Genomic DNA, 68495 nt, shown 5'->3' with positions numbered 1-68495 from the left:
CATGGGTGTCAGAATAGAGAATGGATTTGGTATATGAGCTCTATGATACTAGACACAAACGAATAAATATAAATACATATATATATATATATATATATATATATATATATATATATATATATATAGGAGAATGAAAACCTCCCCAATGAAAACGGTCACAAACTTACCAAATATTTTTTTTTGTTATTTTTTTTTCAAAATTCTGACCATACATATTTATTCAGCATGATTGATTTACTAGAAATAAACACTTGAATCATGAATTTTGGATAGAAAAAATGATATTTGGAGCCTCAAAATTTTATGAAAATTATACGCCATTGATTTTTGAAACTTATAAGAACCTATCCACGCGTCAGAATCAAATGCCCAAGAACTGATTTCTATAAAAACAAGGATATAGATCACATAGAATTTTGAAAAAAAACTAAAAATCCAATAAAATGTCCATTTGAAAGGTTTGGGAGGGTTTTCCATTGGGGAGGTTTTCAAAATCCAATATATATATATATATATATATATATATATATATATATATATATATATATATATATATATATATATCAAAAAATGATCATACTATTCCAAAAATATGACCTATTTTCAGAAATGCTCTGCAATTTCTGTTGTTCTTCTGATGTCTAAAATCTCAAATACCTAACTTTACTATGACCTATTTAACCTTCACATATGCAAAACTGGCAAACTTCGTGCGATATATCACTTTGTTCCTTAGGTAACAGAAACAACCACTTAAAAGGAGTTTTGCATATTTTTCTTATAGACATCATGAAGGTAGCATAAAATTTATGTGTGGACTTCTTATTAATCTTGAACTTCGAAACATCACACATGTGTCACGAAGTTTGCACATAATTTTATGTGTGAACTGCGCTCAAACTTCAGAACATCACACATATTCCATGAAGTTGGCAGATAATTTATATGCAAACATTGTGAGTATAAAAACCGAAACACTGCAATCCAAAATTTTTAGGGTTATTTGTGGTCTCCATCCCGCTTTCTTGTGGCAACTTTTTTGGCGACTATTTCGGCAATACTTTATCCTTAAGTATTTTGGAATCTTTGACGATATTTTTTTCGATAAGCACATATTTGATTGTTGAACCAATTATTTTTTTGAAACACAATTGTTTTAAAACACAATTTAATGATGAGATGTTGTGTGGATGTTTCTATATATATATTTATTTGTGCGTAGTTGTTGTTGTTGATTTTTTTTTGTGCTTTCCTGTGTTTACTGTTTAGGGTTTACTATGTTTATGGTTTTTTCATATATATATAATGAATGTCTTTTTCTCACATGCTAATTTTTTTAAAATAAATGATATATGTTGTGTGGTTATTATAAGCATGTAATGATGGCATCTGAAAGAGTTAAAATATACTAGGTATAAGTTTTAATTTTTGCTTGAGATATATTATAACACCCCAAAATCCCAACTTGTAAAATCCTTAAATTTTTTAAATTTTTTTTTTTTTGAAAACACTAAGCAAGCGGAAAACCATAAGGGAAATCAGTTGAAAATTTTGAGCGGGTTACAAGATGAACAACAAAAAGAAACATTTCATTCCACACTTGCTTTACAAAATGAAACCGAGAATATACATCAATTCAGTTACAAAAAGGGTCTCTCAAAAACCAAAAAGGGGGATTTCCCAAAACAACTGTCAAGATCGTGTAAGTCCAAAGTGTGGGTCCCAAGCCTTTGTAGCACAGTCGTTGCGATCACATCCTAGCAGTCATCACCTGTATTCCCATAAAACGGGGTCAGTATTCTTGTGAGTTAGTAAGATAACAAATCAAGATTTACCATTTTCAGGAAAACATAAGGCATGATAGCAGTTATGACAGGAATCAAAAGTAAACAACAGAACTACGGCTAACATGATAGAATAGTTGACAATGTGTAACCAAAGTAAAAGTGTGTGTGAGCATATATACGTGTAACATTCAACAAGTGCAAACTGGCACAAATGACAATACAAAGCTACATGGATTAAGATGAGACAGTTAGAAACATACAGCCAAAGTAAAGTAACTACGATATGTACAACGAAGAAAACAAAGGAAAGGAAACACATTACACAGTTCTAATATAATCAAATAACTAATCAAGGTAAGTCAACATGTGATTGGTTAGTAATTATGTTCTTCTTTCTTACTCCTTCGGGTATGCGAAGGAACTTTACATTCTGTGAGACATGCACCCGACGTCTATTATTAAATTTGTAATGTGGTAACCTGAGACACTACAGACCGAGTAATCACATGCGAGCAGCCCAAGGCTAAGAGAACCCTCACATAGGTAATGAATTGCAATCCTCATTATTGTAGTAGTGGAGGTACCTCAACAGGTAACCTCGACCTCCCTAACTCTGAGTGACTGAAAATCAAAAGATACCTCAACTCCTATAAATGTGTCGTAGTTACGACTTGTCACTCAGAGCTGTACCATCCACCCTCTCTAAGGTGAACCATTTTGTGAATGGGGTGACAACGGTTTATCATTCTTAAGCTGGTTTGACAATCACACCTCCTTCCGAAGTGTTTAGACATACTTGCCTCGTGGTCCCCGTGGGGTACGCAAACGAGGTCTTAGCCTGTCCATTCACGTGCTTGGCCTCACATGGCCAAAGGAGAGTACATCGCTGGTGAAGGCGATCTTTAACACCATTTTCATTTTTAGGGTATCACAACACGTGAGCTCTCTCACGAACATGGGACCTTCGTTCAACATGACTCCGGTGGAGTCGCATAACCTCAACTGACAATTCATGCCCATACCCTATGTGGTGCTAACTTCTCAACCCTTTGTTGGGATACATCAAGTGCGTAGCGTGCGATAATACATCAGTGTAGTGTCAAGTATAATACGATTTATCGTAACACACATTAACAAATATGGTACTTGATATAAACAATAAACAAGGCTACTTTAGTGTCAAAATGTGCAATGTGAGAGTGCGAAGCATGCACATATTCAATCTTACAATTTTTTCGCATAAGTCTCGCATGTAAAACAGTAAATATTTTGTATATCACATCAAAGCGTACTGCAACGTGTCAATTTGAGTAAGTGGGAGTTGCCGAATATGCGATACATGACTTAGACATGCAATTTTACCAACTTTCTTGCGATTTTGACACTAAACACATAATAACGGATACTATCCATGCACGTGCTCAATGTGCGAGTGGTGTGCGATAATCACGCATTTGAATCACAAAATTTCACATTTAACATATACATGTGTCATTCAAAGACTCTTTGCCTTTGTCATGCTCTTAATTAGCGAGCTAACATGCCACAAAGTGCGTACACCAATATGGTTTTATTTCATTTACACATGCCATCGAAAAACCTCAACGTATCGCATTCAAAACACCATACATAGGTGAATTGTGTAGCATGACCATTTGCTTGCAAAAATCGTGACCACAATGTACACAAGTGCTGAGGTATGCAAATTGGAGCATTTGCATACGTATGGGAATTACATTAGCAATTCCAAAGCGACATCGTCGCACTTGTGAAATGACTAAGGAGAATTCATGAGGCACGATCGCGACGGTCTAAGAGTGGTACAACTGCCAACAATGGCTGATATTTATCACGGAACCCATTGCGAAGAGGGCGAACTAGGTGGGAAGCAAGTTGCCACTTGCTGACCACCTCCTTGCTGCCGCGATATTGCAGCAAGGAGCGTCAGAAGTGCCAATGAGGTCAGCAAGGGTCACGGAGACCGCTGCGACGAGAGAAACATAGATGGGCAGCAAGCTGCCACTTGCTGTCCACCTTCCTGCTGCTACGACAATGCAACAGGAGGTGCTGGAATGGCCAACAATGCAGGCCCGGTTTGAGGTCAGCGTGCTGCAACCTAGACTTGACCCATCTGGGTACAAGTCGTTGCCGGGGCCAACAGCCCAGGTCTAGACAACTGGTACAGGCTTGTGCTGATAGCACAGGGTGTGCGCAAATCATGTGCATGGTCTAGACCAGTTGTCCAGACCGATTATGGTGTTGCCTCACCCGAAAACATCAACTGAACCGAACTTGGTTCAGTTGTGGCTGACACGGGTGGCCTGGGTCTGGACTAGCCTGTTCAGACCCATGCCAGAGTGCTTGGGCTCTGAGCCGTGGTCTGGACCGGGGTGTCCAAACCCGGTATGGGCTGCCATACCAAAGGAAGAAGGAGAGGGGTAGTGCAGGCCTTGGGGCTTGCAAAAGGGGTCTGTCCGGGCTCTTGGAGCTGAAGCGCTCAGCAGTCAAAATGCTTAGAGGGAGATTCAGCCATGATGCTAAACATGAAAATTGTGGAGCTATGTGTTATATTTCCACAAAATACAGCATCTCAAACTTTCATGAAGGAAATCTGGATATATCTCGAAAATACAGGACACTGTCTAGGACGTTCTGGACTGCTCACAGAAATCTGATTGTTCACCATTGACAGGGATTTTTGAGGACTCTGCAGACCAAATAAGGAAATGTTCTCAACTGCAAAGTTGGAGGACCGCGTCTTAGCTTTCCAGAATGTTTAATAACACCGAAAAGCAACCTGTATCTAGGGAAATATAGTCAATTTATCAGAGTTGTCTTTGACAACTAAGAAAATCAGAAAAAAGAAAAAAAAAACATTTCATGCGAGAAACACATGGTGCGTGTGTGAGCATGGTTGTGTGCATAACATCAGACCATGACACTCATTATGCCAACTAAATCTGCCCAGACCCCTTGCCTTTCCACGAATGCAAGACGAATACAAGGCTTCATGCTTCTGTCAAGACATTTCAAATAAAATGGTAAGAAGTGGAAAGAAAGCCTCACCTTGATTGGTTGAAGGATGGAGAAGAAGAGGTTGTGCTTCTTCTTGCTTGGGATCAGTCTCCACCACACACACACACACACACACACACACACACACACACACGCGCGCGCGCGTGCGCACACACACACACACACACAATTTTTGTGTAGAGGGAGAGAGAGAAGAGAAAGAGAGTAGAGAGGAGAGGAAGAGAGAAGAGAGAGAGAGAGACCAAATCGGTTTTGGTTTTCTCTCTCCTCCCCCCTCATCCAAAGCCTTATAAGGCTATTGGACGACTGAGATTTGGAAGGGTAAGACGGAGGGTCCACCTTGTTTACACCCCCCCTCCCCCTCTTGACCTTTGAAAGACCATGTATTTAATGCTACTCACTCCCCCTCTTTTCCTTCTTAAAACCGGGCCCTTTTTAAGGCTTTCAAAATCACCTTTTGTTTTTTTTCTTTTTTGTTGTGTTGACTTTTCAAAAAGGGCATGGGCTGCACTCTAGAGTGCGCCATTGCTCCTAGGCTAACGTTGGCCTATGCCAACTTCTTCCAAATTCCAAAAACTAACTTTTTTCTTTTATGAATTTCGTTTTGACTCCTTTCAAACAAAACCTCTTTTTGAATTGTTAAATTTTGTTTTAATTCATTTCCAAAACCACTTCTGCTTTCTTTCTTTTTTTGAAATTAAAACTTGATCTTTGGAAACATCATTTCTAATTTTTTTGATAAACCTAGCAATTTTCATAAACCATATTCAAAGTACCGTTTTATGTTGAAATGAGTTTTAAGCTCCCCTTTTTTTTTTTGAATTTGAACTTAAGGTTTGAATAAAATTCCTAATCCTTTATCATTCTTAAACATTAAAAAAAAACAAAGAAAGAAAAACTCTTTTAATAAAAATCCTAAAACCTATCAAAAATTTGAATCAAATGAATATATATATATATATTGTTCTAGGGTTTTTCTTTTATATTCATATATATATATACATGTATACCTATATATATATACGTATACCAAAGGTCGTACATGTACTTTGAAATTTCATCATCATTGAATAATTTTCTCAGAAAATTTAAGGGTCTTATATATATGTGCAGTTATTATATTTTTGCACATATGCTTAATCTTGAATATTGAAAATGCATAAATGTTGAATGTATGAATGGGTTGAAAGCGATAGATATGATGAATTTTGACTTATTTTGTGCAACTAAACAGTCAATTAGTAGTAGTAATAGTAGAAAATCAGATGATAGCAATGATGATTACTATACCATGTCGATAGGAGAGGACAAAGATAGTGATAACATGTGACAAATAAAAGCAGGTGAAAGCGATGCATGAATGAGATTTGAGAAGTTGAAGCCTTGGTATGTTGTAGAAATTATATGAACATTTGTTGGCATAAGAACTATTTTATGTTTTTACACAAATGAGACGTCAAATAAGTTCTCGTTCATTGGATTCTCATACAATGAATAACAATTGAAAATCATTGAAGCGGAGACATCTCATTTATATAAGCAATTGCATAATGAACCACTTAGTGATTGTGAAAAATTTCAGTGGCTAACAAGCTCAAATGATTGAGAAATTGCTATTTGCAAAAGGTTTAATAGTCTCCAGTATTGTCACCAGTTTTTGGAAGATAATGTCTTCATAAATAACTATAAAACAAAATTCCTGAAGAGCTGCGATAATAGAGTTATTGTCGTATGCACGAGACCGAACCCGCAACTACAATTGTTTGCCCATAGAAGATCTCTTTCAAGTGAAAAAGTATCAAAGCGGGCATACATGCATTGGATAACTAGGCAACCTTGTGGTGAAAAAAGTCTCTTTCAAGTGAATTTCAGATGTTATTTACAAATACATGTACAATAACCCCAAGAAAAATCATGAATGACATCAATCACGAGGAAAGAGTGTTGCTCACTTACAAACAAGCATGGCGAGCATACATTCAAAGAGCCTTTCAAGATGTTTTCTGTCTATTTAGATCATTTGATAAAGGCTAACCTAGGATCACTAGGGTATATTTAGACTGATTTTAGTACATGTTCTTATCCTTCTGTCCAAACATTGATGTATTTTTGAAAGGATGCCCTCAAGTTCTTATGGTAGATGACACATTCCTAAAAGAAAAAAATGCCAGTATATTATTTTCGGCCCATGGTATTGATCATTGTGAGATATTTCTGATAGCATTTGCAGTTATTGATAAGGAGTCGAAGGATTCATGGGCATGGTTTTTGAAGCATGTAAAAGAATAACTCATACGCTAGGACAGATATAAAGAAAGTTTAGAGGTTATAGTTATCTTTGATAGACATGAAGGTCTAAAGTATGGTATCTCCCATACATGACCTATATATCATGTTGGATAGCATAAAGCATTTGACAAAAAACTTCTCTAGAAAGTTTGGTTCACCACTCAGTGTATTTTGGTGGAGTGTAGCTCGAGTAGCCACGACACAATAATGCACTTATTTTCTTCAAAAAAAATTAGGAGCAAGATGAAGTCGCATACAATTATGTTTTCATTGACGTGCACCCAAAATATTATGCTAACAGTCACTTTCTAGTGAAAAGATATGGGTGTTTTACGTCTAATACAACAAAAAACTTCAATGCATAGATTTTTGCCATACGTGACAAGCCCTTAATTTTTCTTATTGAAAAGCTTTGTGTCTTGCTGATGAAACTTTTTGAGAAAAGAAAGAATGTCAGACAAAATATGCCAGGCATTGTGGTGCCTAAGATAAAAGAAAAGCTACAAAAACTCTCTAGGAAGACACAAGTACGTGTGTCAGTAGTGCATTGCCATCGAAAGTGGTACGAAGCACGCAATTGATCTCATGGTTACAATGTTGATCTCACTTGTGTTGTGATGAACCCAAAAAACAACAGATTTTTTTTAATGGTTTTGAAAAGAGAACACAATAGAACAAAACTTAGTTTATGAAAACTGATTTCAAGAGAAAGCATTCTCAACTCTAAACTCAACTCAACATTCAAAAACCAATTACTCATTTTCTTTTCATTCAAAAGAGAATTCATCTATACAGTTCAATTAGAAAATTATAAAATTCACAGTATGTGAAAGTCTCAAAACATACAACGGTCCCAAGACTATAAAGGTACATGATTCAGGTCCATAGATACTCGATCCGCTCATCCATTGCCACCAAGCACACCTACTCGTGGGTACCTGAAAAAGAAAAAGTAAAGCATGGTTGAGACCAACCACTCTCTTAGTAAGCAACTTGAGCTCCCTCTCACAATAGCGAACACGACAAGGTCTATAAGCAAATAAGACCTACCAAAGGTCCAAAGCACAACCCAAAGTTGAACATCTGTCCCAATACCACTTGAGATTTTGAAATTTGGTAGTATAGTCGGTAAGACTCATACCACTTTGTTCCAATTCCAGAAACTCCATCTTCTTTTTGTTTTTGGAGTGCAATAGGAAGTAGTTATCCATGAAAGTCCTCTGAAAGTCAGTCCATAGGATGACTTCGATTTGTGAGAACTAGATCAACTTAATGATATCCCACCACTTTCGTGCATTGTCCTTCAGTCTGTATGTGCCAAAATTTATCTTTTTCTCCTCTGGTACCCCTAATACCAGGAAGGCATGTTCTGTCTCTTCGATCCAGCTTTCTGCGAGTTCTAGATCGACTCTTCTAACAAAAACTGGTCGGTCAAGCTTGAGGAACTTCTCATAAGTTATTCCTCCAAGGTTCTCGTTTCAAGAAGTGACTGGTTTTGGCCTTGTTTCATGGATGGCTGTCACCAGGTTGTTGAGTGTCTCTAGCAGAAACCCATGCGTATGAGACTCCTCGCTTGGCATGGTTCTCCTCATCGTAGGAGTCATTTATCTATTCACACACAAGCACTTATTTTAGTTTCTCGATGTACATAGAAAAGTAAAGCTTTATTTACTTATATACATTTATTACACAAGCATCGCCATTATATACAAGTGTCATGCCACACTGGCAGACATAGGCGGCGAGAAACTATATACATGAGTATATTGACTCTAAAACATTATTAGTCTCTTAAGGACTGAATTTTCTCGATGTGTATGACCTCATAAAAGCCCATCGGTTGCCACATCGCCTTGGCTTAGGCACAACTAGAGTTGGCTTGGGTGGTACTTCCCCACTCTCAAGCGAATCTTATGGGTAGATCAGTGATGCCGATCCACTTTTCCACACTGTAGCATTATGACTCAGGGAGTCCGAGATCATACTGAGATAGAAGTTGTATCCCTCTCCCTGGCCATTCAGACTCGGCATTTGTGATGTGTGAACACCCCAAATTTTCTAAAAAAATCTATTTTTGCCCTCGACCTCACATCTTCTGAATAATCGGGCCAACTTCTAATAAAAAATCCATTCATTTCTCAGATTCAAATTTTATTTCTGACCCAATTTTTGATCCAAATCGAATATTCATATCCAATTATGATTCTGAATCTCTTATTTTTTTTAAAAAACCAAAAAAAACAAATTCTTCATATTTTCTCAGAGGCTTTTCTCAATTCAGGGCTCAATCTCAATTCAAAATCCAAATTCTAATGTTTTATCAAAAATCTTGAACCCAGACCCATATTTGAAACCAATTTCCAAAATTAGCCCTATATTTTCCCAATAACCTCATTTTCAAAAAATCTTAAAGTTTTAAAAGTAATATTTTATAAAAACCCCCAAAAACCTTATCTGGATCCTCTCCATCATGTTTTAATTTTTTTTTCTTTCAGAAAATATACAAAAAAATAAAATTTTAGGAAATAACCCTAGCCTCTTTTTGAAAATCTTTAACCCAAAAGTCTTCTCTTTAAAAATTTGAAGCAAACTAAAGGACCATTTTGAAATTTTCTCAACGGCTTTTCGTTAGCCACAGGAGTCCCTCTCGATCCTTCTCCTCGGTTTATTTAACAAACCATCCAGAGTCGATGAGTTTCACTGCTTCTTCACCCCACCATTTCACTATTTGTTCCTTCTTCTCTTTCTCTCGTCTCCTCCTCTCTCCTTCCTCCCTCTGAAGTTTCCCCTGCAAGTGCTGAAGATTGATCCCTCATTCGCAGAGTTACAAAGAAATCTCTCTTCCCTCTGTCTGAATCTCTGCAAAAACCAGTGTCAATAAAACAATCACTCCACCATTCTCCATCTCGATACTTCTTCTCATTTCCCCTCCTGGGTCTTCTCATCAATCAAAGGAGTTCTGATCTCAGTAACAACAACCACAGGTAAGTACTCATTTCCCTCTTCTTTCGATTCTTTGTCTTACTGTATTCCTTAATTTTAATAGTGGTTTTCTTTATTTTTTATTTTATTTTATCAAAACGCATCGAAGGTAGGGTCGACCTGCATATAGCAGGACCGACCCCCCTTATTGCAATATTAACGAAATCACTGATTCCCATAACCTGACTTCCTGTTGTTTTCTCTTATGTATTTTAGTTGTCTCTTACATTTAATTCTCGTTCCAAATGGCATCGAAGGGCATTTTATTAGTTCTAATTTGTTGTGTTCTGTCCATTCTTCCCTCTCTCGTAATTTGTTTTTGGTAGTTCCAAAGCCTACCATCCATTGCAATCTACTGTTGGTCTTTAGATAATGCATGCCTAGGTACTGTATACCCATCTGCCGATGGATTATATGATGCATCCACCACCAAGAGGCGATCTATTGGGTTCATTAGATCCCTTTGAATCCTTGTTTTATTCCCCTTCTGAAAACATGTGTTGGCACATTTGCTTTATGGGTTAATCCCCTGTATTCGTATCCCATTTCTTTTCTTATGTTGATTTTGATGGTTTACATTTCATTATCCATTGCAATTGATTTCTCATTTTGATAGCAATCTGATTCATCGTGTCCACCCCATTTTATCATTTTATGTTCCTTCTATTTCCTGATAATCCTCGTATAATCATTTTTTTTTATTATTTAGGATCGATTACAATCCACCATTAATTTTCCATTTGCGTTATCCTCTGTATGCCTGAATTTCCTTTCAACATTTTGTTTCATAATGCCTAATATCATCTATCGTGCATTTAAAGCATTCATTACATTCCTTCTGTACATTCTCCCTTTTCATGGTCATTTCTTTATCAGCAACTCATGACATTGGCATTAGCATTATTATTTCCCTGTTTCTGCATCTCACGACATTGGCATAGCATTGTTATTTTCTGTTTCTGCATCTCACGACATTGGCATAAACTTAATAAAGCTCAGCAGTTCCCAACTCTAAAAACATACTCAAAGCAGATCCCCTATATGGATTCTGGGGTCAGACATATTGATCATGAAACCCAATTATCCAATCTCTCTTCCAACCAGGGAAAGCTGCCCACCAAGGGCTTTTGAATCTCCAATATTGATCATGAAACCTGCAAAAGCCATTGACAAATCCAGCATCACACCATCATCTCTCATCACCTTTGATAGCTTCTCTTTTCCTCAAAGCTATAAATTAACAGGGGACTTCAAGTCTCTTAAATGAGTTGTGTTTGTAAAGGTTCTACATAAAACCAAGGATTCTTCTCCCAAAATTAGCAGCAAAGAGAATGACAATCGGATTCAGAGATCTGTGAATAAGGAAATCAATGTCAGGAATAAAGGTAACTTGCAAGGGCCTCAAAAGCCTCTGGCACTATTGATACAGATTTCATCTACACGTCAACAGGTGATCAAAGATAACATTAGCAGCTCCATAAAGAATTCAGGGTCTTTGAGTCCACGATTGTAGCAGAGGAAGCAAGAAGTAGAGAGGAAGACCAGACAACCTACCTCACCGCAGTATTCCAGCAAGTCCAGGAAGCAACCTACATGACAACAATCTGATGTTGGATACAAAGGCAATAGGCTCGTACCTAATTCTGCGCATTGTTATATATATATCAGTGGAAGATCAGATAAGTGACATTAACAGTGAAACAGCTAGACATCTAAGCTATCAAGGAGATGAAGTCTCTATAGTAATATCAGTTCTACATCACATTTTGATGTGGAAGTCACAAGTGTCGATCGCTCCTTGGAGATGGACCGTAATTTTCAAAAATAAACTCAAGTTTGCAATATGAAAAATAAGACTCAAGCGACCCCCATCAAATTTGACTGACGAAGGAGGATTGCTGGAATTAGGAGGTGCAGGGCTTGAGCACCCATTCCGATCAACACTATTCACATCACTGCCTATCCATAACACATACACACAGCATCTGCTGTATGCACTGTGTATACTTCCACCACTCTCATCTCCAGCCACCTTTCATCCATCGCATGGTTACCATGTCTTCAACTCACTATTTTACCTCACCTTAGCATCCATTTGCTGCCCCAACTTGCATGACCTCAATACACACTAAGATATTGGTGAGAGGTAATGCATATGGGAAATCCTTAGGCTTAGACAAGTTGGATTGATTTTAGCATCTACAGTAAATTCTTTGATATAAATTGTCTATTTGTTTACTGAACTTTGATATTAGTTGCTTGTTGACCATGTTTACTTTTTGCCATGCTGAGACTAACGACCTGTATAGGGGATGTTCAACCTGTTTGGGCAAATGTGTAAGGAAATGCGTTTTGTCTTACCTAAGACATGGTGAGTATGCTTTTCCAAAAAAAAAAAATATGGTTCTCTTTTGATAGAATCTTAAGCTCCTTACAATGGCTACAAACCCAAGTCTATCTCTTTTGGATTCAGAGTCAAATATGCCTCCCAATGAGTCCTGCCCTTAGTACATGATTTTGATTGATTGGTTACTTACACTGGAGCTTAATGGAATCAACCATGATGGTAGCTGAAGAATATTCTAGCCTGATCTTGTTTGTTGTGGGTAACAAGCAGGTTGATTAATAATGGACTCTCTGCATATGAGGTAGGTTATATGTCAATCTCATAGGTACCGACATATATAGGACTTATAAGATAGGATTATATGTGTACATAATGCAGTGAAAATCTCACACCATGGACTAGCAAGTAATGGAAACATCTTGTCCACACAAATGAAAAGGGAGATTTGTTTTTTTTGTTTTTTGGGGGGAAACAAGGAGGCACCCTATGTGAAAAATCCCACAAATTGCATAACATATTTGGTTTGGAGTGCAATGTGAAAACAGCGTGGCACCCATTTTCAATAACATTTGTGTTCACAACTGTCATGGGTACATTTACTTCTGATTCAACAGGCATTTGCTCATGATAACGAGATGGAAGGGAGCTACGACTATCACAAGTGCTAAAGATTCCACTTGTTGGTTCCTGCCGCCTTCTGTTGATATTCTATCTCTCCTCTTTTGTCTCACATTGGGTTATGACTTTCATTGCAATGGCTTCTGCTGCCTCATTCTTCTTTTGTCTGCTACATCTGAACTTGTATTTTCACCTAACATACGCCCTGCTGCATCCGCTGTAGCAGAGCATCATTCTGCCATTTTTTCTAGCACACCATTCCCTATGTACACCCATCTATACACCCATTTACCATGTATTCTGGGTCTACAGCAGAATATATCATGTCATTTACATCTGTAGCATCCCATACCCACCTGCTGCGACTCCCGCAGCGACACTGACATTTACATCTACCACAGTACAATACCCCACTGTCCCTTCACTTTGCTACAACATCTTAACATTGTATATCACCCCCTGCCGCACCTTCATTCATATACTCCCCCACTACTGCATTTTCATGTCCTCACCTCATTGCTGCATCCTCTGCTCCACCTGTAGCATTCCATGCACACGTTTTTATTATTCCCATTACCTTTCAAATAGCAACACTGTGCTATACACACAGTAGAGAGACCTCTGCCTGCAGCCAGTTATCATCACATAACCCATTTTACTGCACCTTCTCAGTTACTTTGCTTCCTTCACGCCCATCTACACCGGTCCATACATCACAACTGCCACCCAATCCTACAACAGCGCTTTGCTACGCCACCTCCCTGTAGCCTACCTGCACATACCTCACTGTTAATTATATCATTTAGAGCTTCAAATGTCACTCACTATCTAGTACCTGGTTAGGCACCATTATACAACACATTCCATTATATTGTTCACTGCACATTTCATTTACACCCAATTTCACCCATATTTTCATTTTCACAACACTCTCACACCCTGCAACAATAACACCATCACTGTCATTACATTTGCAAACACCCTTACATACACTTACCTCTTCTCAGCATGCACAACACGTTTGCTGTTAAGATGAATTTTCTACAAAACACCCTATTCACTTCATCTACACTCTGTTACTTGCAGTTTTCCCTGCAATTGTAACACATCATCATATATTTCACCCATCAAGCTTATCTCCATAAACTTTTCATTTAGTCTGTAGTCTCCTTCACATACCCACGCTTTTCCCTTCATTCCAGCCTCAACCACTTCAAGAGGGTCCAGTGACAACCATTCTCATATCACCCAGCCCATACTACCTGCTGCCAGTGGCGGAGCTAGAAGTTTTTCTTTGGGTGGGCAGACTTCGGGTGGTGATGATCGACCTCTATCGGTGGCGTAATGGCTCGAAGCCTCCGTGGTGGTGAAGATCATAGATCGAGATCGAAAGCCTGTTTCGGTAGTTGAGCCACCTCCTTCTCAGTGGTGATCCAGCAGCAATCCGAAGGTCTTCCAACTGAGGTGCCTCCTCAACTCCCTCTCGGAGGGGACGGTCCTCGCCACAGCATGAGGCGGAGCAACTCCCTTGGCTGGCTCCATCCCATGTCCACCGTCTCCTGCGTCTGGGTGCCATAGGGTATTCTGTATCGCAGGGAGGCTTGATCTCCACTCCTGCACCACCCTGCTCTGATCTTCTTCGACAAGCATTCGCAAGGAAAGAATGCAACCACCAAATCGTGCAGAATGAAGAAGAAGACCCGAGTCGTATCATATTTCGACTCGGTTTCTAATTCTAGGGTGGGCGACCGCCCACCCATGCCCACCCCTGGCTCCGCCACTGCCTGCTGCAAAGACCATGAATCCAACAAATTCTTGGGAGTGTTGTTGCTCAGCCACATGCCTAGGCATAAGTTGAAATGGCTGCCCCATTAGTTTCAATTTGCTTGTTTAATCCCTTTGATTTCAGCATTGCTTCTTTTTTAGTTGATTTAAGGATTACCGGTTTGTACTTCCTCTCATAAGAATTGTTAGATTAGCAGTATGGATCCCTTCTATTGCAAACTAGTCATATCATTCAATATGCTTTTTTATCTGACAAGGCATTTTCATTAGTATTTTATGTATCTAATTCATTCATCAATCTCTCTCTCTCTCTCTCTCTATATATATATATATATCATACCATTGAGGCATCACATATGCTTTGTAATAAGTATTTTTTTTCATTAATTAGATACATCCCATATGCATTTTAAGTCCATTTCATCATTTGTGTTTCAAACCCCATCTCTCTCTGTATTTGCACATCATGTAAAGAAGCATCCAAAATAGGTGATAGGTGAATACAATCAAATATTTGTTCCACCAATAAATAGGCACATGCCCTGACTCTGTCTTTTTGTCTTTTTTTCTTTTTTTTAACCCAGAACTGTCAAGAGGTTGCCTCAGGAAGCTCGTAACTGGTATCTCTTACATCAAAAAAGGAGTGGAATGTTGTGAAGAAGCAATGATAAAAGTTAAGCATGGAATGCTGCTTTATAAAGTATCATGCTCGACAAGGTAATCCAAAGGTTACGAATGAAGTAAATGAGAAGGGCCAAACCATACGGTCATAATATGTTGACTAAATAGTAGCAATCTATGTAGCTCACTCTGATATAATGAATCATGGTAGAAGGCAGATCTGGATGATTGATTGCATAATTCCATCAACATTTTATTCAAAAAATGAGTTGTTTAAAAAAATCATGCAATTTCATAACATGTTTGTAGCTGTAATATCTTGTGCATAACATGAATTTCATATATGTTTGGTTGAAATGTAAGAAATGCATGTATCCATATTGTCTCTGTTTGTCTCAGTATGCTTCTTTACATAATATTGTATTCACCTATCACCTATTTTGGATGCACCTTAAATTGTCTGAGTAACTAGTAAAGATTGGGGATTTTGGATTAGCTATATGTTGATCCTATTTGTTTCTTGATCAGATTAGTTTTTCTTGATCAAACCCTGTTTCTTAATGAACTGCATGGGCAAATTCCACATCTGATTTTAATCTTTAAACAAATTTATATATGTTTTAGTGCTTATCTAATCTCGTTTGAGAATAAAAAAGATACATTATTAAACCTACCTTCTTGACTGATGAGTTGTGTGTGTGCAGAATGTTTGATACTGTAACTGACACCTTTAAAACTATACATGACGGTTTTGAATCTTTTATTATTTTTGGATTAGCCAGAGATGGCGACTTCATGTTAACATGAAAGTGTATCCTTAAGATCAGTGTTATTTTTCTTATATACCTTATTAGCAGTTAATTCTAATAGTGGACATTAGCTGTATGTAAGAGATTATTTCAGTTCATGAATGACCTGAATATTGGCACATTTGGAGCAGTTATCAGATCTCATCTTATTTTGGTTGTGACAGATTATTGAATCTGGATGAAGAAGTAACTCTTACCAACATGTTATCTGTTTTCTTTAAAATTCGTTCCATGAGATACTACACTTTTATGCATGAAATGTTATATTTCTTTTAAATCCCATCGAGGTGTGTTTCTGAACTGATTCTGTGTTTAACTACATTCTATATTTGACAGTTGTCGGAAAAAAGATAGTTTACCACAAATTTCAGGATAGCTTAATGGCTATTTTTGAAAAGACATTTAGCTGGAAATGATGTGATGGGGTTTGATAAAATACCATGTATGGTACTTTGTGTTGGGTTCATACGTATGCACATGCTGCTAGCTTGTGCTATAGAAATGTTTTTGATACGCAGATACCCATGATCTATATACTTATTATAATGATCCTTGATTTTTTATGAAGATGCATGCATTCCATATTTTCAAATGTCAAGTTAGTTGTCTGTTATCATGTTTATGCCTTACTGTTTCAAATGCATGATAAGTCATACATTCGGAAGATTAGTTGCAAAGTTTTAATGCTCAAATGCCTATTTAATTGCATATTTGCTTATGCCTGTTAAGTTGCAAATGTTCTAATATTCAATGATAGTTTCCAATTCTTATGATAAATTCTCTATCTCCTTTTGTAGAAAAGGAGTGTGACATATCAAGGAGATGTTGTGCATTGACACTATTTATTGTATATATTTAGATTATGAGAATTGCTTTTCTTTGGTTAATTATGAATTGAAAATATATAATTTGAATTGCTTGTATTTAACCTGTTACCTATGTTGAGGAATGGGGTTGTTATATTGGTTTCACACATATGATGGTGTATTTAGTGATATATGGATATGTGCTTTGCCTAAGAGGGCAATATGAATAGGTTACCCGACGTGGGTACTTGAGTTATTGGCTTGCGTGCTATATTAATAAGAGTGATGAAAACTTAATTGTAATTATTGTGTGCTTGACTCATTTAAAATCACCAGAGCACTCTGAGTGGGATTAAAAAATCAATGTAGAAAAAGTATATGGATGGTTTATATACCTTGGTAAAGTGACAAAGGTTAGGATCTACTGGTATGGTAGTAGGAGGAAGTTGGGGAAATGCCCTGGACTTCGGAACAATAATTCAACAATGAAACCAGTTTTGAGGCTTACCTTGGAGAGGGTCGGTGGTACAAAACTTCGAGGACTTGTGTTGTATTTCGAGCGTGAAGCGGCTCATTGGTCCCCGTCCTCAGAGTTAGGGACCAAGACTACCTATGTGTCCTAAGTGGTAGTTCCATGTCATGTGCAGAAGTTAGGGATGCATCATATTTTGAGTTGAGCCCTTGGGAGATTCTCTCGGCTATTAGTCGCTCCCTTGGGGATTCAGTCTCAGTTAGAATGTTCAGGTTAATAAAATACTCTTGAATAATATACCCCCGAACGTTCTCTTCTGAGATGGTCACTTGTGCCCGTGTGTACCCATAGGGTAAAATAATTTAAACACAATTTAGAGCAGTTAGGTATCACAATGAGTGAAAATACTGGAGAGATATGTTTATGTTCTTTAACATGCTTTATATTCTGAGCTTGTGACGATATAAAATTATGAAATATGTAGATATGAGGTAGTTGAAGAATTATCTAAGAGTTATACATGTTATTGTTATGATTGTTGCAATACACATTCATTTGCTTATTAATGCTGCACACGATGCTTTACCTGCTCAGTTATTGTTGTTGGATAACTATTTACATGCTCATGTATATAAATGTTGGTTTCTGTGGCATAAACTGCTTACTTGTTTAGATATATGTTGAGAATCACCTTTGACACCTACATCACATGCTAGATTCATGATATACCTGCATTGAAAGTTACAGTTTTTCTACTTGGACGTGATAGTCTAATTCCTATAATTTTTACCATTTTCAGGTAAACGAGTAGACTTATAAGCGGTTGCGGGATGAGGCATTAGATCAAGATTGTTGATTTACTGTTCCAGTGATTCCTTAGGTTTATGGTAATTTAAATGTTCATATCATAATGAAATAAAATACCTGTGTTGAGTTTTCTCTCAAATGTAATGTTCCGAAATGCTTAACCCTATATTGGTTATTCTTTTCGCTATTATAAAAAAAATCTACATTAATCTGGGTTAAAATTTTGGGGCATTACAATAATAACATGCTTCACATTAAATCTCATTGCCTAAAGGATTTATGCATTTAGGTCATACAATATTTCATTGCTTGCATTTACATCATAATGCATATTTAGTCATACATTTGCTTCATATATTAGTTCATTGCAGGTATTTATATCACATTATGCTGAGTTTCAGTCATTTCAGTGGGCTTGGTATGGATCAGGAGCACACATTTTTCTTGATTAAGTAGGAGATCATACAGATCTGTGAAGGAGTAAGGGGCCAGATTAGAGGTGATTGGGGTCACAAAACTCTCATACTCGAGAGAGAGCATGTACCAATAACAAACACACTCCATATTCTGCTAACTATACTAATAATCAACATGATCTCTTAAACCTCAAAAAAAAAAATATTTCTATTCTCATACATTCAAATCATGCTCAACATGATCTTTAAACTTCAATCACAACAGTCCTAGATATCCACAACTAAGTGGCGTATGTCTTTGATACCATAAAAAAACTATAAACTCGATAATCACTCTCTTGTCTACCGATAGGATCGAGCACTCTATTATATAAACATAATTTGTTACAATAGTTCTGGAATACATGTTTTTGATAATACTATTACAACTATCAAAATATAATAACAACAATGATCAAAACTGATAAATACAAAAATAATATTATCAAAAACGATAATTCTCATATCATGCTAACTCCTTTGGTTTATCCAAAATGTGAGATCAGCCATTATGGAAGGATTCCATTTTCCTTTCACTTTTGATGCTAGAGTTTCTTACTGAGAGGGACTTCTTCACAGTGATCTTATCGGTTTTAACTGCTTGATTTTTATCCTTATCATGTTCGGTTGTAATTGCCTGATTTTTTTCCTTATCAAAAAGTCGAATTTGACATTTTGAAAGCTTTAGATCTCAGATACAGGGATTTGATGCCGCACTGAGAGCTGCTAATGTGGCATAGTCCAAGCTCATATCAAGGGTTTTCAAACGACATATTTTTTTATGTAACATGGAGAAACCACTGTTATGGTTTGGACCTCCAAGATCGTCGGAAAGGTATCAGCAGGTTGACCATAGACATGGAGTTCATGTCCACAGTATAAAACTCCATTACTACTTCCCCTATGCTCACTGAGGATAGTTTCCCATTTGGCTTACATATTGCACCAAAGGACGCATATCCCAAGTATCGAACTCTTGATTCCCTTTAACTTCAAACCCTTAAGTCGACTCACCTAGCCAGACGTGCAGAACCCTTGTGGGCTACTGATGTAGCGATTCAAGAAAGTCGTTCATAAAACCTACATATTTGATACTCAAAGTGAAAGTTACTACACTAGATTATCCAGAGATATTTATGAAAAAAACAAGAGATTAAAAGGAAATGAAGAAAAATAACTGAAATTTAACTAGAAATAAAAAACTAGGAATTATCTAATATCCATTTCTAAATAAAATCTCCTAAATCTTCCATCTACTTATAGGTAAAAGTTTCCTAATTCTAAGCAAAAAAAAAATACCTATAATAATAACTTCCCCAACAAACCAAGCATATCCAAAAGATACGGATACCAAACAATGATCCAATATCCAAATACAAAAGAAACTAAATGCCTAAATAACAAAAGAACCCAAAATCTACAAATGAACCCTTAGGAACCCGGTTCTTTCGCTCCACTTCTGCATCAGCTACCTTTTGATAATTTGAAAAGCATGTTTTAAAGGGAAACGTATGGTTCTTTGGCCCAAACCCCTTGTTTTAAGATTATCGATTCTCAAATCCCATCCTTCGGGTTTGGCATTCACACCGGCAGCATGTTAATTTTGAATTGCAAGCGGGGCATACTCAAACACATTGCAGTGTAGTTTAAGTTAAAAAAGGCAGCAGTCCAATTGAACCCGGAGTGCAACCATACTTGAGTCCATATAGGACCGTTATGTTTTGTCTGGCTTCCATGATCTGTTCCCATCTTGGGTCATGGATCAAAGCTAACATGTGGACAATCCATCATTATTTATCTAAAGTTGTCAACTTGTAAAAGTCAACAAGCTAAAAGGGATGTCACAAACAAGTTTGAAACTCGTGGATGCGTAAGGATGTAGAATTTTTATACCAATGAGCTCATGAGTGAGTGACATGGTTTTCCTCGGCTATCAAACGGATTTTGATTAAACAAAGGCCAAGCTGTCCATAGGAAAATGAAATGGAGTGTTTGGCTGTGCACGTGGGGAGCAATCTAAAAAATCCTGGTATCGGAATTTTCTCGGCCAGGGAAAGTTTCATGATAAATTGACAGAAGTTCTGAGAAAATCCTGAGAAAATATTGCCAAATATAAAATTAAGAGTTTAAGAAAATATATGAACATGGAAAAAGCATATAAAATATAAAGAGTAATACTGTAATGAATTCAATAGTTTGAAAATATCAATCTTTTATTGACATTTTATTGTTATTTAATTATGTTGCATTAAATTTACAGTATTTTTTAAAATATCGCCAACATATGTGACTACAGCTGGGAGAATTGCATCTGATATTACATAATTATGCCAACTCATGCATGTGTGTTTTCCTACATAATTTGATTTGGATCGAGGACTTGAATGTTTGATCCGTCTAGTAACATCAAGTTCAACTGTGGCTGAATTCGGATCCATTTTATGACATCCAAACTGAATCCTGATTGGGTCGAAACTCAACATGGTTTTTACGCCGAATCTGCTGAATTCAATGCCTAAATAAGTTCCATGTGGAGTTTCAGATCAAGATTGACCCGACCCGTAACTGACTTGCTTGCACCCCTACCTTGTGCTAATGGTTTGGGTTCTGACTTAGGAACATGCCAGTAGGGATTCAAACGGGTCAAAATTTTGACCCGGTCGGAAGAGGATTTTAACCATGTTGTGGTTTTTCATAGTATATAACCTCATATCTGAAACCGGGTGTAGCCAGAATTGGATAAATATATATGGTTGGATATGAGTCTACTGCAACCATTTTATCTTTTTTTCACTTTAAACTCGATAGTTTTTAACCATTTTTACCATATCCAAGTAGCGTGGAGTCTTAGAATATAACTGTGTCCAGAATTCCACTGTGAGATCTGAGTCATATATGGATCCATAATCGACCCATGTTTCAGAATTATATCCCGTGGCAGGTAAAGCATGACTCGACCCGTATCCAACCCATTTGCATCCTTGCACATTAGATCAAACCATATTCATTTTAGTCAGTAGATTAAACACATTTTTAGCATATCCAGCCCTAACAGGATCGCGGATTAACTGTGAGATCTAAGTCGTATGTGGATTCATAACTGGTCCACACTTCATCATCAGATTCGGTGTTGGGTAAAGCATGACTAGAAACATATCCAACCCATTTGCATCCCTAGGGTTAGATACAACAAGGTTCATTTAGGTAGCATTAGATTGCAGGGATGCAAGAGTCCTGCAAATGGTGGGCCTCACGTCCCGCGTCAAATGCAGGACTCTTAAGTCTTGGTCAAAATGGGATGCAAGAGTGCCTTGCGTTTCATTTGGGCGGGGCGCAAGAGTCGGACCTCCCCACACTTGACTCTTGTGTCCCCGATGGATGCAAACGTTTGTTACACCTGTGTATGTGGGTTTCACGGGATTCGCAAAGGACACCTCTCGTATTGAGATTAAGGGTGTCAACGGGTCAGATTTAGTTCGGATACATGTAGAACGAGACCCAAACCTGACTTGAGATGATGGTACTGGGTCCAGACCTAGGTTTAATCGGACTCATCATAAGAAAAACCATTCCTGGATCCTCTAACGATTACATGAACCAGACCGTGACCATACTCTGTAAAATAACATTTTTTATCATTTTTACTTTGAAAAATTGCAGATCTTAACCGGAGCTGGGGTTGGGCCCAGGTCTGGTATGAATTTTCACAAACCATAACCGGCTCCATATATTAATCGGCACCTTTGAGTCTGACCTAGATTCTAATCGATCATTCTTATTTATCACCAAACCCTGACCCTTTAGGGTTTGGTACAGGTCGGGTCTAGGTCAAACCCAACCCATTGACACCCTAATTGAGATGTGATTGGTTCTCTGGAAACCATCTGATTTATCTCAATTCGGAATAAACTTTGGATTAGAAACAGAACGATATTCATTATGGATAACCAGAATAAGATTTGGGATAGGATGGAGTAAAGTCTGTTTGGACCCAGATCTGCTCTAATCTAGACCTGGTAAAAACACCATGTATTTGAAAATCAGCAGTTGCCGTATCCCAATTGAAGACATCACATACTCAAAGACTTACCTTAGCGTTAGAGAAGGTAAACACCCAATACAAAACGTTTTTTCTCCAATGCTAAACAAATGAATTAGAGTTTCCTTTTTGGGTTGGATTTCTGTCATAAAGAAAGTTTCCTTTTTTAGGTTTTTACATTTGGTTTTTTTGATTGATATTATCAGAGATTTTGATAATTTAGGACTCTCAAAGGGTTACAATTAATCTGGACAAATGTGCGTATTCAATTCCAAACCAGATTCGAGTAGACCGAGCCAAACCACACTCGTTTTGAATCGATATCCAACCCCGAAAAGGCAATACGGGTTGGGTTCAACCTTAGGATCCGAAAGATTTTGTGTCGGGTGCAGTCAATACCAGATCCAACTAACCGGATGTCGGCTAAACAGATTTAGAACCAATTTTGGGATTATCATGTCTCAAATCCGGTTTTTACATGTAATCAGATTGGAATATCCATAAAACCAGGGGCGGCTCAAGAGAAGTTGAGGCCCTAAGCATATTTCATTGGAAGCCCATATTTCTCCATTTTTTTTTCATTGGAGCCCCTCAGCATGTGCCATGTTTCATTGGAGGTGGCCTCAGCTCTAGGGGTGGCAATTGAGTTGGCGGGTCGGGTTAGCGTGTCAGCATACCTCAACCTGAACCCGACCCGTTTATTAAACGGGTCGGCTGTGGCAAACACGAACCCGACCCATTTAATAAACGGGTAATCCGACACGACCCGCCAACCCATTTAATAAATGGGTCGGGTCGGGTAAACAGGTTTTCAGGTTCGCGGGTCAGGTTGACGGATCGGGTTGGCAGGTAGGCAGGTTGGCGGGTCGAGTTGGCGGGTCGGGCAGACGGGTTGACCCACCCGCCTAACCCGTTTATTAAACGGGTCAGCCGGGTTAGCGGGTTGGCATACCCCCAACCCGATGTTTAATAAACGGGTTATACGGGTCGACCCGTTTATTAAACGGGTTGGCTTAAGCCCAACCCGAACCCGCCTAAGAGGCGGGTTGGCGGGTCGTGTCAGAAATTGCCACCCCTACTCAGATCTCAGAAAGGCCAGCCGGCCTTGCACAAAACCTGGATATCCGTGTAACAAAAAAAATTCATAAATCATATCCGCATTCCATTCTAATCGGATACGGTTTTAGCTTTTCAAATACCAGCATCAGATTCACTGAGATATCGGATAAAACCCGATCCATTGACATCCAAATTCTTCAAAAGTCCACCCCCACTCGCTATCACAATAAATACGAGGGAGGGGAAGGAAGCCCAAGCGTTCCCTCGCGTTTCTTTTTTTTTGTTCTTCCCTTCTTAGAAAGAGAGAACGTTTGGGGTTTTTTTTTGGGCGGGTGGCTTTCTTGTTTTCTGTGAGCGGAGGTGATGGCGGAGGTGGCGGGGAAAACGGCATCGGTGGTCGGAGAGAAGAAGACGGTGGTTCTGAAGACGTTCGACGGCGAGGTCTATGAGGTGGAGGAGGCGGTGGCGAGGCTGTCGCAGACGATCGCGCACATGATCGAGGACACCGGCACCGAGTCAGTCGTACCCCTTCCGAACGTCTCTGGGACGATCCTCGCCAAGGTGCTCGAGTACTGCAAGAAGCACATCGACGAACCGGTGCATCCCAACGATCCGGCGGCCTCCGAGTCCGAGGTGAAGGCCCAGAGAGAGCAGATGAAGAAGTGGGACGAGGAGTACGTCAATGTGGACCGCGCGACCCTGTTCCATATCATTCTGGTATACTTCCTGCTTCTTCTTCTTGTTCTTCTTTTCTCGCTTTTGTCCCCCTTTTGTTGTTTTTTATTGCTTCCGAGTTACTGTTATTCTTATCATCGATCCCTGTTCCACATCATTCTGGTATACTTCCTTCTTATTCTTCTTCTTCTCTCGCTTTTGTCCCCTTTTGTTGTTTTTTATTGCTTCCGAGTTACTGTTATTCTTATCATCGATGTCGTCATTGTCGTCGTCGGCATCATCATTGCCTGTCTCATACATGGGATTTATGTCTCTGTTTTCTGAGCCAGTCTTAATTTATTGCTGGTCTTAACCTTTACTTCTGCTTGATGCATTGGGGATATCAGAGAAGTCTTTTTGTTGCTAGATGGGGAGTCAACTTATGCTGAACCTGTGGTCTTGAGTTTGATATGCGAACTTTGCTTTTTCCCTGTAAGCCGTTGGGTTTTTTTCTTTGGTGGTAGTGAATACATGGCAGTGCCTTTTCTTTGGGATTGTTGCATCGCTGAAGTGTATTGTGGTTTCTGGTCTCTTATTATGTAATTTGACCATAATTTTATATGAGATTTTGATGCACTCGTTGGATTAATCGGAGCACTGAGACTCTGTTAAGGACTAGGGTTCAGTTGCCATGGATGTTGTTCTCTTATCCCTGTACTGGACCATTATTTTTTTTGGTCCCTGTCATGAACTTGTTGGTTTAGAATGAGTATTGAGTCAATTAAGGGCTAGGATGCGAAGGTTATCGATCCCATTCTCATTTCATCGATTGGGAGAGATGTTGCACTTGTTCCACTGTACGGAGAAAGTTGCTCTCCATTTCAGGCTCGGAAGTGGTGGATTGTTTTTTGTTTCTGTCGATTCAGTTGCACCAGGCAAGTCTTTTTTGAGAGTCAGATGCTCGGTTGATTCAGCTGAGTTTACATAATGAGAAAGAAACTAAACCAAACAGTGACTGAGGAAGACACATACGGACAGATTTGCTTCACCCATGTTTTACTTGTCTCATGGAGGATTATTAGCATCACCATGCCTTTTGAGATGTTGCGATGCTGTCTATCTTGAGACAGCTCTAAGTTCCTAGTCAAGCCCAAAATTAAACTGATATCTCTTTAATTCTATGATTACAAAGGAAGAACATGATGTTTCAATTAGTACATTGGAATGTGTGATGTATTTTAGTCGTTATTTATTTGCTCATTTTCTATATATGACTTGTCCATGTTGAGTGATTCAGTTGGCAATGGTTCTGCTACTGCTTGAATACTTTTTCCAAAAATTGTTTTTTTTTTTATATCTTTCTTGGAGCTGAGTGTAATTGTGTGTTGATATTCTTTAGTTGAAGATGTTAACCTATGAAAACTTGTGTGAAAAGCAGAAATATGCAGATATTAGTTATTTCAAACTGGAGCAGCTTTATAGTGTTGTTATCCATCACTTATTCTGTAAGATGAAACGATACCTATAAGATAATAATGTGTTTATTGTTCCCCATTTGCAACAAATTCTGATGCAATAATATAGTGTGGACTCGGTACGCACCGATCCACGATCCAAGATCCAATCGGATCTAACACACGCGTAAGTTTTTATACGATAATGAGACCAAACTGAACTCTGAGAAACGGATTTTCGGGACCTGTGCGCTCTGTTTCGACAGAGGCGGTCCAAATGAAAGTCGTGCGCGACTTACACAGCTTTCCAACGAATCCGAAAACACCAGATTCGGAATAGGGATGTCCGCTCCACAGACTCGGAACCGGGACTGATAAACAAGTCCAAGACAGACTATCAGATTTCACAGACAGACTATTTGAAGGGGTTTTTGACACCTCAAATGATGGAGTTTGCTGAAACTCACAACTGAGCAATCGAAGGTCAGGTCCAGACCTTTCCAAAACACTAAGAGTCAGAATTTTTTGAGTTTTCTACAATCCTCTACGAATTTTTGAATATCTTATTGTTGTAGGAATTAAAATTCAAATGTTTGACAACAACAGAAATTGATATTTTTGAGGAACTTAGGCAATGATTCAATCAAAACTCAACATAAAAGATGTAGATCTAGATTCTAGCTTTCCACAATAAAAAAATTGAAATTTCATGCAGGAAATCTTTAGATAACTAAAATATACCGAACACTACTAGGATGGTTTTGTAATAGGAATGTAACAAAGGACACCTTCACAGCAAATTTCAGGGAATCAGACGGACGAATCACGAAATGGGTTCAACTACAAAGTTGGAGACAATCGTTTTAGCTTTCTGGGAAGCTAAAGAACACTAAAATTTGTTCAGTATTGAGTCCGACACAAATGTTTTATCAGGGACGCCTCTGTTATCTCGTAATAGAGTTTTGGTCTTTTTGAAAGGATCCGAGTTCATTCATACATAATAATAATCCGAAAGAACTTGAGACCAAATGAGACAAATCATAACATAAAACACTTCTAAGCATGTATTTGCAATTCTCTAATGATTCAATACAGCTTAACAACGATTAATCAACAAAGATCGCAAAACTCATGCGAATAAAAATAGCAAAAGGTCAAGAATAAAGAACCAATGGTGATATCCGGTTTGAGAGCGATAATGGTCGTTGTTGGGAAGCAACCGACGCCACAAGTGAATCACTAACAGTGGAATGAATTCCAGCAACCACGATCAAGTGGTCACAACCACCACGAGAATGATTTCTCAAAAGCTCACTCTCTACACTCACAAGGTGATATACGGTTTCACCTTCTTTTCCAAGCAATCTTCCACCAAACATCCACACTGAAGAAATTCCAACCAGCCACCAAAGAAACTCACGATTTTATAAAATGAAGAAGAAGCCTCTATTGCCTTAGTCAATCTCTCCTAATTAAAGGCCTTGGCTCTTGGGAAGGGCCACATTAAAGAGGCAATGGGCCTTCCCAAGCCTTGCGCTAAAAGCGAGTTTGCATGGGCCTCGTTTTTGCCAAGAGCTAATAAATCTCCAACAACCCATTTTTTGACTTTGGACTGGTCAACAAGATTTGAATGAGGTCCAAGATGGACTACACATATGTGGTGCCAATTAGGATCCCTCATTGAATACGGATCTCGATCCAGATCCGGATCATGCAGTTAAATGGATCCTGCACCAACACATTAGAGAAGCGAATATGCGAAAAATAAAAAAACTACCTTTGAACCCCATACACCCTCTAGTACAAAAAAAAATCCTACAGGGTACCAGAACTATCCGGATCTGTAAAATCCGGCTCTTAAAAAATAAAAAAAGATTACATGACACGACAATTGTTGAAACAAAGTCCAAAATATGATTCCACAATGGAATCGAGACAATAAAAAGAGCACGACGAGCATCGGCTAACTGAGAGATCCACAAGGACCAGGGACGTCCTGCAAGCGTGTGGATCACCTTGGGTAGCGGTGTCCGGAACGGGTTTGGAGATTTGGATTGGGATCCAAATCCACTTCTGTCTCTGGATGCTTTGCATCATCCCCCCCAGGTTGAAAAGGCTTCGTCCTCGAAGTCGACTCCTCACCTTCATCATCACCATAGTACTACTCCAAGTGTTTGACGTTGCACATGTTCGAAGTTTTGAATTGAGGCGGCAATTGAACCCTGTAAGTATTAGAATTAATGATGTTAGTAACTGCACAAGGACCAATGCGCTTAGGCGCCAACTTACTATGTAATTCAGGAGGTAAATGTTTTTTAGTAAGAGTAACCCATACCAGATCTCCAAGTTCAAACAATACCTATCGATGCTTCTTATCATAGCTTGCTTTATACTCACTGATGTTGTCTTGAATATTCAAATGTTCATGAATATCTTGCAACAAAGAAACACGATCTTGAACAAAATTTAAAACATGACCAACTGGAATAGGAGCTAAGTCAACAGGAGAACAATGATTAAATCCATACAAAACAGTAAAATGGCTAAATCCAGTAGAACGATTCACATATTTATTGAAAGCAAATTCAGCTTGTGCAATTATTTGAGACCATGACATTGGTTTATCATTAATTAAAGCTCGCAATAAGTTTCCTAAAGACGAATTAACAACTTCAGTTTGACTGTCGGTCTGAGGATGATGCACAATGCTAAATTGTAGATTAGTTCCTAACTTTTTCCATAATTGTTGCCAAAAATGTCCTACAAATTTAACATCTCTATCTGAAGTGATAGTTTTCGGAATGCCATGCAATTTGTAAATTTCCTTGAAAAACAAATCCGCAATATGAGATGCATCCATGGTTTTTCTACGTGAAATAAATCGAATCAGTTTTGTATATCGATCGACGATCACAAAGACAAAATCAAGACCATGAGAGGTCTTAGGTAATCCTAAAACGAAATCTATGGTTATATCTTACCAAGGTTTCTTAGGAATAGGCAACAACAAATATAACGCAACATTTGTGACATTTCCTTTCGCGATATGACATGTATGATATTTTTCCACGAATCTATTCACATCCTTTCGCATGTGAGGCCAGAAATATGTTGAAGACACCAAATGTATTGTCTTGTCTCGACCAAAATATTCCTCATTATGTTTCTAAAAAATCAAACGTTGTCTCAGGGAACAGTTTGGGATACAAAGCAAATTGCCTTTATATAAAAATCCTTCAACCAGGGAGAAATTGTCATGAGTATGACTATTCACTTCATTAATAATTTTCGAGAAATAACTATCTGCCTCATATAATGATGTGAATTCCTCAAAACCCCAAACAAATGATTTCATGGTAGATAGGAGAATGGTTTTCCTACTAAAGGCATCGACGACAACATTATTTTTCCTGCCTTATGTTTCAAAATGAATGTGAACTCTTGCAAATATTTGTAATGAAACAAGGTACAATGGAACAATAGGGAAACAAACACAATGCCAACAAAGGGCTTTAATAAACTCACTTGAAGTTGGTCACTAATGGACCAAATACAATCTCAAAAGAGATAAAAATACCAAACAACACAAGAGGCATACAAGCCTATAAGATGGGAAAAAAACTCTAGAGAAAACCCTCAAATGCTTCTAAATAACAAGGGAGTGAGGCTCTATTTATAGAGCCTCACTCCAACACATGGGAGGCAGTCCAGCTCTTTGGACTGCCTTCCAACAGTCATTATTATGACTGTTGGGTGGCAGTCCAACTTCCAACAGTCATTATTATGACTGTTGGGTGGCAGTCCAACGTCTAGTTGGATTGCTGCCCAACAGTCATATTTTGACTGTTGTGCACAACAGTCATAAATATGACTGTTGTGCCTAAGCTGTACAGTTTATTTATTATAATGTTAAATTACATTTCAGTCCCTAGTGGACTGTACTATATGATAAAAGACAAAAATACCCTTATCGGGTATTTGGATACAATTTTATTTTTAACACTCCTCAAACTTATGGGAAAATCACCGAAAGTTTGCTAAGAAGATACAAAAATTGAGGTAGTGGAAGAGCTTTGGTGAAGAAGTCTGCAATCTGAAATTCGGACTGAACATATGACAATGTAATGGTCCCCTTCAAATATTCTTCGCGAACATAGTGACAATCCATCTCAATGTGTTTTGTTCGCTCGTGAAATGTGTGATTGCTGGCTATATAGATGACACTTTTATTATCACAGCATAGCTTTAAAGGTTCTGAGACATCAACACCCATATCGGAAAGTAGTGCTCTCATCCACACAACTTCAGTGGTTGTGGTAGCCATTGCCCTGTACTCAGCTTCCGTAGAGGATAAAGACACTTTTTGTTGTTTTTTGCATCGCCAAGAAATGAGAGAATCACCTAAAAACACACAAAAGCCAGTAGTTGAGTGACGGTTATTGGGATCTCCTTCCCAGTCAGAATCAGTGTAAGAAATAAGACTTAAAGATGAGGAAGAGGATAAGAATAGTCCTTTAGATATAGTTTTCTTGATATATCGAACTATTCTTAATACTGCACTCATGTGGACGGTTGTGGGCACATGTTGAAATTGACTTGCAGAATGTACGACATGCGCAATATCTGGCCTTGTAATGGACAGGTACATCAACGATCCAATAAGTTGTCGATAAGGGGTTGAATCATCTAATAATACTCCATCTTCAGCTCGCATTTTCGCATTTATTACTTCAGGAGTATCAGCATATTTTGTGTCCGTGATTCCTGAACGCTCAACAATATCAGCTGCAAACTTGATTTGAGATAAAATATATCATCTTGGTGAGTAGGCTACTTCAATTCCTAGAAAGTATCTCAAAAAACCAAGATCAGTCATATCAAAAGATTTTTTAAGCAAAATTTTAATATCTTTAATTTTCTTTTGATCATTCCCTGTGATGATCATATCATCAACATACAAAAGAAGAATGATCAATGAGGTACCTGTAGATCTCACATAAAGAGCAGTGTCAGTGTAACAAGATTTAAATCCAAGTTTTAATATCGTACCACTAAACCGATCATACCATGCTTTAGGGGCTTGTTTAAGCTCGTATAGGGCATTTTGAAGACGAAGGACCACGCCTTTTTCAATAGACAGACCAGGGGGAGGATCCATATATACTTCTTCATTTAAGTTTCCGTTCAAAAATGCATTTTAAACATCTAACTGATATATCAACCATTTTCGAATGGATGCTATAGCAACTAGAGTTCTAACTGTAGTCATACGAGCTACTGGGGCAAATGTTTCTTCATAATCTATACCATATTCTTGAGAATATCCTTTTGAAACAAGTCTTGCTTTATATCTCTCAAGAGACCCGTCACTTTTTTGTTTTAATTTTAAACACCCATCTACACCCTATTGTCTTCTTTTCGATAGGAAGAGGTTGAATTGCCCAAGTGTGAGCCTTGTGTAATGCATCTAATTCAATTTTCATGGCTTCAACCCATTCACTTATATTTTTGGCCTCGTTATAGTTGGATGATTCATGATAGGAATGAATGGCTAGAAGACATGCCCTGTAGTTTGGTAAGAAGGATTCATATGAAACAAACCTACTCGGAGGCCTATGTGTTCGTTTTGATCTTCTAACACTAGTTTATTCAGTATTTGTTAATTGATTATATCTCTCAAGGGCACATGGATGCTCCCCAGTATTTCGTCTAGAGTATTAAAGAAGATCTTGAGATGGTTCACTACTTGAGTCATTAATAGACTCGAAGGTTTCAATATCATTACTAATACCTTTATTGGGTAACAAATCAAATAAGAAAACATACTCAGATTCTTTCTTAGGAACTTCAAAATCAAATCCACTGTCATTTTCTAGAAAACTAACATTTCTAGAGACATAGAGTTTATCATTTGTTTTATCATAACATCGATATCCTTTTTTATTATCAGCATAATCAAGAAAGACACATTTTATGGCTTTAAGAGAGAGTTTGCTATATTTTTCAAGAAGCACGAAGCATTTACAACCAAATACCCTTAGCCTTTTTAAATCAGGAGAAATTTTAAAGAGTTTTTCAATAGGAGACTTGTTTTTCAAAGTTTGAGAAGGCATTCTATTTATCAGATAGATTGCGGTTAGAGCAGCTTCAGCCCAAAATTGCTTTGGAATTTCTTTTGAAATAAGTAGGGTTCTAGTAGTTTCAATGATATGACGATGTTTTCTTTCAGAAATCTCATTTTGTTGAGGTGTCCTAGGGCATGATTTTTGATGCACAATTCCATGATTTTTTAGATATAATTGAAATTCATTTGAAAGAAACTCTCCCCCAAAGTCGGAGCGGAAGACTTTAATATTTGTTTTAAATTGATTTTTAACTAGATTATGAAAGTTTTTAAAACATGAAAAGACTTCGGATTTGAGTTTTAGAAAGTAAATCCAAGTATGTCTACTAAAATCATCTATAAATGTCACATAGTACGAATAACCACCTTTTGACATAACAGGGGCGGGACCCCACACATCCGAATGCACTAATTCAAAAATTTTATGTGTCACAGAGGTTCTAGACCCAAAAGGTATCATTTGCATTTTTCCAAGTATACAATCTTCACATACAAAATTTTTATCTTTACAAAATTTTTCCAAAAATGGAAAAAAGATAATTTGGATATACTTGGGTGTCCTAATCTTTTATGCCAAAGATCTATATTAATGTCTTTGACATGATTACAAAACGAGTATTTTGGTAAACACAAGAAATCCATGTAGTAAAGGTCTTCTCGTCTATGGCCTTGCCCAATCAGCTTCCTTGACTGGAGATCCTGCACCCAACACGCCTTAGATGAGAAAAATACTTTACAACCATAGTCAACAATTTGAGAGATCGAAAAAAGATTCAAATCCAGTTTGGGAATGACTCTCACTTTTGGAACAAAGAATTTTTTTGAAATATCATCAAGGTTTCCTAAGCTTTTGACTTTTAAAGAGGTACCATCGGCAGTTGACACACATGAAAAATATGATTTAGTGCAATAAGATAATAGAGACTCATTATGAGTCATGTGAAAAGAAGCACCTGAGTCTAGAATCCAAGAGGTCTTACTTGAAGGAGACGAGGAAGAGATGACAACTCCGGATGTAGAAGGTGCAACCTTAAGAAGTTGTGAGACGGCTTCTGCTATTTGAGCAAAATTTAATTCATTGAAGCTGCCCCTTTTCTTGATTCTTGAGGTTCTTCACTTAAGGCGGCCACCTTTTTAAATTTGGGACATTCCGGTCTTATATGTCCGGGTTCCTTACAATGATGATAAATAATTTTTCCTTTGTATCCTCCCTTGTATCCTCCTCCATTGTGTCCTTCTCTATTGAACTTCTTCTCAAAGTGAGGTGGTTTATATGTTTTCACAAAATTTTCGGGCTTTGCCATGGCAAGGACCTCATCATTAGACTTGTGCATTCCAAGTCTTGTCTCTTCTTGACAAATTTGAGCAAGGGCCTCACTTATAGAAGGAGAATTGGTCCTATGAAGTAAGGAAGATCTTACTTGCTCAAATTCCGGTCGAAGGCCATAAAGAAAGGAGAAAAGATTTTCTCTTTCGATTTGGGTTCTTCTCATATCAATAGCCGAATCTTCCCATTTTGGTTCCAACATGGCTAATTCATCCCAAATAGGAGATAAAATACCGTAAAAATCTCTTACACTTTTATCTCCTTGTTTTGAATTACGTACCTTATCTTGGAGATAATAAAGTCTAGCCATATCCTTTTGGATAAAAGTACTTTTTAGAAAGCTCCATGCGTCACATGCCTTCTTGAATTTGATGATATTGGTGGCGATCTTGAACTCCATGGTATTCATAAACCATGAGAGTATTTGTGCATTGCTTGCCTCCCAATCTTCCAATTTATTTTGGAATTCTTCCAAGGCTTTTTCTTTTTCTTCTTCGGACAAGGCTTTGACTTGATCTCCTTCTCTTCTAGTCAATTTGAGTTGTGGTTCACTAGTAGAACCACTAACAAAACCCCACAATTGTTTTCCTTTGATATGATTCTCCATAGCCGTCGCCCACATCAAGTAGTTGTTTTCATTGAGTTTGTAGGTGATGACGGTGGCAAACTCTCTTTCTCCCATAATGAATACTTGAGTTTATACTAGAGGAGATAGGGAATGATCAATGATCGAAGAACACTTCCTTCACGAGATTCTCCTTCTTTCAAGAACCTCGCTCTGATACCATGTAATGAAACAAGGTACAATGAAACAATAGAGAAACAAACACAATGCCAATAAAGGGCTTTAATAAACTCACTTGAAGTTGGTCACTAATGGACCAAATACAATCTCAAAAGAGATAAAAATACCAAACAACACAAGAGGCATACAAGCCTATAAGATGGGAAAAAAACTCTAGAGAAAACCCTCAAATGCTTCTAAAAGCATTGAGGAATAACAAGGGAGTGAGGCTCTACCTCACTCCAACACATGGGAGGCAGTCCAGCTCTTTGGACTGCCTTCCAACAGTCATTATTATGACTGTTGGGTGGCAGTCCAACGTCTAGTTGGACTGCTGCCCAACAGTCATATTTTGACTGTTGTGCACAACAGTCATATTTTTGACTGTTGTGCCTAAGCTGTACAGTTTATTTATTATAATGTTAAATTATATTTCAGTCCCTAGTGGACTGTACTATATGATAAAAGACAAAAATACCCTTATCAGGTATTTGGATACAATTTTATTTTTAACAATATTCTACCCATTTGGCTTTACGGGCATTTAGCTTATGCTGACCATTGATGTATTTGAAAGCCTCATGGTCAGTGTGGAGAATAAATTCTCGATGCACCAAATAATGCCTCCAATGCATTAATGCTCTAACGATAGCATAAAATTCTTTATCATAGGTGCTATATTTCAATTTGACTCCATTCAACTTTTCACTAAAGTAGGCAACATGTTTACCTTCCTGACTCAACACAGCACCTATACCTACTCCAGATGCGTCACATGACAATTCGAAAGCAAGTTCGAAATTAGGCAAGACCAACACAGATGTCGAACAAAGATAGGATTTTAAACGCTCAAATGATTGTTGAGCTTCTGGATTCCATTGAAAGGTTTTACCTTTGATACAATCGGTCAACGGAGCAGCGATACTGCTAAAATGCAGAATGAACCTCCTATAGAAGGAAGCTAACACATGAAAACTACGAACGACAGTAATGGAGTTTGGCACAGACCAATCTTGAATCGACTCAATCTTTGAAGGATCAGCAGATATACTTGTCGTCGAGACCACGTAACCAAGGAACAAAACTTCAGTGGCCCAGAAGACACTTATCTATAAATGCATAAAATTGTCCCCTTTTGAGGATATCGAACACTAAACGTAAGTGTTCTAGATGTTTAGGTTCGGTTCAACTATATATGAGAATGTCATCAAAATAAACAACCAGGAATTTGCCGATGTAAGGTCGGAAAATTTGATTCATGATTCTCATGAAGGTAGATGGAGCATTGGATAGGCCAAATGGCATTACAAGCCATTCATAAAGACTATCACGAGTTTTGAATGCAGTTTTTCATTCATCGTCAGGCCTAAATCGTATTTGATGATATCCGCTACACAGATCTAACTTGAAAAATATCTTTGAACTAGTCAATTGGTCTAACAGATCATCCAATCTTGGAATGTGGAACCTATACATGGTTATTTTATTGATAACTCGGCTATCAATGCACATCTGTCATGTTCCATTTTTCTTGGGTACAAGGACATGAATCACACATGGACTAAGACTTTCACGAATGTGACCCTTAGTTAGCAATTCTTCAACCTGTCTACGAAGCTCTTCGTACTCCGTAGGACTCATGCGATAATGCAGGGCATGTGGCAATACCGTGCCAGGGTGTAAATCGATATGATGTTGGACTTTCCGTAGAGGGGGTAATCCATCCGGTAATTCATTGGGAAAGACTTTACGAAATTCCTCTAACAGTGGTGTGATTTTAGGATCCATGGTGTTAAACTTTGACTCACCACGCGATGAATCATAATCAATAGAGAACAAGAAGTAACGCATGCTAGATTGACTCAGAGCCTCTTGGAGCTCATGTCTAGCAATAAAAGCACTTGAAAGCTTAACTTTCGAAGGAGCAGGTTTGGTTGAAGTGGGGTGGAAAATTTGGGTGGAAGCAGGAGTACGAGAAGATGTGGTAGATGAAGATGTCGAAGACAAAGGTGGTAAATCCTTGGACGGCTTCAAATGAATCTTCCGTCCTTCAAAGGTGAACGAGTATGATTTAGAGCGACCATTATGTATAACAGAACGATCATACTGCCATGGTCTTTCGATTTTGATATGACTAGCATTCATAGGGAGCACATCACACCAGACTTGATTGAAATAAATATTTTCAATTGAGAATTTGACCAAGCATTGTCAGTCGACACGGACATCAACGCTCTTTTGGAGCCAAGACATCTGGTAGGGATGAGGATGAGTCTTACAACTCAAACCTAACTTGGTCATGGCTTCAACCGAAATGACGTTCTCACAGCAACCTGAGTCTATGATGAACCGACACACTTTCCCATTGATGGTACAAGCAGACTCAAAGATGTCAGTTCTTAGCCATAGATCACTCGTCTCTTGTCTCAGGGCTAAACAAACTCGCCTAGTGATGAGTGCTTCACCTCTATCAGGTAGCAACACATTCTCATCCACAAATTCTTCTTCTGGTTCTTTTTCAAAGGATTCATCCTTCGGGTCATACATGGGGTCAAACTCGAGATTGAATTGAACATCCTCTTCCTCATGAATTCCTTCAACAAATAAGGCTTTGCCATGACATTCAGTGGACTTATGATCGGATTTTTCACAAGTATAGCACTTGATGGGGGTGCTCGAACTAGAGGTTCTAATCTGGTTGCCTACCGGGTCATTCTGACTCGTAACCTTAGGTGGGTTTGATGCATTGGGGTGACGGTAAGGTGGGACAACTTTCGCATTGGGGATCGTAGGAGCCCGCGCTGCTGGTCTAGTCATAGGACTAGGCCTAGCCAAGGTCTTTCTCTGGGTTGACCCCTCCTATTGATGTGCCTCGGACACAGTCCAACACTCTACAAAATTTAACATATCTTGTAACTGGAAGTTCAGACCTCCAATATACTTCGAGGCTAACTATTCCTCACTTTCACGGATGTCGTTCCGTGCAACGAGATCATGAAATTCTTCGGTGTATTGGTCCACCGAACGAGTTCCTTGCTTAAGGCTTTGGTATTTCTGATAAAGTTCTGGGTGATAGTTTAATGGTAAGAATTGAGTACGGAGTTTCTGCTCCATGTGCTCTCAACACTCAATCGGGGCACGACCCTGATGTCTGTGCGTTTGCTTGAGCTGTCGCCACCAGGCTGCAGCTCAACCTTTTAATTTGAGGGATATCAATCTCACACGACGATCTTCGGGGACTTCCTTAAATTCAAGGATTTCGCGAACTTCGCTAATCCAATCTAGGAATTCTTCGGGTGATCCAGTTCCCTTGAATTCTGAGATATCAAAACGTAAGCCCGAATCACACTGGGATCTTCTAGGTTGTAGGTTATCTCTCTTCTCTGGACTTCTTCGGTGTGTCTCGAAGTCATCATCGAAATCATATGAATGAGTTTCACGAGTTTCTTGAGAACTGTGCAAACTTTGCTCATCTCGTCGATCGTTAACTCTAGCATTTTCGGCCATTTAACGAGTTAAATCTTCAACTCGATGATTAGCCTCGACGAGTTGTCTTTGCAAATCTCGCACCTCATATCGATGGTTACGATTATCGTTTCCTCTATTAAAATTATTTTGACCTCGATCGCCCATTCGACCCACCATAGTGAATGGTTCCTAAAAAAAAATTCGACCTCTCACTGCACCGAGAATCGTGTTGGATTGAAAAATCCAACAACCCTCGCTCTAATACCAAAATGATGCAATAATACGATGTGGACTCGATACGCATATTCACGATTCATGATCCAATCAGATCTAACACACGCGGAAGTTTTTTTACGATAATGAGATCAAACTGAACTCTAAGAAACGGATTTTCGGGACCTGTGCGCTCTGTTTCGACAGAGACGGTCCAAATGAAAGTCGTGCACGACTCACATAGCTTTCCAACGAATCCAAAAACACCAGATTCGGAACAGGGATGTCCGCTCCACAGACTCAGAATCGGGATTGATAAACAAGTCCAAGACAGACTATCGGATTTTACAGACAGACTATTTGAAGGGGTTTTCGACCCCTCAAACAATGGAGTTTGTTGAAACTCACAACTAAGCAATCGAAGGTCAGGTCCATACCTTTCCAAAACACTAAGAGTCGGAATTTTTTGAGTTTTCTACAATCCTCTACGAATTTTTGAATTTTCAGAATGGTATGAGTTATTGCTGTAGGAATTAAAATTCAAATATTCGACAACAGCAGAAATTAATATTTTTGAGGAACTTAGGCAATGATTCAATCAAAACTCAAAACATGAAAGATGTAGATCTAGATTCTAGCTTTCCACAAAATGAAAAAAATTGAAATTTCATGCAAGGAATCTTCAGATAACTAAAATATACCGAACACTACTAGGATGGTTTTGTAACAGGAATGTAACAGAGGACTTCCGTCAGTCCGACACCTTGCCAACAAATTTCAGCGAAGCAGACGAGCGAATCACGAAATGGGTTCAACTACAAAGTTGGAGACAATCGTTTTAGCTTTCCGGAAAGCTAAAGAATGCTAAAGTCCGTTCAATATTGAGTTCGACACAGATGTTTTATCAGGGATGCCTCTATTATCTCGTAAGAGAGTTTTGGTCTTTTTGAAAGGATTCGAGTTCATTAATATACAACAATAATCCGAAAGAACTTGAGACCAAATGAGACAAATTATAACATAAAACACTTCTAAGCATGTATTCGCAATTCTCTAATGATTCAATACAGCTTAACAACGATTAATCAACAAAGATCGCAAAACTCATGCAAATAAAAGTAGCAAAAGGTCAAGAACAAAGAACCAATGGTGATATCCGGTTTGAGAACGATAATGGTCATTGTTGGGAAGCAACCAACGCCACAAGTGAATCACTAACAGTGGAATGGATTCCAGCAACCACGATCAAGTTGTCACAACTACCACGAGAATGACTTGTCAAAAGCTCACTCTCCACACTCACAAGGTGATATACAGTTTCACCTTCTTTTCCAAGCAATCTTCCACGAAACATCAACACTCAAGAAATTCCAGCCAACCACCAAAGAAGCTCACGATTTTTCAAAATGAAGAAGAAGCCTCTATTGCCTTGGTCGATCTCCCCTAATTAAAGGCCTTGGTGCTTGGGAAGGGCCACATTAACGAGTCAATGTGCCTTCCCAAGCCTTGCGCTAAAAGCGAGTTTGCATGGGCCTCGTTTTTGCCAAGAGCTAATAAATCTCCAACAACCCATTTTTTGACTTTGGACTGGTCAACAAGATTTGAATGAGGTCCAAGATGGACTACACATATGTGGTGCCAATTAGGATCCCTCATTGAATACAGATCTCGATCCAGATCCGGATCATGCAGTTAAATGGATCCTGCACCAACACATTAGAGAAGCGAATATGCGAAAAATAAAAAAAACTACCTTTGAACCCCATACACCCTCTAGTACAAAAAAAAAATCCTACAGGGTACCAGAACTATCCGGATCCGTAGAATCCGGCTCTTAAAAACTAAAAAAAAGATTACATGACACGACAATTGTTGAAACAAAGTCCAAAATATGATTCCACAATGGAATCGAGACAATAAAAAGAGCACGACGAGCATCGGCTAACTGAGAGATCCACAAGGACCAGGGACGTCCTGCAAGCGTGTGGATCACCTTGGGTAGATGTGTTCGGAACGGGTTTGGAGATTTGGATTGGGATCCAAATCCGCTTGTCTCTGGATGCTCTGCTTCAAATTCAAGGTGAGCTTTTACTTTTGATGGAAATACCAAAAAGGAAAAAAAAATTCATGCAATCAAATGCCTTATGCTATGTCTCAACCATGGTCTCTGCATTTCAATCTTGCAATGCCACTCATGGAGATCGTCTAGTCTAGCTCGAAGTCAGTTGACATGAGGATGAAAATATCCTAAAGCATAAATGGTTCCCTTATATCTCCATTATTCTAAAATAACAGCCGCCTTAAGGAATCATTCTCTATATTCCTGATTGACTATCATGAAGTCAGTTTACCAGTCTTATCTAGCTTTTTTTTTCATTCCTTTGTTACTATGATTTTGTCTGTTTGGAACTTTGGGTCGTTTAAGTAACTTTATTCTAAAAATTGTCTACCATAGCCGAATTTTATTACTTTATGTTGCTTCTTTCTGTGTGATGATGCATTTTTTTTATTACTAAGCAATGCTGTCAATAGAATTTTGTAGGTAGTCATGCTAGTTTTTATCCAGTTTAACTTAAAATCAGATTGTTTTTTTTTCTTCTCTTTCATCATGCATGACATTGTGATTTAGGATAAAAAGGTTCTTCCCTAGATGCTGGTGCTTCTGATATAGTTAGTCACAATTTCTGTGATGTAATTTGCTTTCATTCCTCAGATACCATCTTAGAGTTTTTCCCTTTATTGAGTTTTTGTTATATGAAATGCCATGACTTATTTTTTCTGCCCAGTTGTAGCATATATCTGCTGCTTAAAAATTGTTTAGCATACAACATTTGACACTATTTTCTTGGACGCTATCATCCATTTTCTAAGAGCATTTTCTCTATATTTTGCTTAAAATGGAAGCTATGTCACACGGACTCTTCTAACAGGGCACCATACCCACGTCGCACCCGCACCCAGGCAGCTTCCTTTATGCTAGGTGAAATCAACCACACTGAGGTCCATTTCTATCCAAAAGTAGATTCAGTTAACCCTAATCAAGTCCATTTTTATCTATATTATATATATAAATACATAAATGCACACAAATACACGTAGTGTTAACTTAAAACTGTTATATATATATATATATATATATATATATATATATATATATATATATATATATATATATATATATATATATATACTTCCCGCACCCCCGCACCCAAGTTTTTTTAAAGTGCCGCGCATCCGCATCCGCACCTATGTGACAGAATGAAAGTTTCTCTAGCTGATGTAGTATATATACACCTGCTGCCTGGTCATGCTGCTCGCTCATTTTAGTGAAACTTCCTTTGGATCCCTACTTCCTTTCCCTTTCCTTTGCCTCTTCTATCTTGCTTCTAAATTTATTCCTAATGTTCTTTTCACCTAAAAGAATATGTTTAATTCCTTTGGTTGAAGACAGTTGGTTAGTTGGTAGTGATGGGATTGCCGCTGATATCTGTCTGGGTTACATGATTTTCTATATATCTCACCTATTTTCTGCTTGTTAATCATCAACAGACCATTTGTTTCTGTACTTTGCATGAGCATGCTGAAGCTTTGTTGTTTCCTAACTAACAGCAGTGTAATTTTCAGGCGGCTAATTACCTGAACATCAAGGAACTTCTTGACTTGGCATGCCAGGCGGTATCAGATTTTATTAAAGACATGTCAGTGGAGGAGGTGAGGACAGTGTTTAATATCATGAATGACTTCACGCCTGAAGAAGAGGAAAAGGTGCGCAAGGACTATCCTTGGGTGTTTGAAGAGAATGCCTGATGACGGAACAAGCCAACTTAGTGTATGGGGTTTAGTTGCTTACCCTTCCCTCTGGACTATACGGAGATGATTTTTTCCATATAAAAATATAGAAAGTTTTGTGAATATCCTATTTAAACTGCTGTTCTTTTTCGTGGTCTTGAAACTCAAGTAATGAGCATCAATATGATACTGGTTTTGTGCATCTAAACATTAGAAGAAGATTTTTGTTATTGTTAATTTAAATTACTTGCAAATCTTCTGTGCTTTGAAACTTGGTTAGTGAACATCAATATTATTCCAACTTGATTTTTCTTGTGTATGAGCTCGTTTCTCTGTTCCTGAATTATCGTGTATGTTACATGAGCCACGTGATGATAACCCCTGACCAGTAATGCTGCATAGGTAAGGTGACTTTGGTTCTAGGGGTTGGTGGCGTTTGCATTTTCCAGTGAGGCACTTGGAAATGGCTTTTCATCTTTCTGCAGAAACTGATCATTTTCTGTGCACTTGCAACCTTCAGATTGACTATCATGAAGTCGGTTACAGTGATGAATTAGAGTAGTCCCACAATTAAACTGACATCTCTTTAATTCTATATGATGATTACAAAGGAAGAACATGATTTTTCAATTAGTACATCAGAATATGTTTATTTTATTCATTGTTTATTGCTCATTTGCTATATAATATACGAATATGGCTTTCTTTTCCATGTAAAGTGATTTCAGTTGGCAGTGGCTCTGCTACTGTTTGATTACTTTTTCCAAAAACTGACTTGTTTATTTTTTATAAACAGTCAAATACTGTGTTGATATTCTTTAGTTGAAGATGTTAACCTATGCAAACTTGAGAAAAGCAGAAATATGCAGGTATTAATTTGTTTCAAGCCGGAGCAGCTTGGTGTTATCCATCACTTATCACATACCGTAAGATGAAACGGGTACCTGTGATCATCGCAAAATTTTTTCTCTTGGTATTTCTCTCTCTTCCTTTCCAATCTCTATTTCCTCATTTTTGAAGAGAGAAAATAAAAGACAGAAAGAAAGAGAGAAGAGAAAAAGAAAGAAGAGAAGATGAACTCTTTTGCGGGGTCTCACTTGACCTTAATTTGAAAATATTTAGGAAAATAACTCGCTTCCGTTTTTGAAATATTTGCGGGAAAAATGAAGAGACATGATTCGCTCGTCGGTATGAGGTTCGATCGTTTCTGGCACTTTTATCAGGGGTAATCAAATAAATGATCGAATTTATGCCTTTTTGCTTTGCCTAAATATTATCTGAGAATCTATCTTAAGTCTAAATGCACAAAGAATCATGCTTGTGCAATGAAAGGATTTATGCTCTTTTGAAAAATGTTTTGAAAATTTCTAAGTTTTCTGAGATGAACTTGATAATGGAGTGAAAAAATGATTTCTGAATGATTGAATCTAACTTAGAACTTGAGATAGATTAGGAAGGATATTTTGAAGTTCTAAGTTTTTGAAATGATCAGAGTTGGGAAAATAAATCTTTGAATTTGAAAAGAATGAGTTGATGTTTTCGAGATAAAAGAGAGAAGAAAGGAAGTTTCAAAGTCAGAAATGAACTTTGAATTAGAATTTTTAATCTAGATGAATGTTTGAAATAGAATTAAATTTCTAGATTTTGAAATCAGAATGAGTTTTAAGAAAATCAAATAGAATTGGGTTTAAGAGAAATGAAATTGGTTTTTGGAATTTGGAAATCAAGATAGACTTGGATTTGAAATCAGGAATGGAACTTGGATCTTAGGTCTTAGATCCAAAGTGAAGTTGAATTTCTAAGACCCTAAATGGGATTGGATTTGAAGTCTAAGATCCAAAATGAAGTTGATTTTTAGGAATCCTAAATGAAATTTGGATCTGAAGTCTTAGATCTAAAATTGAAGTTGAATTCTGGAACCCTAAATGAAATTGGATCCGAAGTTTAAGATCCAATATAGAATTGAATTTGGATCCTAAAATAGATTTTGGATCTGAAGTTTGAGATCCAAGAGTGGAGATTGCATTTTGGAAATCTGGATACAAGTTGGGATTGGGTTTTAACTTTGGATTTGAGATGTTGATTTGAATTCAACTTTGAATCCTAAAGATGAATTTAGAATTCCAAAGTTTGAATTGAACTTGAAAATTTGATTTGAAATTTAGAAATTGAGTCTTGAATATACAAATGAATTTCAAAGTCAATTTGGACTCTGAATTTGAAGTTTGAATCAGAAGGAGAATCAGAGATCTCAAAGTTAAATTGAACTTTGAATTTGAATTTGGAAATGAAATTTTGAATATAAAATTGAATTGGAAATCTCAAAGTCAAATTGGACTTTGAAATCGAAATTTAAATCTTTGAAATAAGATAGAAGAATGAATTGGAATAGAGATTAAAGAAAGATATTTGAGATCACTTGAATTTTGGGAAAAGGATATTGAAAATATGATGCTGTTCTATCCTAAATGATGAATGAATTTGAAGAATTTGAAATTGGATTTGAAAATCATATTTTATTCTTTAAATGAAGGCAAATAGGATTTAAGATATAATATATCCCTGACTATGGTCATTGAATATATTATATAATAATTACATTTGAATTCAGCTGAAGAATAAGATATATTTTGGTGCTTTTATAGAGTTTAAGATGAAATTAACTCTCAATATCCTGACTATGACCATTGATATATGTATTGAATCAATTTTAAACTAAACTCTGATAAAAGAGGAGAATTTTTAAAGAAAATATGATGAATTTTGAAAAGGATTCAATGTGGATCCAATGTTATTTTATAAAAGATAAAAATCCTAAGTCTTGTTCACATTCTAACTATGGCCATTGATGCAAATCATAACTTATGATTTAATCACCTCATATGAAATGATGCACGTGCCATTCGTGGTCCCATTTGTGAAAATTTTGAGAAATAAGACGAAAATGATATGAAAACAAGCAATATACATGCTCATACATTCTAATCTATGCAGGAAATGTAAATTTCTCATTTACACCTAATTTATTACAACATTTAAAATTGAAATTACAACTCCCAAGTAATGATATTTTTCACATATTCCCTGCAAAACATTTAGTTAGTATGAATATAAAAAAGAATTGCTCATATATGGATTTCAAAGATGCCAATGGTGAAATGCTCTCATATCAAGATATTTATGATGAAAGATAGAAAATGATATATATACTTATATACATGCCTATGTATATATGCATATACGCATATATATATATATATATATATATATATATATATATATATATATATATATATATATATATATATATATATATATATATATATATATATATAGGTATGTATATATATACATATATGATGTATACAATACCTTGTGAAATAAGAAAGATGAGAATTGGGGTTAGTGTGGGTGTTACAACTGTGCACACAGGCATAAGGTGTCAATGCAGGGGTGCAACCAATGTGGCAGCAACCAATACAAGGTGTTACTGTTGGAAATGTGCAGGGTTGGCGCATAGTGGGTATTAGAATGAACTGTAATGGTGGTTTGATGAAGACCAGTTCATCAGTGAACCGACTCCTACTAATGGAAGATGATGCTGGTTTGTGGCAGGGGTGACAACAAGGGTTGCCGTATGAAAAAGCGAATTTGCTGATGCAATGAGGTACAATGAGGTGATGATTGTGAGGGATATAATATATCTAAGATTAATCAACATGCTAATACCTTGATGGGCCAAAATATAGGCTATGATATTGCACATTCCAAACTTCAGAATAAGCAGAACCTACCAGTAATGAAAGCAAATTACAGTACAATAGAGTTCATTAAAAGAAAAAAAAAATGTCAATGAGAATCAAAATTGATAAATAACATCAAACACACAAACATAAGATTCAAAAACAGCTGCAAAATATCTCCTTTTGTTGATTTCAAGCAGTTCCAACAGAGATGGCAATCCAAATTGGCACCCGTCATTCTTTCGTAGATGAAACCCTTCCAGCCTCTTAGTTGTTTTTCTCCACCAACCAACACTAACATTGATACAAACTGAAGGTTTGCACACAACCTTATTTAGAGCATCATAAGAAATAAGTAGCAAAGAAACACTGAACTGTGATCCAATATTAATGATGATAAGCTGCTCCATCTTAAACATGGACTCATGGCAAACACAAAGATTCCATCCTCAAACAAATCAAGCATATTCGTTTACCTAGTTCCTTTCTTTGGAACATATACCCCATCTTTGGAATTCCCACCTGCGATTGTTGAATGAATAGAAGGCCCATGCTCTCATCAATGTGTAATAACAAATTGACAAAACCGCAGATATTTGCATCCAAAAGAATTTGCAGAAAACATGAATTATGAAACTAGAAACCAAAACAGGAAGAACAGTAAGAAAAATATAAAAGATACCAACCTTCATTAGCCGACTTCATCCACTCATTAGGATTAATGATTCCTCCTCTGACAAAAGTCTTCTCACCAAGTGTATTCCCCCCTTGAAATGACTCCACGAACTCCTCATACAAGCGAGCAGTTTCATCCTCCGCTCTCTTTTTCTTCGCCTCTTCCTCCTCTTTGTGCTTCTTTGCTTTGTTGTGGCTATTAATCGCCGGGTGATCTACTATGTACTTGATGCATAAATGAAGGGGCGTTATGTTGCTAGTGGAGGAATGGTGCTGCATGATGAACCGTAGGGATGACTGACGGCATACAGGTAACGATATGAAACATTGTGCTGTTTGCAACAGCAGGTCATAACCTTCTAGCTCCCAACAACTGGCTGACGAAGGGATTTAACTTTGTGAGGAACCTGTTAGCTCTTGTAGTAGGGGTCAGTACTTACCACGAGCCCTCGCAAGGAACTCTCAGGATAAGATTTGCCTCCTGTCACCTGGTCTGAATTGAACTTAGAGTATCATGACAACAATGCAATGATCAAATTAATGCACAGGATATCCAGATCTTAATATTGGGACCCAAGAATGCCAATGGATAACACAGCCTCTGGTTAATAACGAATCACGATCCATTTCTAATCCCAACTCATGATCGATGACTCTATACAGATTGATGATATGGAACAGATCATTGGGATGCACTTACTATACCTTACTTTCAAAGTTTTTTTTAGAAGGGCCAACTTTACATTAAAGTGCAGAAAATGGTACGCTGACATGGTTTCAATCAATTGGAACTTGGAGTTTATTTAACACACAGGAGGATCAAGAAATAAAATTGGAAAAGTTATAGCACAAGGGTTCCACACATTAACCAACTCAAATGAACAAGGCAATTCACACTAAATTTTCACAGAAATTAAGGTTCAGAGGAATTGGAAGAGGTACAGAAGCAAGTTCTATCCTCATTTGAGAATCTCGGATTACCAGTTTACAGTGACAAAGACAGTCACTTGGTCCACCAGAGAAGGAACTCCTTCCCGCGATCGATCTTCTTCTGTAGTTGAAATGGGTAATTTAAAACCCAATGTCCAGCAGCAAGGGCAGCGATTCAGCAACTTGGGAGATGGAAGCCTGCTATTCAGTCTGTACATAAGGCATCTTTGGCTTAAACTTATACTAATGAGGGTGTCTTAAGTCATAAGGCAACGATCTTTGCATGTTGATACCCATGAATGACATCAAGTTTCACAGAATTCTTTCGCACGCAGGTTGTTTAGAGGGGATGGTCTGGACCTCGATCAAATTTACAGAAGGCAAGTGATATCGGTATACATGGACACCTAGTATGCTAATCTGAAGCCACATCGCAGAGGATCAAAAGAATTCTTCTAACAAAATTTGATCCGATTACCAAAATGAGATCAGATGTTAGTTCATCTCGTGGTTTTGTAGTCAAGTGGATTGGGATCCCCCATCTTCAGCCAAGGGGCATGGGTAAGACAGAACAACTTACCCAGCCAGAGATGATGATGAAACTTTAGGAGATGAATTGCAGAGAATCAGAAATAGAAGGGATGCTCTTAACGGGAAACATAAATGGCGATATTAAGCAAAGAAATGTTGGGCCTCATGTGATTCACTGGCAAATGGGCGTACAATACCCTGATTCGCCTCGTCGGAATGCCAACAGCAAGATGCGACCATGGGGGTTTATATAAAGAACTCGATTCCAAGAAAGAGAACAAGAAAAACATCAGTTCTTAGAAGAATCAAAGCATTTCCTGATGCTGGTAATCAAGATGTAAGAGCCAAAAAGAAGAAAAAAAAGGAAAAAAAAAATAATGAAAGACATAGCACATTGGATTGAGATTTAAATAAACCATAGGAATTTCTCGAGCATGAGTAAAAATAAATCGTAGAATAGAAAAAAAAATTGTTGGAATTATAAAATTCCATTTTTCTGTTGCAAGGGGTGAGTTGATCCTGTTATATACAGGTCGACCACACCATTTTGCTTGAAAGAAAAGGGAAAATGATACATAAAGATGAAATTTATAAGAAGACAGGAGAAAAAAAAAGAAAATTCGGTAGTGAATAAAAAAGGAGGGAGGTCGAACGCTTACCTGTAGTTCTGCAGGGGAGGAGGGAACAGGAAATCAGAGGGAGGCTCACTGGCTTCCTTTTGTTTGCGGGCATCTTGGAAACGGGAACGAAGATGATTATCGACAGTGGATACGGGCGAGAATGGATGGATGCTGGATGGAAAGAAGGAAGAAGGTGCGGGGGTGATAACAGATGGGGATGAAGGTTTGCCTTTGCCGATTCTTAAAGAGGAGGAAGAAGGGTTTGGAAGGGAGGTTCGTTGCAGATGGGTGGAGGAGAATCCAAGGGTGGTTGGCGATTGAAGGTGGAAACGAAAGGGGGATGCACATGGGGTTTGGCCATGGAGGGTTCGGGCGAGAGGGGGAGAAGGCCTGAGAGAGACGAAGAGAGGCGCTGCCCATCCGACTTCTTTACAAAGAAAACCCTAAAAAAGTTTTGTAATGGGGTCCTTCAGATTTTTTTTGAATTTTTCAAAAAGGAGGCTCCTTTATAAGGTTTTCTAAAAAAATGTTTCTTCATAAAAATGTTTTCAAAAAAGGGTTTTTAGAAAAGGATATTTAAAAAGGAGATTTTCAAAACTATTTTCATTTTTTTTCTAGATTTTTTTTATTTTTTTGTTCTTTTCTCAAAATTTTCTATTTTTTTTTGTATTTTTGAAAACAAAACTTTAAAAACTAAGGAATTTAAACTAATTTTACAAAATTTCAGAATATTTACAAAATAAGGGTTTTTCTGAGAAATCAGGATTGTTTTGGGGAAATTTCTTCAAAAAATGGGTTTGGATCCAAGTTTTTGAGAAAATATTCGAGTTTTAAACCTCGAATCGAGGAATATAACGCGATGGATCCAAACGGATATCAGACGAACCGTCTGAGCCTTTCAAAAGGTTATTTTGGTAATTTTGAGAATTTGGTTTATAAGTCGGATGACAAAGGCTCATATTTGGATTTTGACAATGGATTCAGATCCGAAATCGAGTCAGATATATAAAACGGATCTTAATTTCAGTAAAATTTGAGAAATAATCTGGTATTTAGTTTTAAACTGACTCAATTATCCAGAAAATGGGGACAGAGGGAAAAAAAGGAATATTTACAAACTTTTGAAAAATTTGGGGTATTCACAGATGCCGTTATTTGCTACTAAGCCGGTTGAAAGCCAAGCTTAGTGGCAAAGAAACACTCTAAATTTTGAAAAAAATGCCCCAGTTAGCAAACCTGAACTGGGTGTGGAAAAATTACTTCGAAAACATGGTTTTTCAGGCTTAAAACCTTATCCTGAATGGCCTTGGGGAGACGAAATCCTCGAAAATGATATGGTTAAATGATAGAAATGAGGAAAATCGCGATGTGACTTTGAGCGAAGATTTCAAATTGATGAAAAATAAGAATTTTGATTAAGTCTCAGGGGTGAGGCTAAATTAGCTTTTTGGAATGATTCAGGTTTAGCCTCGAGGGGCGAGGTTCAGGCTTAACCCTTAACCTGAAGGGGACATCTAAATGGAATTTTCGGACGAAGAAACCATAATGGGACCTTCGGAGTTTGGACGAACAAATCCAAAAGGGGTTTGCGAAAGGAGGAAGATGGGGTTCCCCAAAGCTTGGAAAATGGATGATTTTGGGCATCTCGTTGCTGAGACTGAAATAGCTTTTGAAATCAATGACCTCTCACAAAAAATACAGGTTTGACCCTTAACGTGAGTGGTTACGACCATACAGAATTCTTGAATGAAGAAACCGTGATGGGACATGAAGAGATACTTCAACTGAATGAGACAACTCTTCTAGAAGATATAAACAACGCTAGGTTGCATCAAAATGGATATTGAATATTTATTTCATTCTTGGAATAGCTAGAAAATTTTGCCAAGAAGATAAAATTGTAGTTGACTCAAATGTTTGAGAATGTGCACGTATGTGCAAAAGATATTCCCTTTTTTACCTAGAGTATTTCATCCAACGAGGTTAACTCTTTGGTCTTAAGAGTCAAATTCAAAATTTTTAACGCTGATGATTTTCTTCAAGGAAGCTATTCATTTCCTTGATATGAGAAGAGAAGAAATATTCTCAATTTCATAAAAGCAAATAGTGAAGAGATATTGATAAGAGTTTTGCATAAGAAAAGATGACTTCTGACAATTTTGACAGTTTGATATGTGAGTGTTTTCCCATGATGATCTTTTTGCACTCTTTTTGAGTCATTGGGCTTTTCGGGCTTTTATATCATCCTTTATTTTGGAGATGTCCTGACTTTTCTCTCTTTTTCAAGGAAGGGTACGTCACAAACTCCTTCATTTTGGAGATGTTTCGATCCTTCTTTTATCTCAGGGATTCTATTGATGATATTGGCTCAAAAGGTCTTTTAGATGATAGCAGAAATCAAATATCTTTTAGGGTTTGTCGGTAGGTTCATCACACTCGCCTTCATCTCGACGGTGATCTGAACTTTCTTTCGAAGGATCCTTCACAAACTCCTTCATCTCGGAGATGATCCGGATCTTCTTTGGCTCTGGGGGTCTAACTCGCTTATTCGTCTTCATCTTGACGACAATTGAGAGATCCCTTTTGCAGATATTTGATTGCAACTTTAAATGAATGTGAAGATATTGATTGAGTGAATTCTTTTTATCGCTCAAGATATTTCCACTGCCTAATTGCCAAATAGCCGTCTTTAAACACGCGCCATAGCCATGATCAATATCAATTCGCTTCTGGCTTTTCAACATCATTGAATATTTCTTTCGCTAATCATACCGAGGATATTTCTTTCATCCTTTTGGTTGATCAACAGGAAAAATATTTGAATTTTATCATTTTTTCACAAAGAGTTTCACCTCTTTTGGAAAGAATACTAGAGGTAATCTGAGGTGATTCTTTTGTGCAGTAAGAATATTGAAAATAACACATGTTTTTAGCAAATTGGCAAAGTTTTCACGAATTCTGTGTGAAATAATCACTCAATATAGATTTTGATGAGACCTTGAGTTAAATCTATGGTTTTGAAGATTTCGACCAGTGAAGCTGGAACATTTTATTTAACGGCCAGCGAAGGAGCTGAGACTTTTTATTTAACGATTAGTGAAGACTGAAACCTTTGATTTAACGACTAGCGAAGGAGCTGAAACCTTTCATTTAACGACCAGTGAAAACCGAGACATTTCATTTAACGACCAGCGAAGGAGCTGGAACCTTTCATTTAACGACCAGTGAAAACTGAGACATTTCATTTAACGACCAGCGAAGGAGCTGAAACCTTTCATTTAACGACCAGTGAAAACAAGGATATTTCATTTAACGACCAGCGAATGAGTTGAAACCTTTTATTTAATGACCAATGAAAACTGAGACATTTCATTTAACGACCAACGAAGGAGCTGAAACCTTTTATTTAACGACCAGTGAAAACTGAGACATTTCATTTAACGATCAGCGAAGTAGCTGAGACTTTTCATTTAACGACCAGTGAAAACTGGGACATTTCATTTAATGACCAGCGAAGTAGCTGGAACTTTTCATTTAATGACCAGTGAAAACTGGGACATTTCATTTAACCACCAGCGAAGGAGCTGGAACCTTTTATTTAACGACCAGTGAAAACTGGGACATTTCATTTAACGACCAGTGAAAACTGAGACATTTCATTTAACGACCAACGAATTAGCTGAAACTTTTCATTTAACGACTAGTGAAAACTGGGATATTTCATTTAACGACCAACGAAGTAGCTGGGACTTTTTATTTGACGACCTTTTGATTTAATGATTTGATCTAAGATTGAGACTTTCTGAGAGACAAACAACACGAAGACTGATTTTTATGAATGAACTTGATCTTTAGATTTGAAGATTTTGAGAGGTAACCCTGTGCGAGGACTGGGTTTTGAAAGCATACTAGTAAGAGCACTGAATTTTTCAAAAATGTACCAGTACGAGCACTGGATTTTCCAACTGAGAGTCGGGAAGGAGGCCGACATTTCTTAAGATATTTGGAGATCGAAGCAAGAATGATTGCCGGTGTTTCAGAATTATCCCTTATCCTGAAGAAAAATAGAATAGTCATTTGATGAGAATTTAGGAAAAATGATTCAGGTTTATCCCTTAACCTGAAGGAAAAATAGAAGATTTTGTGAAGAGATAACCTGAGACTTGAATTTAGAAGGGATATGACAAGATTTAGAATTTATGATCTATGATTTAGATGAACCAGCACATTTAGCTGTATGCAGTCCAATTTTCAGGATTAACCCCTTATCTTGAATGGGGAGAAAGAATGAATAAAATTTGGGAAGATAGAAGGAGATAAAATTTGATTTAAAGATTGATAAAAATAAAGAAAATTTGAGGGAATCAATTTATTTTGTAAAAGAATTCTCACAAGTAGCATTTGTTGCTCCTATGAGTGATCTCAGGATCATCCCGTATCCTGAGTGGGAAAAGACTATAAAAGTGAGAAAATTTAAGAAATTTATTTGAAAATTTGTTTTTGAAAAGAATTCTCACAGGTAGCCTTGTTGCTTCTGCGAGGGATCTTAGGATTATCCCTTATGAGAAAAAGAATAAAATTTACAAAAGTGGAGAAAAGTTGAATAAATTTGCGAAAACAGGTAGCCTTGTTGCTTCTGTGAGGGGTCTCAGGATTATCCCTTATCCTGAATGGGAAAAGAATAGAATTTAAGGAGAATTAATGAAGAGAAATTGATATATAAATTTAGAAAATCAATAAAGATTGATGAAACTTGTACTCTAAAGGAATTCTCATAGGTAGCATTATTGCTCCTACGAGAGGTCTCAGGATTTTTCCTTATCCTGAATGAGAAGAGAATAAAATTTAAGGAGAATTTAATGAAGAAAAATTGATATAAATTTTAGAAAATCAATAAAGATTGATGAAACTTGTGTTGCAAAAAGAATTCTCATAGGTAGCATTTATCGCTCCTACGAGAGGTCTCAGGATTATCCCTTATCCTGAATGGGAACACCTCGGACAGTGAGGGTCAGGTTTATCCCTTAACCTGAGCGGGTACACCTCGGACAACAAGGGTCAGGTTTATCCCTTAACCTGAAAGGGTACACCTCGGACAACGAGGGTCAGGTTTATCCCTTAACCTGAAAGGGTACACCTCGGACAACGAGGGTCAGGTTTATCCCTTAACCTGAAAGGGTACACCTCGAACAACGAGGGTCAAATTTATCCTTTAACCTGAAAGGGTACACCTCGGACAACGAGGGTCAAGTTTATCCCTTAACCTGAGGGGGAACACCTCGGACAACGAGGGTTAGGTTTATCCCTTAACCTGAAAGGGTACACCTCGGACAACGAGGGTCAGGTTTATCCCTTAACTTGAAAGGGTACACCTCGGACAACGAGGGTCAGGTTTATCCCTTAACCTGAAGGGAAACACCTCGGACAACGAGGGTCAGGTTTATCCCTTAACCTGAAAGGGTACACCTCGGACAACGAGGGTCAGGTTTATCCCTTAACCTGAAGGGGTACACCTCGGACAACGAGGGTCAGGTTTATCCTTTAACCTGAAAGGGTAAAAGTTTGATAAAATTAAATAGGATTTGAGGAAAAATTGATAAAACTTGATAAAAATTGATAAAAATATGAATAAAATGAATGAAACTGATAAAGATAACAAGATTTAATTGAATTTTTTTAAGAAAAATGAAATTGTCTGATCCTGCCTGCAAACAGATTTTTGAAATATGAATTTATATATCTATAAAAAAAATGCCCCAGTATAACTGGGAAGAAAGAATAATATTTAAAGAATGTTATTTGAAAAAAATAGGAGAACTTTAAAAATGAGATATTTAGAATAAAGAATTTTGAAAGAAATCAAAAGAAGGAATTAGTTTGACAAAATGATATCCCATTACTAGGGATTGGGTCGCCACAGAATTTATGACAATTGCGTTGTTACTCCACGAGGGAGAGTAGCCAACTAAAACACGAAGGAAAATGCTATTTTGAAAAGGATATCTCTTGATGGAAAGAGATTTTATTTACGAAAAGATAAATGAGAAAAATAGAATTTCGAAGATACCTTGGAAAGATAGGAGGGAAAAAGTTTTTTTTTTAAAATAGATGGTAAAGATTTAAAATTTGAAGAATTACAGACAGGATCAAAAGAATTTGAAGAAATCAAAAAGAAGAAAAGGAAAATACACCTGGGTTTTTTTAAAAATAAAGCAAAAATTTTAAATAATATATACCCAGGGTTTTGGAGAATATAAAGAAGATATAAAATATCATACAATCACAGATGTACAAGCAAGGATGCACAAACAACACTTCCTAAAGCTGACTCTAAATGCAATATTTTGAAATGGCTTGTAGGACCTTAATCCTAACTCTAAGGTTTAGATCATCTGATTCCAATCAAGATATGTCGATATACCCAAGCCGAAGCTCGAAGTACGTGGCATAGAAATATTTCTTTGGTTTTAAGGTAATGGCTTCCCAACATCCTTGAGCACATACCGATATACCTCGGACTATGGCCCTTACGTACGTGGTAGGGGGGTGCGAACCCAAATAAGTGGTCTAGTTGTGAGGCTCTCTCCCGAACTATGGTTCAGTGAGACAACCTAGCAACGTGAAGACCGGGACAATATAGGTAGGGATGTTTTCGAAAATATGTTCAACATGCAATAAAACCAGGAAGCTCTAATGCAAGTCCTAAAGAGATAAAATTTAAATTAATAAAAGCATACACTTGCATACATTGTTTATATTCAATCCCTAGAATTGAGGAGAGTTGTATTTCATATCTAAGTCTAATGTGAACATGAAATAATCTCCTCAATATGGTCCTACCAAACCATACTTAGATCCTATATGTAATGATGTCAGCTTAGGACAGAGTCTAGGCTCCTAAGTTTTGCATGGAAAATAAAGCTGACATTTGTAGAATAAAGATTTAGATAATATCAAAGTAAAGCAAATGCACAAATTCGACCAGACGGAGACGTGTCCCATCACGGTCGCCAAATCTGTGATCATCGCAAAATTTTTCCTCTCTTGGTATTTCTCTCTCTTCCTTTCTCTTTTCCTTTCCAGCCTCTATTTCCTCCTTTTTGAAGGGAGAAAATAAAAGACAGAAAGAAAGAGAGAAGAGAAAAGGAAAGAAAGAAGAGAAGAGAAACTCTTTTACGGGGTCTCACTTGACCTTAATTTGAAAATATTTAGGAAAATAACTCGTCTCCATTTTTGAAATATTTGCGAGAAAAATGGCGAGACGGGATTCGCTCGTCGGTACGAGGTTCGACCGTTCCTGGCGCCTTTATCAGGGTAATCAAACCAAAGATCAAATTTATGCCTTTTTGCTTTGCCTAAATATTATCTGAGAATTTATCCTAAGTCTAAATGCACAAAGAATCATGCTTGTGCAATGAAAGGATGTATGCTTTTTTGAAAAATGTTTTGAAAATTTCTAAGTTTTCTGAGATGAACTTGATAATGGAGTGAAAAAATGATTTCTGAATGATTGAATCTAACTTAGAACTTGAGATAGATTAGGAAGGATATTTTGAAGTTCTAAGTCTTTAAAATGATCAGAGTTGGGAAAATAAATCTTTGAATTTGAAAAGAATGAGTTGATGTTTTCGAGATAAAAGAGAGAAGAAAGGAAGTTTCGAAGTCAGAAATGGACTTTGAATTAGAATTTTTAATCTAGATGAATGTTTGAAATAGAATTAAATTTCTAGATTTTGAAATCAGAATGAGTTTTAAGAAAATCAAATAGAATTGGGTTTAAGAGAAATGAAATTGGTTTTTGGAATTTGGAAATCAAGATAGACTTAGATTTGAAATCAGGAATGGAACCTGGATCTTAGGTCTGAGATCCAAAGTGAAGTTGAATTTCTAAGACCCTAAATGGGATTGGATTTGAAGTCTAAGATCCAAAATGAAGTTGATTTTTAGGAATCCTAAATGAAATTTGGATATGAAGTCTGAGATCCAAAATTGAAGTTGAATTCTGGAACCCTAAATAGAATTGGATCCGAAGTTTGAGATCCAATATGGAATTGGTTCTGGATCCTAAAATAGATTTTGGATCTGAAGTTTGAGATCCAAGAGTGGAGATTGCATTTTGGAAATCTGGATCCAAGTTGGGATTGGGTTCTAACTTTGGATTTGAGATGTTGATTTGAATTCAACTTTGAATCCTAAAGATGAATTTAGAATTCCAAAGTTTGAATTGAACTTGAAAATTTGATTTGAAATTTAGAAATTGAGTCTTGAATATACAAATGAATTTCAAAGTCAATTTGGACTCTGAATTTGAAGTTTGAATCAGAAGGAGAATCAGAGATCTCAAAGTTAAATTGAACTTTGAATTTGAATTTGGAAATGAAATTTTGAATATAAAATTGAATTGAAAATCTCAAAGTCAAATTGGACTTTGAAATCGAAATTTAAATCTTTGAAATAAGATAGAAAAATGAATTGGAATAGAGTTTGAAGAAAGATATTTGAGATTACTTGGATTTTGAGAAAAGAATCTTGAAAATATGATGCTGTTTTATCCTAAATGATGAATGAATTTGAAGAATTTAAAAAATTTGAAAAATTTGAAAAATTTGGAAAATTTGAAAAATTTGAAAAATTTGAAAAATTTGAAATTGGATTTGAAAATCATATTTCATTGTTTAAATGAAGGCAAATAGGATTTAGGATATAATATATCCCTGACTATGGTCATTGAATATATTATATCATAATCACATTTGAATTCAGCTGAAGAATAAGATATATTTTGGTGCTTTTACAGAGTTTAAGATGAAATTAACTCTCAATATAATGACTATGACCATTGATATATGTATTGAATCAATTTTAAACTAAACTCTGATAAAAGAGGAGATTTTTTAAAGAAAATATGATTAAGTTTGAAAATGATCCAATGTGGATCCAATGTTATTTTATAAAAGATAAAAATCCTAAGTCTTGTTCACATCCTGACTATGGCCATTGATGCAAATCATCAACTTATGATTTAATCACCTCATATGAAATGATGCACGTGCCATTCGTGGTCCCATTTGTAAAAATTTTGAGAAATAAGATGAAAGTGATATGAAAACAAGCAATATACATGCTCATACATTCTAATCTATTCAAGAAATGTAAATTTCTCATTTACACCTAATTTATTACAACATTTAAAATTGAAATTACAACTCCCAAGTAATGATATTTTTCACAAATTCCCTGCAAAACATTTAGTTAGTATGAATATAGAAAAGAATTGCTCATGTATGGATTTCAAAGATGCCAATGGTGAAATGCTCTCATATCAAGATATTTATGATGAAAGATAGAAAATGATATATATACTTATATACATGCCTATGTATATATGCATATACGCATATATATATATATATACATATAAGTATATATATATACATATAGGTATGTATATATATACATATATGACATATACAATACCTTGTGAAATAAGAAAGATGAGAATTGGGGTTAGTGTGGGTGTTACAACTGTGCACACAGGCATAAGGTGTCAATGCAGAGGTGCAACCAATGTGGCAGCAACCAATACAAGGTGTTACTGTTAGAAATGTGCAGTGAACCGGCTCCTACTAATGGAAGATGATACTGGTTTGTGGTAGGGGTGACAACAAGGGTTGCTGTATGAAAAAGTGAATTTGCTGATGCAATGAGGTACAGTGAGGTGATGATTGTGAGGGATGTTATAATATATCTAAGATTAATCAACATGCTAATACCTTGATGGGCCAAAATATAGGCTGTGATATTGCACATTCCAAACTTCAGAATAAGCAGAACCTACCAGTAATGAAAGCAAATTACAGTACAATAGAGTTCATTAAAAGCAAAAAAAAATGTCAATGAGAATCAAAATTGATAAATAACATCAAACACACAAACATAAGATTAAAAAACAGCTGCAAAATATCTCCTTTTGTTGATTTCAAGCAATTCCAACAGAGATGGCAATCCAAATTGGCACCACTCATTCTTTCGTAGATAAAAACCTTCCAGCCTCTTAGTTGTTTTTCTCCACCAACCAAAACTAACATTGATACAAACTGAAGGTTTGCACACAACCTTATTTAGAGCAACATAAGAAATAAGTAGCAAAGAAACACTGAACTGTGATCCAATATTAATGATGATAAGCTGCTCCATCTTAAACATGGACTCATGGCAAACACCAAGATTCCATCCTCAAACAAATTAAGCATATTCGTTTACCTAGTTCTTTTCTTTGGAACAGATACCCCATCTTTGGAATTCCCACCTGCGATTGTTGAATGAATAGAAGGCCCATGCTCTCATCAATGTGTAATAACAAATTGACAAAACCGCAGATATTTGCATCCAAAAGAATTTGCAGAAAACATGAATTATGAAACTAGAAACCAAAAACAGGAAGAACAGTAAGAAAAATATAAAAGATACCAACCTTCATCAGCCGACTTCATCCGCTCATTAGGATTAATGATTCCTCCTCTGACAAAAGTCTTCTCACCAGGTGTATTCCCCCCTTGAAATGACTCCATGAACTCCTCATACAAGTGAGCAGTTTCATCCTCCGCTCTCTTTTTCTTCGCCTCTTCCTCCTCTCTGTGCTTCTTTGCTTTTGTTGTGGCTATTAATCGCCGGGTGATCTACTATGTACTTGATGCATAAATGAAGGGGCGTTATGTTGCTAGTGGAGGAATGGTGCTGCATGATGAACCGTAGGGATGACTGACGGCATACAGTTAACGATATGAAACATTGTGCTGTTTGCAACAGCAGGTCATAACCTTCTAGCTCCTGACAACTGGCTGACGAAGGGATTTAACTTTGTGAGGAACCTGTTAGCTCTTGTAGTAGGGGTCAGTACTTACCACGAGCCCTCGCAAGGAACTCTCAGGATAAGATTTGCTTCCTGTCACCTGGTCTGAATTGAACTTAGAGTATTATGACAACAATGCAATGATCAAATTAATGCACAGGATATCCAGATCTTAATATTGGGACCCAAGGATGCCAATGGATACCACAACCTCTGGTTAATAACGAATCACGATCCATTTCTAATCCCAACTCATGATCGATGACTCTATACAGATTGATGATATGGAACAAATCATTGGGATGCACTTACTATACCTTACTTTCAGAGTTTTTTTTTAGAAGGGCAACTTTACATTCAAGTGCAAAAAATGTTTGGTTGACATGGTTTCAATCAATTGGAACTTGGAGTTTATTTAACACACAGGAGGATCAAGAAATAAAAATGGAAAAGTTATAGCACAAGGGTTCCACACATTAACCAACTCAAATGAACAAGGCAATTCACACAAAATTTTAACAGAAATTAAGGTTCAGAGGAATTGGAAGAGGTACGGAAGCAAGTTCTATCCTCATTTGAGAATCTCGGATTACTAGTTTACAGTGACAAAGACAGTCACTTGGTCCACCAGAGAAGGAACTCCTTCCCGCGATCGATCTTCTTCTGTAGTTGAAATGGGTAATTTAAAACCCAATGTCCAGCAGCAAGGGCAGCAATTCAGCAACTTGGGAGATGGAAGCCTGCTATTCAGTTTGTACATAAGGCATCTTTGGCTTAAACTTATACTGATGAGGGTGTCTTAAGTCATAAGGCAACGATCTTTGCATGTTGATACCCATGAATGACACCAAGTTTCACAGAATTCTTTCGCACACAGGCTGTTTAGAGGGGATGGTCTAGACCTCGATCAAATTTACAGAAGGCAAGTCATATCGGTATACATGGACACCTAGTATGCTAATCTGAAGCCACATCGCAGAGGATCAAAAGAATTCTTCTGACAAAATTTGATCCGATTACCAAAATGTGATCTGATGTTAGTTCATCTCATGGTTTTGTAGTCAAGCTGGATTGGGATCCCCCATCTTCAACCAAGGGGCATGGGTAAAACAGAACAACTGACCCAGCCAGAGATGATGATGAAACTTTAGGAGACGAATTGCAGAGAATCAGAAATAGAAGGGATGCTCTTAACAGGAAACGTAAATGGCGATATTAAGCAAAGAAATGTTAATAAAAATCAATCGATGAAAACCCAAAAGATCGACAATGCTGGGCCTCATGTGATTCACTGGCAAATGGGCGTACAATACCCTGATTCGCCTCGTCGAAACGCCAACAACAAGATGCGACCATGGGGGTTTATATAAAGAACTCGATTCCAAGAAAGAGAATAAGAAAAACAACAGTTCTTAGAAGAATCAAAGCATTTCCTGATGCTGGTAATCAAGACGTAAGAGCCAAAAAGAAGAAAAAAAAGAAAAAAAAGAAACAAAGAATGAAAGACACAGGACATTGGATTGAGATTTAAATAAACCATAGGAATTTCTCGAGCATGAGTAAAAATAAATCACAGGATAGAAAAAAAAAATCTTGGAATTATAAAATTCCATTTTTCTGTTGCAAGGGGTGAGTCGATCCTGTTATATACAGGTCGACCACACCATTTTGCTTGAAAGAAAAGGGAAAATGATACATAAATATGAAATTTAGAAGAAGACAGAAAAAAAAGAAAATCTGTAGTGAATCAAAAAGTAGGGAGGTCAGACACTTACCTGTAGTTCTGCAGGGGAGGAGGGAACAAGAAATCAGAGGGAGAGGCTCACTGGCTTCCTTTTGCTTGTGGGCATCTTGGAAACGGGAACGAAGATGATTATCGACAGTGGATACGGGCGAGAATGGATGGATGCTGGATGGGAAGAAGGAAGAAGGTGCGGGGGTGATAACGGATGGGGATGAAGGTTTGCCTTTGCCGATTCTTAAAGAGGAGGAAGAAGGGTTTGGAAGGGAGGTTCGTTGCAGATGGGTGGAGGAGAATCCAAGGTTGGTTGGCGATTGAAGGTGGAAACGAAAGGGGGATGCACATGGGGTTTGGCCATGGAGGGTTCGAGCGAGAGAGGGAGAAGGCCTGAGAGAGACGAAGAGAGACACTGCCCATCCGACTTCTTTACAAAGAAAACCCTAAAAAAGTTTTGTAATGGGGTCCTTCAGATTTTTTTTGAATTTTTCAAAAAGGAGGCTCCTTTACAAGGTTTTCTAAAAAAATGTTTCTTCATAAAAATGTTTTCAAAAAAGGGTTTTTAGAAAAGGATATTTAAAAAGGAGATTTTCAAAACTATTCTTTTTCTTTTCTATATTTTTTTCATTTTTTTGTTCTTTTCTCAAAATTTTCTATTTTTTTGTATTTTTGAAAACAAAACTCTAAAAACTAAGGAATTTAAACTAATTTTACAAAATTTCAAAATATTTACAAAAGAAGGGTTTTTCTGAGAAATCAGGATTGTTTTGGGGAAATTTCTTCAGAAAATGGGTTGGGACTCAAATTTTTGAGAAAATATTCGAGTTTTAAACCTCGAATCGAGGAATATAATGCGATGGATCCAAACGGATATCGGATGAACTGTCTGAGCCTTTCAAAAGGTTATTTTGGTAATTTTGAGAATTTGGTTTATAAGTCGGATGACAAAGGCTCATATTTGGATTTTGACAATGGATCTGGATCCGAAATCGAGTCAGATATATAAAATGGATCTTAATTTCAGTAAAATTTGAGAAATAAACTGGTATTTAGTTTTAAACTGACTCAATTATCCAGAAAATGGGGGCAAAGGGCAAAAAGGGAATATTTACAAACTTTTGAAAAATTTGGGGTGTTCAGAGTACCTTTAAGATGATAATGTGTTTTTGGATAAGAATGAGATCCCCTATATTATTGAAGCTGCACAAAGATACACCAAAACTCAAAGTACACCCAAAAAGGACGATTAAGAAATAATGATATACGCACCAAATCCTCAATGTCAAAACTATGTAGGTATCTCATGTGGTAAGCGGGGTCCTGTGTCAAGCTGAAGGCCCAGGATCGAATCCCTCTGCCACATGGGGCGGCTGCTGTTCTGGTAGGGATCTTAATCCTAATATTAGATCTCGTGGTTTGGATCTCTGATTTTGCTCTTCAAAAAATTTGGATCTTTGTATGGATCTGGATAGTCCCAATATGGATTTCAAAAATTTAAATGGATCTTGGATCCTCATTGGGTAGATCCAATTACCTATGATGAGAGAGAAACCCAAGTAGGGTGAAGGCGTCACCCACACATACTTGATATATATATATATATATATATATATATATATATATATATATATATATATATATATATATATATATATATATATATATATATATATATATATATATATATATATATATATATATATATATATATATATATATATATATATATATATATATAGACAATTATGTAATTAGATAGGCTATTAAGTAAGTTAGTAAAAGAGAAAGTAAATCTTAACCAAAAGAAGAGTTACTAAAGGGAGAGATTAAAAGATAAATGCTAAGTGGGGACACTTTTATGGGGTTAGTTTTATTTGGAAAAGAGAAGAGGGAAAATGGATAAAATAGAGAGGTAAAAAGGGGAATTTTTCTGAAAAATAGGTGAGAGATGGTTAGGGTATCTCTCCCACAAGATTTAGAGAGATACCTCTAAAAATGGGAAACCTATAAATTAGGTTGTGTGTGGGCTAGAATTTAGGAAAAGTAATTTTTTTAGAAACCACCATCTCATGCACCTCTTGCTTATCTCTATAACCAACCCCTTTTATTTCCCCCCTCATCTTTCTTTCTCACTCTACCCTATCTCTCTAACTCCCTTTCACATGACCCCATACATAAAACCTGCAAAATTTTGATAATTATCAAAATAAATAAATGTTAAAATTCTTCAAAATAAATCTGGTAACGTGATATGGATTTGATCCAAAAGGATTTTGAATTCAATCACGACCAAATGGATTCAATATTTGGATTTGGATACAACAAATGGATTCGGATCCTGGATAGATCTGAAACCCAATTAGAATTTAATTGGATCCAAATATGGTCGAATCTCAATCAAGATCCGAAAATCTAGTTAGAAGGTTCAGAAGATCTAAAATATAATTTTTATCCAACTCATATTTGAGATTTGTCGAAAACCAATTCGTATATAAATGAATTAACAAAGATCAATAATGCAATAAGAGGTAAAGTGGTGTTATGGCAAGAGGTATTACCTAGTTATAAGGCAACCTGAGTTCAAATCTCATTAACCACACATATGAATTTTAGCAAGAGGACGTGATTTTTTGGCAAAAGCACCTAACATCTATGCCTATAAAGGTCTAAGTAAATTAAGATATGAATTGCAACAAAATGGAATGTAGTGCATTGGTGGGGTTCGTTGCCCCTTTGGGAGGAGGACTCAAGTTCAAACCCCCCTGTGTTGCACAATTTTTTTTGTAACTCCTCATAAATGTAAATAACTATAGCAACCCACGTCTACAAGGAAGGAGGCTGGCCGAATTCCAAAATGGGAAACCCAATAAAGATATTACCAAAAAAGGGTTTTGAAAAGATTTCACTTTAATGGGCCATCTCATAAATGCTAAGGGAAAACACAAAGAGAAAGAAATGGAAAAATATGTTAACGTGTTTCTTTCTTTGGAAGGAGGATCCAACCCTCCCTCTCATACCCACAAATTTAAAAATGGGAGTTAGAAAGAATAATGGTAAGGGGAGGGGGGGGGGGGGGGGGGGTTCAAGAAAAATAAATAAATGGAAATTAAGAAGAGTTTTTTTCAAAACTGGGTAGAGGAGCAAGTCGTTCCCTCTTCATTCTACGTTTCCTCTTCTCATCCTCTCTCTCTCTTATCCCTCTCAAGAACCACCATTAGACCTCTCACGAAGAGAAGCTCCAGCCGGAAATGAAGACGAGTGACACCGTTCTCCTGGAGCATGGTTCTTCAAAACCGATGTAAGAGCATTTTATCTTTATGTGTATGCCTAGTGACATGGAGTACACGTATAAGTATATTAGATAGTTTCTCAGTCATAATATTTAACCACGACGGATCAAACATCCAACCGATCCCTACTATATTGTGTATATAATACATGTTTCTCACCATTATGTAGTATACTTTGAGCCTGTACAAATAGAAAATGAATTGCAAATGCTGACCATATGGGATTGTCCCATTGCCATGAACGTCCTTCCAGACCTATACAAAAAAAAAAATATGCACCTACATTCATTTTTAGGTCCACATACGGAATATCAGGTTATCACATTATTTAGTGGAAGGTATGCATTTCATACCGTGATAGGGTTATCGTATGACTGTTAAATCTGTATAATAAAAAAAAAATAGAGTTAGTTTGCATTCTCTTTCAGAATCCTATAGTGAATGTCGCTTAATGGGGCATGGTCATTTCATTTCTTTATGTTACCAATGGCATGTTAATGACACCCCATTCTTAACGTATATAAGCACTACTTTCCTGCTTGCAACGTCAATGAAAGAGGTGGGTAACAAAGTATAGGTTGGAAAGAATATATATATAGTATATGCGTGCAGGTGGGTGTGAGTGAGCAAGAGTTTGTATGACCCTAGTCCTGGCCTCGCCAGTCAGACCGAGCTAGATTGGTCGGTATGACTGGATCTGCCATACCCTGGTCCATTATCCGGTCGGTTGCAGCTGCTGACTGTCATACACAACAGGTCATCGAACACCCTGTTAGGCCTGGTCACCCGGAGGTCTGCACACCTCCAAGTGGTTGTTGCTCCCTTGTTGCACAGCCTGCTGAGCACAAACTTTGTGTCTAGCCCTGCCGAACTGAGTGGCTTGTCGCAACTTCTAGTACATGTCACCTTGTGTTGGGACGTTGCAAGTCCAAATCACCATGTCTACCTGTAAAAGGGGTAAGTGTCTGCCTAAGTTATTAGGTCATGGAGCCCTATGAAAACCACTGATCTAAATGGTATGCATAGTCTGGTATAGACCAAGAAAAAAAAATGTTGGTTAGCGAATTTTGCTAAGTCCTGATTTACGCATATGGGGTGGTATACATAGAAGTGTTGAATATGTTTTGGCAGGCTTGAATGTTGAAGGCATGACCAGCTACGCTGCCACATGGGCAGATCAGCTATGGGTATGGGGCTGCCATCGAGTTCGTGACCCTAACCTGTCAGCGCATGCCAAGTGACTAGGGATACAAATCTGTGATTAACAGCCACACTGCCCTGTAGGCAATCTTTTCTAGTCTATTCAAGCATAATATTGAAACCACAATGGTCACACGACAACATATATGGGCTGCATTAAACATGAAGGTGCCATGTATTATTGAATTGTCAATGACTCATTGCGACCCGACTATAGTCTCAAGAGTATATATATATATACATATATATATATATATATTAAAACCTTTGTAGAGACAAAGGGTTGGCATGATTTTTAAATGTTAAATGCTCGAATTTGCAAAACCTCAAATTTTATACATACCCTCATTTTATTCAGCAATCTAAAGGAAAATAGAAAATTCAGGTTATTTTGATCATTATAGTGTACAGAGACACACTTTTGCAAAAGTTGCATTTTTACACTGTTTGTTCCTGAAATGAATGTACATCTCATTCTCGAGTTGTGAAATGCCAATTATACTTGTTATTTTTCCTACAAATGAAATGCATATTATATTTGAGATTCACTATTATGCACATACTCAGAGTAGGTCTGAAATGCACTGATGCGCACATTTATTGGTTATGAGAAAAGCTCACTTTAGTGCACATATTTAAAGAACATGATTTTATTATATGCTTATGAAAAGAAAGTTATGTGTCAATGAATGTGGCAAATGAATGAGATATCGATGACGTATTCATGTTGCACATGGTGTTGTATGTGATTGATATATGATTGTTGTGATCAACGTTCAATGCATGAACCACACATTGTTAAATGCATATGTTGTGATAATTGCATCATAAAAAAAGATTATAGGTGCATGATAGCATAAAATTGAAACTGAGCATGCAAAACCCTTGTGGCACCATATGGGCACTTATGATGTTAAAGAACTCACGTATAAATTGATAAATTGAATGGTGATTACGTGCGAATGTTATGACATATCTTGTGCCGATTGATATATGCTTATTCTGCAAAAATCTGCATAATAAATGGCATTTATCATGTCATGATCATGGAAAAGCTCAAAACCGAGCTTGCGGTCTTGCGAGACCATTGTAGTGCCATACAAGCACTTATAAAAAGCTGTACTTGAGATATGCCATATGAGTGCATGGTCAGTGGGGTACGAAACACACACCCAAGCTTAGAAATGAAACTTTAGAATACGGTAAGTAAATGTACTCGGCTCAGAGTTGAGCCAAAATTCAGAGAAATTATTGCTGGTGCCTATGAGGCATTCGACGAGAAATGTGCATATACTGAGATCACCCCGTGTGTGGGTTGGGATTTTGGAAATCTCCTGTGGTGCAATGACTTGCACAAAAAAATAAATAAGAATGAAAAATATGCACACATAACCAAAATGTGGGTTTCTAGGTATACCTGAAAGACGGCATATGTTACCGGTTTCTCGGGATACTGAGTATACCTGAAAACAGTATATGTTACTGGTTTTTTAGGGTTCTGGGTACACCTGAAAGACGATGTATATTACCGGACTCAAGGTCTACCTTAGAGAGGGTAGATGGTACAAGCTTCGTAGGATAATTTCGTCTTTATGAGAGCTAGGCGTCTCACCCGGTCCCTAGTCCTCGGAGTTAGGGGGTCAGGACTACCAATGTGTCCTAGGTGGTAGATCAAGTCTTCTGCAGAAGTTACAGGGTGTATCCTAATTCTAGTTCTAGCCATTGAGGAGTACTCTCTCGGTCACAAACCATCCCCTTTGGACCTCCGTACGGCTAGTCATACAGGGTATTAATTGAAAAAGGCATAACAAACCCTCGTGTGGTCTCGGTCCACTACGATGTCGAATGCCTGTGCATACCTATAGGGTAAATAACAAGAGAAACATAAAGTTAGTACACTTTTGAAAGTCTTCAAGTATACACACAAGGCTTGATGTTGCATTGGTTACAATATGATTGTGATTCATTCATGCATCATTCATTAATATCTTTCCTTTATGTAATAAATCATGAAATGCTTGTATTTAGTGAACGATACATTCAAGACTTGTTTAAATGTTTGTCATTTTTTATATCAATGTATTGCACATATACTTGTATACATGACACTGAGTACATTCATATAAATATTTTACTTCTTACTCAGACGGGATAGTCAGACCCCTTTTGAATTAATATTTTCAGGAAACAGATGAAGATTGACAATTGAGGTCGTCGCTGGGGACAGTTCCATGCGACCATATCTTTTGTGGATGTCCTGAGGAACTCTGACTTTAAGAAATTTATTAAGTTTGTAATTTATGACTTGTAAGATTCCAAGGCAAGATTTTAATTTGCCTAATGTTATTGAGTTTGTGCTATCACCTGTAATCCGCCCAAATTAATTGACTAAGGAATTAATAAAACATTTTTGATTTGGTTTAAAAAAAAATTTATTTCAAAATTTTTGAGTTAAAATATTTGGGGCATTACACCATATCTCTCTTTCTTCCTCTCGCGACTCCATCTCTCTCTCTCTTGATCCCATCTCTCTCACTTTAATATCATGTATTTTTATACTCAGTTAAATTTAGAGATTTCTGAAATTTGGCTGTGTTGTAGAAGTATAGGTAGAACCCTCAATGTTAAGGTGCGATAATTGAGTCTGGGCTTGGCCCAGGCCTCATTGACAAGACCTAAATGAGCCAACTGAAGTGTGATAAAAAGTTTTATTTTCAACCTTTAAAATCAAGCAAAATTTAGGTTAAATTCAGGTGAATTTCAGAGGCAAAATTTGAATTATATGCCATTCAATGCGCTTCAAAGTTTTGAGTTTAATGATATTTTACTTTTTTGAATTCAGGCTACGATTGACCCAAAAAGTATATTTTTTTAAAAAAAGCCCGTCTCGATGGGACCGGGTCTGGATTAGATCAGACCGGATCTGATCCATATGATCCAAATTAATATGGATCTGGACTTAGTCCAAGACCCATATTAATTAGGATCTGGTCCAGCTTAGGATCCAAATAGATTTTGGATATGAATTTAGATATTAGATCTGGATCTAGATCCAAAATCAAGATCCAACGAAAATAAAGCTTTAAATTTAAAATACATGTTTAAATTAAAGAAATATAAGGTTAAAAAGACTCTAAGAGGGATAAAGTACTCTCTATTTTTTTGGATATTTACTAATTAATAATTAATTA

General features: G+C 37.1%; 1 protein-coding gene across 1 annotated transcript; it reads left to right on the top strand.

The window, feature by feature from the left end:
* Positions 1-24218: 24218 nt before the first annotated feature.
* LOC149828511 (SKP1-like protein 1A) lies at positions 24219-41968 on the top strand. The gene is made up of 2 exons (XM_090016870.1): positions 24219-24629; positions 41561-41968. Exons 1-2 carry the CDS (start codon positions 24276-24278, stop codon positions 41741-41743), a joined length of 537 nt encoding a protein of 178 aa, XP_089872996.1. The 5' UTR covers positions 24219-24275; the 3' UTR covers positions 41744-41968.
* Positions 41969-68495: the final 26527 nt, after the last annotated feature.

The sequence above is a fragment of the Nuphar pumila genome, chromosome 9 (assembly GCF_984573655.1).
Source record: "Nuphar pumila chromosome 9, dmNupPumi1.hap1.1, whole genome shotgun sequence".
Taxonomy (NCBI): Eukaryota; Viridiplantae; Streptophyta; class Magnoliopsida; order Nymphaeales; family Nymphaeaceae; genus Nuphar; species Nuphar pumila.
This window is presented reverse-complemented; position numbering and strand designations above follow the sequence as displayed.

What these genes read in the sequence shown, in the direction of transcription:
- LOC149828511 (XM_090016870.1), top strand. Translation starts at nt 24,276, where the DNA reads ATGGCGGAGGTGGCGGGGAAAACGGCATCGGTGGTCGGAGAGAAGAAG. An exon ending in CCCTGTTCCATATCATTCTG is followed by an intron (nt 24,630 to 41,560) that starts GTATACTTCCTG and finishes TGTAATTTTCAG; the next exon opens with GCGGCTAATTACCTGAACAT.